The 72,089-nt window shown below is 45.7% G+C and overlaps 1 protein-coding gene across 1 annotated transcript; it reads right to left on the bottom strand.

The window, feature by feature from the left end:
• Nucleotides 1-31,384: 31,384 nt before the first annotated feature.
• Nucleotides 31,385-34,368, bottom strand: LOC124651132 (cytochrome P450 81Q32-like). The gene is made up of 2 exons (XM_047190269.1): nucleotides 33,350-34,368; nucleotides 31,385-32,141 (listed from the first exon to the last, which is right to left on the bottom strand). The coding sequence occupies exons 1-2, from the start codon at nucleotides 34,298-34,300 to the stop codon at nucleotides 31,497-31,499; spliced, it is 1,596 nt and encodes a 531-aa protein (XP_047046225.1). The 5' UTR covers nucleotides 34,301-34,368; the 3' UTR covers nucleotides 31,385-31,496.
• Nucleotides 34,369-72,089: the final 37,721 nt, after the last annotated feature.

Here is a 72,089-nt window from a genome sequence, read left to right as displayed (position 1 = left end):
GTACGGAGCGGCCCAGGAAGAGGTGAAAGGTGTGTTTTTTCGTGAGTTGGTTAACTTGGCAATAGATAGCCCATGCCATATTCTTGTACGAGGGGATTTCTGCATGCTCAGGTACCCACACGACAAGAGTAAAGGTAGAATCGACAACCATTAACCTTTATTATTCAACGCTATCATGGAAAATTTAGATTTAAGAGAGATATCAATAAACTAGAAGGCAGTTCAGTTGGGAGAGAAACTAGATTTCTACTCATGGACACATAGTGGTATTTAAAATTCCACTTGTCATAGTACATGCTCTTGATCGTATTGAGGCGTTGTCGGATCACACCCCTACATTTTTAATCTACAGGTACACCCAAGCCACAGTGTGAACACTAATTCAAGTTTGAGCTTGCTTCGTTACATCGTGATGGATTCTACGACATGGTTAAAAATGGATGGCAGAAACCTATTGCGAGACAAAACCCTATCCAAAGTTGGAGCCATAAAATGCGCCGATGCGCATAAACATGCGTGAGGATGGACACATCATATGTCGGAGCAACTTATTTCTTGCATCTATTTGAGAGAAAGATAGAGGATATCTAGATTCACCTTTTGACCAATCAAAACCATCTATTTGTGAGGAAATCTTTGGGATCTAGATCTTGGAGAGTTTGGTGTTCTCATTTTTGTTCTTTCTCTCTTATTTCTTCAATAGCTTTATTAGCTTTGTTGGAATTTAAGAGTGAAGGATTTGAGCATTTTTGTGGTGTTCTAGCCATGCATTTGGTGCATCAGTTTAACTTCTCTGCGGTGATACGTGGAGGTGAAAGTTCGTGAGATATTCAATTCGGGAGGTTGTTCCCGGAGCTTGTTTCTCTTGGGTCTTTGGACCCTAGACGGTTTAGTGGTGTTGTTGGGGCCTTGAATTAAGTTGTGGAGATTCCTCAAGTGTGAAGACTTTGTGGTGGTTTATTGGGAGCCTCCAATTAGTTGTGGAGATAACCCCAAGATTTGTGTGGGCTCAGTTACCACCCTCAAGGTTCAATAGTGGATCGAGAACTTCCCATTTGGTGGGAAGGCTCGAGGAGAACACGGTGAGACATTCGTGGCATTTGGGGACCATTGTGCCTCCACACCGCTCCAATGCAGAGAGTAGCACTCGCAAGAGTGTGAACTTGGGATACATCGTCATCTCTGCGTCACCTTGGTTATTCCTATAACCGAGTTCTTTACTTATGCACTTTGCTTTGTGATAGCCTTCACGCTTGAAATTATACATCTGGCTATCACGCAGATGCTTCACTTGCTTAGCATAAGTTGTTGGTGCATATAGGTAAACGCTAGTTATATATTTTGTGTTTGACAAATTAAACGTTAGTTTTATTCCATATTTGTTAAGCCTATCATGTAAAAAAGTTTAAACTACCTACTTACCATCCTCTAGACAGCATTCGCGTCCTTTCAGTCGGGCCTTGTTCCGATTTCCCAACTCCCATGGCCAAATAAACAACCAGACGGATTCAGCCGCGAGTAGGTACCATATCATGAATCTCAAAAAAAGTTCATCTCCTGAAAATTCTAGTCGGCCGTTCAAACGAAAATCCTGATCGTGACATGTTGAAAAACAAGAATAACTCGTAAGCCCACATCTATTTTGCCAGCCTTCGCCTAGAACGGCAGTAGAGACCGATGGTCCAACTAAAATATTACTAGCGCCCATCTCCCTAGGCCATAGCGCCATTCTCTATCGCCCTACTCCTTGCGGAATTGCGTCATGCCCCACAACCATTGATAATTAATCTGTTGATCAAAGTTTTGCGTCGACTTCCCAAAGCCCATCAGGGAGTTTTTTTTAGCTCTTGTATTGTTTGATCTAGTTATCTTGTTCGATTCATGTAGGTGTCTAAATTGAGCCTTATAATTGTTTTTTATAAAATAGGAATAAGCATGTCTTCTACAAATAAAAACTACGACTCCGGTGATTCAAAGCGTAATAAGAGAAAAAAGACTAGTACAGTTTCAGTAGATCATATGACCACTATTGCTCTACTGGTTATTGTATGTGAGGTTTTGAGAGCATAGGGGGCCCTTTTGTGTTCCGCATTGGGCCTGAATTTGTGGGGGCGGCCCTGGTAAAACCTGGGTGATGGGCGGTCTCACGGGAAACACGCGGGGAGGAGACCACTGTCAACCTTTCCCTGTATTAGTGTTTAGACGTCAAGAAAACCTTCGTCGATGTGTGTGTCATATCTCAAGCCAAAGAGGTGGAAGGGCAACCATGGCAGTAGTTGCGGTAGTTTTGGCTAGTTTGATTCTAAAATAAGCTTTATTTCTTGTATCTTTAACCAAGTTTGAATTCTCCATGGCTACGATATTGAGTTTAATTGAGATAAATGTTGTTGGAAATATTTTTTATTTTATTTCCATATTCCATGGCTAAGCATAAACGACAACTTAAATTGGCTCTACCATAATTAAAGATAACAAGGGATCGTCAACCCAGTCAAAACATGCAACATAGGCAAAAATGGGCTCAATGTCTAGTCTTGGTTATTTTGTTTTGTAGAATACAGAAGTTGAGAGAAAAAAGGTCACTGCATGACCATTTATCACATGTTACCATTTTGTGTTCCTATTGATCTGAGCCGCTAGCATGGTGAAAGGGCATGTGTAGGAAAAAATAGTGCTTGTGAACAAATAAGATACCAGTTTTCAAAGAGGATAGGAAAAGAGAGTAATGAGAGACACTGTGGGAAAAATTGAGTAGTACTATGTAACCAAGGGCATAAGAATAACAACCCCTTGATATTGAAGTTCAAATCCTAGACGAGCTAAGATCCGCCGGTACTCCAACAACTGGAGAAAGGACCATATATGGATCCAGTGAGTGACCAAAGGAATACCATGCATACTAGATGAATTTGATGCATGGTTTGTTAAACGCAAAATAATTTCCGACTCTCCAAATAGCCCAAAGTAAATCACAAATTCCCGACTCAAATTTGAACATTATCTGGCTTATTAATTGTATTTAACAAATTCCCAATCAAATTCTCGATTTTTTGCCGAGAAAGGTTAAAAGTCATATGAACTATTTGCTACAGATTTTGTACAAAAGAGTAATCAATAAATAAGTCTTTGATGTTTCCCCTTTATCACAAAATAAACGCTTTGTACTGCCATGCTAGTATCATTGGATCAATTTTTCTTCAGTTAATTAAAGAAGTTTAGGATGATGAAAACACGTGAAAAATCTGATTTTCAATGGCTCTTTCCTTTTTCAAGTGTAATTGCGAAGATACCTAGTGTGACCACTCAACAAATCCAAATACATAGATTTCAACGAAAAGGATCCAGATGGGGTTAAACCCCATGGAGGGGTATCCAGGCAAACATTTAATTCAATGGGCATTAACACTTGTACTAAATGTAACCATCTCAGCCATTTGTTTCTTGTTTATGCTCTTCTAAAAGCTATATTTACAGGAGTTTTTGTCAAGACATGTGCCACTCAAACTTATTTTCATTGAACAATGTTATAAACAGATGAATACTATATAGGATCATGGAGTATCCCCCAACCATGTGTCCTCGCCAGGATCTCGTGTTTGTTCATTACCTGTTTGAAATGACCCTTTGGAGAATAACTTCTAAACTCTCATAGGGAATTTCCAAAAAAAATAAGGAATCCGTTGATTTAACTTACACTTGAGATAAAGGTTTTGAGTATGCAGTAACTCTTGCCACACTCCTTCCTCATTTATAAGTTTAAACAATCACTCGTTAAGTAAACATTATCTTTTATCTGTAGAACCTCTATTTCTAGACCACCTTGATCTTATGGTGTGCAAATGATATTCCACTTAGCTAAATTTATTTTATCACTTAGTTAAATTTATTTTGTGACTGCCACTTTGCGAAAAGAAGTGATTTTAAGAAATCGAATCTCTTGCGTACCCCTTTAGGTCTTTCCAAGAAGGGCAAGATGAACATCGGGAAACTAGTTAAAACTAAGTTAATTAATACCAAACACCCTCCATAAGATAATAATTATACCTATTCAACCAACCTTTTTTCTTTCTCAAAACGATCCTCGACATGTTTTGATTCTCCATTTTTTAGCTTTGTAAATATGAATCGGAAATCCCAAGTACCTAAAAGGCGAGAGGTCTCGATTCGGACACGAACAGTTCTTTATAATGATCTTCTACTTTCTTTGCTTTCCCAACACGGAATAATTAACTCTTGTGAAAATTAACCTTTAAGCTAAAAAGTTTCTCAAAACTGCAAAGATTTAATTTCATATTTAGAGCCTTCTCTAGATTATAATAACTTAGTAGTATATGATAATTTGAAATAGAACATCAATAATGCCTGAACAACTCTTTTGATAAAACCGTAGTTTGTAAAACATATCAAAGCTGTCAAGGTTAAAAGTGGTTTTCTATATCAAATGATGATTTTTATTGTATTTTTATATACAAGTCGTGACTTCTTCAAATAGAGAGAAACTATTGGTAGTAGTCCCTCCGTTCCATGAAACTTGTCTAGACTTTGTTCAAATTTGACAAGTTTCATGGAACGGAGGGAGTAGTAGTATTTGATACATGATAGCAATATGTCCCTTCATGAAGAATTTTAATAAAAATAAATGATGACAAGAAATTCACCGGTACATTTATGCGGGCAGTATAATTTATTTGTTGTCAAGTGCCACACCTTTGCTGCCGCGATAGATGTGTTCTTGTTTTCATGTGGGCTACATAATTTAGTTGGTGTCAGGTGACACTAGGGGTGTAAACGGATAGAATAATTTTCGCACTGAAATCGGCACCGAATCCGTTTTAAGGCATCCATATCTGATTTTAAAGAATCCGGCAGATAACGACATCCGATTCCCAAGTGATGCTTCGGATACAGCGTAAGATATAGTATAGCAAATAACATGCGGATATGGATTATCCAAAATTTAATTAGAATAATTTGAAGGATTTAAACCGTATGATCCAGTTTTGAGTCAAAAGTCAAGGCCAATCTTGGAAGGTTAGTAGTTATTGAGATGCCAATTCATTTGGCGAGCATGTTTAACTCTAAGTTTCTATCAATGCTTGAGTTTTACCGTATTGTGTTTCTTTTTTCTTAACTACACAAGACTGAAAGTTTAAATCTCTCTCAAAGATTTGCAAGAACTATAACAATATACGGATGAAAGCATAAATTCTACTACTTTTTTTTCCAGTTCAAGTCCGCCCCATTTCCGATTCAAATCCGCAGTCCAAATTATCCACATTCGAATCTGAAATTGATCAATATCTGCTCCAATCCAAGGCCGTGAAAATATATGATAAACGATATGGTACGAGCAAAATCCTATCCGATCTGATCCGTTTACACCCCTAGGTGACACTAGTGGTGTGGTGATAGGCTTGTCTTTTCTTTCTGGGCATGCTCACTCTGTTTTATATTACTCTATATTACGAGAAATCATAAATGGTGCCTAGGCTATATGTAGCACTGTATTTTTAAAATTCAAAAACAAAATATTAAATTCCAAAAATTCTAGAAAAAATCCTAGATATAGTAGATGATGTAATCTATGGATTTGCAAAATCTCTACCCGAAATACTTAATATTCTAGGCTATACAAAACTGAAAAAATCCAACAAATTTTGAAGATTAGAAAAGTTGCACTGCTCACTACTTTAGATCTAAAATTTTGTCAATTTTGCAGAGCCAATAATACAAATTATTTCACATTAATTTTTTTGCACACTGGTAGAATAAATCATTGCCTACATCTAAATTTTTTTGTTCAGATTCTTATAAAGTTTTAAGTTGTTGGTTTCGATTTTTCAAAAAATGGGCTAGAGGCCGCCCGTCCTACATTTAGCCGTACTCTCCACATTACCTTTCATCAAAGTTAAATTATTATTAAGTTTGACCAAGTTTTTGGGAGAAAATATCAACATGTATAGTACCAAATGCACACAATACAGAATTATATTTTTATCATGGTTCAAATAGTAGTAATTTGATACCGTGTATGTTGGTATAATTTTCTAGTCAACTTTATTAAATCTGACTTTGACCGTCTCTAATATGTTGTAATTTGAAACGGAGGGATTATCAAATGCGATGAATTTTCCACACACATCTAAGACTGAGAAGACCAACCTCCATCAGCCGTCTGTTAGTCTGTATTATTTCTTTCAACATCCCTTTGCTAGATTTGGTGCCTTGAAGGCCAAGTATACTTAGTCACAATATTGCTTGCGATTCAAGTTGTCTGCAGACTCGTAAACCTCTGCAGATTATGTTATTTGGTCGGATTTACATGTACCCACGTATCCTGTGCACACCCTGAGTCGTCGTCCTTTATCAAGTACGGTGATGGTTTTCTCATGTATCCTGGTGTGATTTGACCAGATGGTGTTCTCCCGCCACGTAAGAAGATTCACCCTTTTTTGATTATGAGGTTGCGGTGAAGACATTTCAACATTGACCAGTCAAGTGATAAAGCACGCGGACTAGCCCGTTGAAGTATACGAATTTTCTGCTAGGTAGAGACGTTCATGAAGTTTACATTCGCTCCAGCCTCTGCATCAATTGATGCACACGGCTTACTTTATTAACGAAAGTATCCAAAGTACCAAAAATCCAACCAAACTTATTACAATCACGGATCAGCTAAGGTGGCTACATGAATCATCCAATAGAAAATACGGCACACATGCCCTCTATGCATTTGCTAATCTATTAAGATGTCGCCACCCAGTAGTCTGGAAAAAAAAGTCCTGAGCAACCACTAGCATCCGGTTGCATCCAGTAATCATAGCCTCCCGCTGGTCCAATGGAAGGAGGAAAACCCATTATTGAATTGAATGAGTAGCTCGCCGGATAACCTGCAAAAAATTGATCCCATTTTATTTGTTAAAAATAATATCATTTTCTACTTCGCCAAAGCGTCCAGCATAGGGCTGAAACTCCAATTCTGATTTTATGTTTATCATTTTTTCCAACTCCATTAAGCCATCTACCAAACATAGTAGTAATATTAGCTGGTGGAGGAATGTTATAAGATAGGGATTTCTATTTTCGTGCCCTCCGGTCCTTAGTTGTACTCAGTTTTCCCCAGCTCCTTAGTTTTTCCTCAGTTTTCCCCAAGCCCTTGTTTGAAACCCGCAGAAGCAGCTCAGACGGTAGGATTCCCGTTTAGTTGACCGTTCTGTCACGTGTGGGGCCGCGTCTTGTGGGGCCGCGTCGTGTGGGCCCGCGTCGCGTGGGGCTGGTAGAAAGGGACCGCGTGGGACGGGACGAGAAGCGTTTGGTTGCACGTGAGCAGGAGCTGGGTTCTGTCTCTCTCGGCCCCAAATTGGCATTATTAAGTGCACCTTTTTCCCCTCTTTCTCTCTGTCCTTTTCACCAAATTAGTATAAAATCTAGAGAAGCTTGCATTTCTGACTTTCTTCAATTATTTGTGCCTTTTGGCCCTCGTTGTTTGCCCAATATGGCAGCAAATCTAGTACTCCCTCCGGTCCATATGTATGTAGTTAAATCTAGAAGCAAATCTCCAGGATAATGTACGATAAATTCACAGTCATAGTAAATCAAGAAAACTAAGTACGGCCAACAAAATATAGTAGACTAGGGATAGATAATCCCTAGATAATATGGATAGATAATAGGCTGCATACACAGCAGCCAACATAGTAACAGGTTCTTCACAGCACCATCATACTAACATAACAACAAGGGATCCCTAGCTAACAACAAAGGGATCCCAACAACAAACTAGGAGGCAGCAGCAGCACACGTCCAGGACTCCGCCTACCCCATCTGGCTCTGCCTCCACTTGTTGCTCTTGCTCCCCTTGGGAGCCTTGGGCTTGAGCGGAGGCATGCGCCCGGCGGAGATCTCCACCCGCTGCAAGCTGCGGAGGTGCATGCCGAGCGCCCTGTGCTTGGCGCGGAAGGAGTGGACGTTCACCGTCGTGCCGACCTTGGGGAAGGTGTTGCTGATGTTCTCAGCATGCGTGACGAGGCAGTTGAAGTCCGTGGCGCCGAGTCTCTCGGTGCGAAGGGGCACCTGTACACCTCCTTGGCGAAGTAGGAGATGTACTGGCCGACCTGCAGCCTCCGCAGCACTTGGCGAGTCTTGACGTCCTCCTCCTCTTCGTCGCTGCCGACGTCGCTGCCAGACATCTGATCCATATCAAACAGAAACTAGTGAATGAGTTGCAACGATGACTAACGTACATGATAACAAAGTTAAGAAAAACAGAGTCATTCTCAGTTAGAGTGGACATGATTATATATCTACAGGGAAGGTGTTAGCGAACTAAAGCTCATGCACAACAGATTTGTACACAGCAATGGTTCGCTGAACCCTCCCTGTAAAAATTTGTGCCCAACCATTCATCATAGGCAAAGAAACAGATTCTAGATCTGAACTAGATCTGAACTTGAACACATTCGAGATTATTTGCAAAATTAAACGGTTGATATCTTTTGATTAGTGCATAAAATAACTGATTGAGATCCCATGATTACTTGCATAAATTAACTGATTGAGATCCAATATTACTTGCATAAATTAACCGAACAGCCGAACCCCAAATCTTAAACGAAATCAAGAAGTGATCAAAACAAAATGGAATAAAATCGGCGCAAATATTAGCCCAATACTCATCCATCTACAGATCCATCTACACCAGCAAAAATAGGGTTCAAAAAGGAATGGGGAACAAAAAAGGAAGCAAACCGTAGTTACCTCGTTCCATGGGTCCTCCAGGGAGGTATCGTAGGGGTTCGGGGGCGGGACGTACGGCACGGGGTCGTAGGGGTCCCATCCCGCCGGGATCTGACTGCCACCGGCGGCAGCAGCCTCCGATGCACCGGCGACGGCGGCGGCGTCGTCCGTCGAGGGGACGGCGCCGAAGATGGAGGCGTCGCGCTTCGAGCCAACCTCGACGATTGGATTGGCATTCTCCTTGTCCATCTCTCCGGCGGAGGAAGAGGAAGAGGGAGAGGGAGAGGGTTTTTTGCTTTGGAGAAGATGATGGGACGTGAGAGAGTTGGCGATGCGTGAGCGAGTGAGAGTGACGAGAGAGAGTGCGAGGAGGCGTCTATAAAGGCGAGGGGTGGTTAATGCGACCCGCGTCCTACGCGTGCACAGGTGCACGTCCGCACGTCTTGGACTTACGCAACGCGACACGCGTCCACGATTGCACGTCTCGACTTCTCCACCGCGACCCGCGTCTACGCGTCAACAATTGCACGTGTCCTCGAGTCTAACCCCGGAAATTTAGATATACTCAGGTATACCCTCGAGTCTTATACTAGCATTTTTTGTGTGCTCAATTTTCCCCTCGAGTGCTAATACTGGCTAGTGCAATATACTCAGTTTTACCCTCAAGTGGCTGGTCAACGGAGAGTCAACAAATGGGATTAACTAGTTAAATGAGTCATTTAATGTGCAAAAAAATCCTAAAAAGAGTGGCACTTACTCATGGAGTCTTTACCACAAATTGCCACTTCTCAAATCATAGATAAATCATAGATAAATCAAGTTTTACCACAAATTGCCACTTCTCAAATCACCTAGTAGCTATGAAGGTGCATGGTTTTCCACAATAAGCCCTTCCCAAAACAGCTTTCCCCAAATCATACTTTGTCTAAATGAGGCCACAATTCTCACACTGATGTATATTGGTATTGCAAATAGTTTGAGGTAGGCCAAGATGGGTTTCCTTGTACAAAACACGCATTTTCCATTTTTTAAATCTCATATTTGAATCCCTTAGTCTATTTACTACTCGGGTGCCCTTGGTTTCTTGATAGTACTCAGTTTTGCCCTCTCTCTTCACAAATTCTCGCAGACGTGCATCATCGCCCTGATTGGTCTAGCCCATGTCACGCGGATCGTGCCCGCCGACCGTTGATCGTATGATATAGGGAACGGGCAGGACAACCCCTCTCTCTCTCTCTGTTGGCGGTTAATTAGCTTCCACCCTCTAAGTATGCTTGAAGGGCGGTTTTACGTATTATTTTTCACGCGCTAAAAATTATAAACTCTTTTAGGCGTTATTTTTCACGCAAAAAATGATAAACCATCACCGATTTGTTGTTACCATTACTTTTCACGCAAAAAAATGATAAACCATCACCGATTTGTTGTTGTCATTACTTTTCACGCAAACAAATGATAAACCATCAACAATTTGTTGTAGCCATTACTTTTCACGCAAAAAAATGATAAACCATCAACAATTTGTTGTAGCCATTACTTTTCACGCAAAAAAAAATGATAAACCATCACCGATTTGTTGTAGCCATTACTTTTCACGCAAAAAATGATAAACCATCAACAATTTGTTGTTGCCATTACTTTTCACGCAAAAAATATGATAAACCATCACCGATTTGTTGTTGCCATTACTTTTCACGCAAAAAAATGATAAACCATCAACAATTTGTTGTAGCCATTACTTTTCACGCAGAAAAAACCTAATTTGTTACAAAAGCTGGTTTCGGTGAGACCTAACCAAGTTTGGCATACATGATGGCATACCTATAACAACAAGGAATATCTAAAAGGGAAAGTTTCAGAAAATTTGAAATTTAGGGTGAAAATGATGCCATACATGATGCTGTTTTTCGAGGTTTTGACCTGAAAATCAATTGGGTATTGTAAAGGGAAATAAAAAGTTCGAAAAATGTAAAAACGAAACAATCTATCTATCTATGTATAGAAGATCAGCTGTATGAAATTTGAGGTTATTTAGAGAAGGTAGAAAAAATCACCTTGTTAGAAAAGTCTGGTTTCGGCGAGATGAAACGGCATGCGCTTAAGCAAAGTGATTTTTTCGAACATCTCCAAATGACCCCAAATTTTCCATACATGATGCCATACGTGTAACAACAAGGAACCCTATCTAAAAAGTGTCAAAAAAGTTTACCGTATAGCTCTATCAAAAAGAACCTCACCATGGCGCTAGTATAATTTTGGGATAGTTACAAACTTTCGTTACCTAACCTTCAACATGAAACTTGTTTCAAATTCATTTTGGCCTACAAGAAACAAATCCCAACTTGATTCGAGCACCACAGCCTCCAAACGATGCCGATGCCGATATCGGCATGGTCAGAACGGCTATGCTCGCCGCCACTCTGCTAGGTCAACGTCGGGATGCACCCTCAATCCCGTCCCCTCATTCGATCACTGACACACCAGAGATACCGCCGAGGCCAATGCCGAACGTACATGCTGATGCCAATGCCGAACATGCATGCACGCCGCTGTGGGCACGGCCACTGACATAGGCATCCCAAATGGGCCTGCCAAAGATAGTACCTGGGGTTTAATGAAGGCCCACTACCCGAAGAATAAGAAGGTTCGAGAGCCCAAGATATATTAAGGAAAGTAGAATTGTAATAGGAAGTGTTGTTTGTAATGCGGCGGGATGAGTTAGAAACCGTCCCGGACTACGTAACTTGTACAAAACGAAACCCTCGGCTCCACCTCTTATATAAAGGGGAGTCGAGGGACGAGTAGATCATCGAATCATTGTCTGCAAACCCTAGTTTTCATAATCGTCGAGCACTTTTCGGCTGAAACCTTCGAGATCTACTTGCCCTCTACTTCTAACTAAACCCTAGCCTACAATCCATAGGCATTGACAAGTTAATCCCTTGTCAATTGGCGCCGTCCGTGGGAATTAGAGGCGTAAGGATCTGATCTCGATGGCACGTTCAAGATCTTCGACATCGTCAACCGGAAGCAACACTATGGATCGAGGTAAACGGATCGCTGCTTGGTCTTGTTGATTTTGTTCCTCACCCACCCTCCCGTTTGGATGCATATGCGTATCTGGCGGAGCCCATGGAGATGACGTTCGGAAGGTTTCACTTTCGCGTCGAGAAGGAAGGATCGTATCGTGTCGAAATTCCGATTTCGTCGGGATCATCGGCGGTCGATTCCGATTTTTGAAGCTACGCATCGTCAACCGAGTCAGAAGAAGAAACTTCGGCAACACGTTACGTCAGCATCAGAGCAAGAGAGAAACTCGCCAAGATCTTCAGCGACACATCGTTTGAGTCATCTGCGGACTCATATATAAGCGATGGCTCAAGCGATATCGACAGTTACGACTTCATCGACAAATCCATCACAGTGGGCAAGGTCTTCATCAATCTCAACAATGATGTCACCAAACCCAACATAGATCTGAGTACAAAGTATCATCAGATTTATGCTATCGAAAATCAAGAAGAAACATCGGAGGCTTTCGACGATTTGGGGAATCCATATGTCGATCCCTCAGATCTAAGGAGAGGTATGGGCACTAAATATGATGGGCCCACACCACGTGTCAGAGTTCAACTTCCGCAAGCAGCACTGGGATAGAGCTGCAAAAGCCCTAGATGGTTCGGAGCCAATGACGACAACGGCTACAGCTCAAGAAGCTGCAAGCTTATCAATATAGGCTCGCACGAACTGCTCGAGAAATAGAAAAACGAGACGGCTGAGTTGAACGGGAGAAAGGAGGCAGCTTACGCATCCGGCGGGGAGAAGGGCAGATCTAAGTGGACAATCTAGAGTTTCGGGTGATAGCCACGGGGAGGCTCGGAACGAGAGGAAGATCAAGGTTACAACACATACCCGAAGCGAGAAAGAGAGCACTTGGTTCAAAACCTCGACATGTCCTTTATGTCGATAGATACAAGAGGAAATATTATCCCTAAGACACCGGAAGCTGGGTATATGGCGACACAAGCTTACATCCTCGCATCCGAGGCCACCCCCGGGAGATCCAAGGGAAACATTATACAATATGGCGTTAGCGAGGGTTGGAGCTATGGGGACGGCGTTCGTAGCAACGCCTCCCGAAGGAGCGGCAAGGCAAAATAGTCCACGACCTGCGGCGGCAACGGCGGCGGTTCTGAAGGACCAAGCGGAGCAAGAGACACGGGAGCACAAGCAAGGGTCGATAGAGCGAGACAAAGCAGAAGGGATCATCGGCAATCCCCGGAGCTTAACGACGAGGATATGTGCGGCCTGCCGTGCTTCACAAGGAGAGTACGAAAAACTCGAGTCCCGTCGGGATTTAAGTTGCCCGATCACTTCAAAAAGTTCGACGGCCTGCAAGATCCAGAGGGCTGGCTAATTGATTACCTCGAGACGGTGAAGTTAACTGGAGGAACTAGAGCAACAGCCATGCAAAGTATTCGGGTGCACTTAAGTGGAGCCGCACGATCTTGGATCAAAAAACTTCCGCCAGGATCTATCGACAGTTGGGAAAGTTTCGAGGACGTATTCGTCAAAAACTTCAGGTCCACGTGCAAAAAACCTGCGTCGTTAGAAGAGCTGAGAGCGTGTCGACAAAAGCCAGATGAGTCAATGAGAAAATACATCCAAAGGTGGAACATCATAAAAAACTCGGCGAGAAAATATATCGACGAGAGAGCAATAGATGCGTTTGTCGCGGGAATTAGGCGTGGAGATTTTGTCGAGGACTTGGGAAGGACCAATCCAAAAACGAGTATCTGCGCTGATGGAGATAGCAAATAGATGGGCAGACGGAGAAGACGCTGTCCACAATAAACGACACAGGTCGCCGGAGGAGGACCGTGGTCGAAATTATCAATCGAGGCGACGATTTCCTCGGCGGTATCCAAACTATGACGCCCCGGGGCAAATTTCGGCGGGATTTCGGGCAAACACGGGAGGAAACAACGAGAGATGATTATCGGAGAAGCAATGAGCAGCGAAGCGATAATAGGGACGACTCCCGCAACGGACAAAATAGTGGGCCGAGGTTTCCAAGACCTTTCGTGTCCCCGAAGAAATGCTGAACGGACCGTGCCGGATGCACTTCTTCCTCGACGGCAACGGGAAAAGACGGTCGGGGCACTGCGAGAAAGAGCTGTCGAAATTTTCGGGCAATGTTCGGATGCGCGAGAAACGCTCACGCTCGAGCAGCACGAGAGAAACCCTCGGGAGCCCGGGAGCGAAGTTCATCTACCGCCACCTCCCGCGATTACGGACGACAATCGGCATCGGCTCGGAATAGCGGCAGCACCTCCACCACCACCTTATGTTGATCCTAACTCAAACGGAGCGGTGTCGATGATTCGAAGGGAAGGCCGTCCAACGAGAACTCAAAAAGTAATCTCGAGACAGGTGTTCATGGCGGAGAAAATGCCTCCACCAACGGTTGAGTACCTCAATTGGTCAGGGCAAGACATCGGCTTCACCATAGCGGATCACCCGCAGCAAGTTCCTCGACCAGGGCAGTCAGCACTTATTCTGCCAGCAGTTATTGCGGGCTTTGATGTTTCTCGAGTATTCATAGATGGTGGCAGCAGCTTAAACCTTATGTACGCAGATACATTGAGGAAGATGAACATATCCCTAGCAAACCTGAAGCCAACGGACACAAGGTTCCACGGCATCACACCGGAGAAACCAAGTTACCCATTGGGGAAGATCAACCTCGACGTTCAGTTTGGAACCCGAGAAAATTATAGAATCGAGAAACTGGAGTTTGAAGTCGTGGATTTTCCATCGCGAGTACCACGCTTTGTTGGGACGACCAGCATATGCTAGATTTATGGCGGTACCACACTATACATACCTGTTGTGGAGATTGCACTGGACCCAAGGGGCCAATCACGGTCAAAGGGAGCTTCGCCTTAGCGGATAAGTGCGACAAGGATTTCCATCGGTTATCAGAAACTTTCGGGATGCAAGCTGAGTATTTGGCGTCGAAAAGTATGACTGATTACGACGTACGCCGGACGTTGGAAGGCCAAATAAAGAATCAACTTTCAATACGAGAGAAAAATTCTAAGGAGGTGCAGATTCACCCGACGGACCCGAAAAAGACGACATCCATTGCAAACAACATGGATATCGCATAGGAAAGCGCGCTCGTCGAGTTCCTCCGTGAGAACTGGAAAATCTTCGCATGGTGTCCAGCTGACATGCCGGGAGTACCCGGGGAACTTGCCGAGCACCACCTAAATTTGGATCCATCGGCGAGACCAATCAAACAACCTTTGCGGCGTTTTTCGGAACCAAACCGCAAAGCTATCTTTGTCAGAAATCAATCGACTACAAGAAGCTGGTTTTATCAAAGAGATATTCACGAAGCCACATGGGTAGCAAATCCCGTGATGGTGCCAAAGAAAAACACTAAGGTCCTTCGCATGTGCGTCGACTTTACGTGTCTCAACAAACATTGTCCAAAGGATCACTTTCCCCTCCCGAGGATCGATCAAATTATCGACTCCACGGCTGGATGCGAACGTCTTTCCTTCCTGGACGCGTATTCTGGTTACAACCAGATCAGGTTAAAAGAAGAAGATGAAGTAAAGACTGCGTTCATTACACCTTATGGCGTGTTTTGTTACAGAACAATGCCCTTTGGTCTAAAAAACGCGGGAGCAACATATCAGAGGATGATGCAGAAGTGCTTGGCGACACAGATTGGGAAAAACGTGCAAGTATACATCGACGACGTCGTCATAACATCAAAAGAAGGATCAACACCGATAGAGGACCTCAAGGAAACGTTCGACAACCTCAACAAGTTCTGCACGAAGTTGAACCCGACGAAGTGTTCCTTTGGTGTCCCGGCGGGAGAACTCTTGGGGTTTCTAGTCTCGGCAAGAGGGATTGAAGCAAATCCCGATAAAATACAAGCTATTGTAACAATGAGAAAGCCAACAAAGTTGAAAGAGATACAACGATTAGCTGGGCGAGTCGCAGCTTTGAGCAGATTCGTCGCCGGGCTAGGAGAAAAAGCGTTACCATTCTACGCTTTGATAAAACAAGGAGACAAATTCCGGTGGAACGAAGAAGCCGACAGAGCTTTCGAAGATTTGAAGCGCAAAATCTCGACACCACCAATCTTGGTGGCACCGAAGGAAAAGGAACCTCTCCTGTTATATATCGCAGCCACGCCCCAAGTGGTGAGCACGGCGCTGGTTGTCGAAAGAGAAGAAGAAGGAAAACTCCACGGAGTACGAGAGGCCGGTTTACTTCGTCGGCGAAGTTTTATCGCCGTCAAAACAAAGGTACCCTCGGTACCGGAAGCTAGCATACGGAGTGTTCACAACGGCACGAAAATTGCGTCACTATTTTTCGGCACACCCGATCATAGTGGTCAATGAGGCTCCTTTGTCAAATATACTTGAACAATCCGGAAGCTACGGGTCGCGTCTCCCTTTGGGGGATAGAACTTTCCCCTCGGGACATCACGTATGAAAAAAGAAAAGCAATCAAGTCACAAGTTCTGCCGGACTTCATCGCGAGTGGATGGAGCTGCAAAACACGGGACCCCGGACACTGTCGAGAACCTGGACCATGAATTTTGACGGGTCCAAGAGAGTAGAAGGAGGCTGGCGCAGGAGTCATACTTATATCACACGAAGGCGACAAATTAAAGTATATCCTTCGGATGACGTTCCCTAACGCATCTAACAATGAAGCGAGAATATGAAGCCCTCATACACGGGATGAAGATGGCGAAAGCATGCGGTGCAACTCGACTAAAAATCTTTGGCGACTCACAATTGGTGGCCCGGCAAGTTATGAACCAATGTGATGCAGTCAATGATAGCATGGTAGCATACAAGGAGTTGTACAATGAACTCGAGAAGCTATTCGATGGATGCGAAGTAAACCACATCAGTAGATTGAGCAACGATGAAGCCGACGTCCTCGCAAACATCGGGTCGCAGTGCCTCCCAGTCCCGCCAGGAGTGTTTTGGGAAGAAATATCGGAGAGATCTACAAAACCAAAAAAGGTGCAGAAAAAAGACAAAACTTCGACACCCCTCGCAGAAACCACGGAGGATGAAGATGAACAAGAGCTTGTGATGATGGTACAGGTTCCTTGGATGCAAGCATATGTATCATACATCCTCAGGAAAGAAATACCCGACGATCCAGTTGAAGCAAGGCGAGTAATTCGACGGTCTAAAGCTTTCACGGTGATCAAAGGAGAAGCTGTACAAGCGAAGTATTTCAGGTGTTACGCAAAGGTGTGTAACACCCGAAGAAGGAAGAGTAATTCGAAGGATGTGCACGAAGGAATATGCGGCCACCACGCGAGTAGTCGAGCCATCGCAGCCAAGGTTTTCGGGCAGGATTCTGCTTGGTTGACAGCAATCGAGGACGCCAAAGAAATAGTAAGGACTTGCGATGCGTGTCAAAGGTTCGCCGCAAAACCTCACTCTCCGGCAGCGAGAACTAGCACCAATACCTTTGTCGTGGCCCTTCGCACAATGGGGACTCGATATGGTGGGCAAGTTACACAAATCATGGCCGGGAGGAAAGGAATACATGCTAGTAGGCTGTCGACAAATTTACAAAGTGGATAGAAGCGAAGCCGATAAATTCGCCGGATGGAGCATCCGCGATAAAATTCATAAAAGGCCTCGTCTTCAGATTTGGAGTGCCTCATAGCATCGTCACGGACAATGGCAGTAACTTTACATCCAACGAATTCAAAGATTACTGCAAAGAAGTGGGTATCAAGCTGCACTTTGCGTCAGTTGCACATCCTCAAACCAACGGGCAGGTCGAGAAAGCCAATGGCATTATCTGCAATGGCATCAAGAAACGCTTGTTGGGACCACTAGAAAAAGCTCGACATACCTGGCCTGAAGAACTACCAAGTGTGTTGTGGAGCATCCGAACAACACCAAATACGGCGACACAAGAAACCCCATTTTTTCTGGTCCATGGCGCGGAGGCAGTACTACCAATAGAAATAGAGCACGACTCCCCGAGAGTCACAGCGTATGATGAAGAAGCTTCAAGGACAGCATTGGAAGACGACATAGACGCACTCGACGAAGCTCGAGACGAAGTATTATCAAGGGTCACCAAATATCAACGGGACTTGAAGAATTACCACAGTCGACGTTTGCGGCCAAGATCCTTTCAAGTGGGAGATTTAGTTCTTCGGCTCACGCAAAAAAGTCATGAAAAACTCGAGTCACCATGGCTTGGTCCCTATATCGTCACGGAAGTAATCGGAGGAGGAGCATACAGGATAAAGGACAAGAAGACGGGGGTGGAGGAGCAAAACCCTTGGAACGTGGCGCAACTCGGGCGGTTCTACGCCTAGAGCTAAAATATAGTCCTTGTAAAAACTTCAATGTCTTGAAACGCCCACGAGTTTTCGGACGCACTCTTTTCCTTTTTCGGGGCACCGAGTGGGGCCGGGAAAGGTTTTTAATGAGGCGGGCTCGTGGTGCTGCAATATAATAAAGATAGTGGAGATATACTTCTTATTTTTCGACACGCTCGGGGGCTCAACGCCCAAGTCTCAAAATACATACAATATAGATTCACTGAAATATTTCGCCTTGGTACATTAATACCTCGCCAAATATAACAAAATCGGAAGCCAGCAATCATAAATATAGTGTACACATCAAAAATCTTAAGTGCTTTGGTCTAAAAACCTCGCAATATAAATATAGAACTTCGACATCAAAGATACTCGAAGATTGGCAATCCATCCAAGGGAAAAACAAGGATGTCTTATTACAACAGAAAAGATAGATTTCAAGGAGAAAAAATAGTACAACTTTCGCCCAGTTAGGCTCGGGGGCTTCAACAACATAGAGGGCCTCGGCAATATACAATAAGTTCCTTCGGAAATATAAAAAAAAAAGAGAGGAGGGAAATCAAAAAAGAGTGAGTTACAAGGTTTCCAATATAATTCAAGTCAGTTAAATCCCAAGATACTATCTACGGACAAGCCTCTGGTTGTTTTATGTTCAGCATAAGAACCCTTGATAAAGAACTCTGAGTCCATCCGAAGAAGTTCATCTATCATCGACTCGGCCACGGGAGCTACCATCGCATCGATTGAGTCAATATCATTTTTCCGACGCGTTTTCTTGGCCAAGCAACCAGCAACAATCTTCGTCAGGTCCAACTTTGGATAACAGATGTTTATCATAACCATGGCAAATCTCGCTCCAGCCGTGAGTTGAGCCCGCACAAAGTTATGAATGCGGGGAGCATCTCGGAATACCTCCAATAATTCGGGAAGAGTTTTTGGAACCTCGTTTCGCGGAAATAGATTCCTATAGACAAGGGTTAATGTCGCCGTGCAAAAACTGAGAAAATCGCGCACTTGGCAAGCACGGTCTTGGAACCTAACAATTTGTTGGGTTCGTTCAGGAGTGGCCCAGAACAAACAGCCATGATTAAGGGAAAGATTGACAAGAAGATTTGTTCTCTCATTCACTCTCTGATCTTCGGCGGCAGAATCAAGAACTGAGCCTGTTAAAGCGACAGGGCAAGAAATTGGAAGAAAGGCACAGCAAAATAAAGAGAAGGAATCATAAGATCGCAAAAACGTACCTAACATATACTGTGCTAGCTTCCGGCATTAGCTCAAGCATACTATTTTCTCGGGTTGTGGCTCCCTTTGCTTCCAATACAGCGGCATCCTTAGCAGCCATAGCTTCTTTGGCTTGATGAAGAGCAAGTTTTTCTCCTTCAGATGCTTTCCGAGATTGCTCCATCATGGCCAACGTCTGTTTCTTCATAGATTGAAGTTGTTGTCGAAGTTCTTGCAAATCTTCCGACAAATGTCCGCCTGACGAACTTTCGAGGGGATTATGGTCGGCTGGTACTTTCTTCGAGAAGGAAGATGCAGGTAAAGCGACGACGAGCAAGGAGTGGTCGAGTAATTGTCAAATATTAGCTGGAAAAGAAAGGCCCGGGATCAATGAAAAGCACGAAGAGGAATTTCATTACTTTCTAGAAAATTTACATGGACATTACAAAAGGAAGTTCTCCGGGGGGACTAACGAGTAATTGTCGCCAAGGCTAAAATGGCGACAAGAGCAAAAGACAGAAAGAAAAAACAAGGAGGCATGCAACTAGACCTCCGGCCTCGAGGAGCTAGGAGTCGAAGCTGGCTTGATCCCGAGATACGCCAAGATCTTCTTCGTGTTGGGCTTGGCCGCCTTAATCAACGACCTCCATCTCGACTGCTCTATTTGATCGGTGTCGCCAACTTTCATCCAATCAAGCGTACTGTTGGCTGTCGGCAACAAGGGCAACGGTGTTTTCGACGGCAACCTTCATATTTTCCTGACGCATCTTCGGTCCAAGGTCTTCGATGAATTGAAAAGCTTGGCAAGGGCAAGGAAATTCGAAGGTTCCTCTTTCTTCGGGAAGAAGTAGGGGAACAACGCCGACAAACCTGCACTAGCATTTGCCACGCCTTCACGAATTTCGCGCCCATGAAACTCCGAGAAGAGAAAGTGCGTCAAGGAGAGGGTCATTGACGGGATTCTCCGGATCAAAATCTTGGTTTGTTTGGGCTGCCACACGAGACAAAACATTAGTCGAAAATCAAGAAACGGGAAGTACAATAAAATAGAAAGGATTGATAATATTACTCGGAGTACGTCGACTTTGCGACTTCGGACGCTTGAGGATCCCTTGTTCACGAGCAGCTTGTGCGGCTTTACGCTCGTCTAAAGCAGATTCAGCATCTTTAAGCCTTTTCGCGGTTCCTCGACACTAGCAGCCTTTGCTTTGGCATCATCGGCCTCGGCTTTAGCTTCGCTAGCGACAAGTTCGGCTTTCTTGCGAGCCGCCTCACTTTGCTCCAGTTTGTGAGCAAGTGCGTCGGCACGCTTATTGGCCTCTGCAAGTTTCTCTATCAAGATAAAAAAGCGAGGAGAAAAAATCAATAAATCGCGACAAACAAAAAGGAGCAAAATCAAGGAAGAACGGCAAATATAGAGGTTATTACCTTCGGTTCTCTGTGGCATACTCGCGGTACCCAATAAATTGGGATCCGATGCGGATAAGATCTTTGATCATGGGCTGTCAAAGAAGAAAGACGTAAGAGAAAACATCGGCATTAAAAAAAGTGAGGACCTAAAAAAGAAAAATAGAGGAAATATAGATATCGACAAACTTACATCATCCAAGAGGCTGCGACGAAGAGCTGCTCAATTGAGGAGGAGGCTCAATGATCATTTCAACCCTTGCCCTTTTTGGTGAAGGGACAAGGGGGCTCGAAGGAGGAGTAGATGTATCAACATTTTGTTGAGGAGGCGACGATTCTTCTCCTTCAACGGGCTTCTCCGAAATAACTAAAGTGTGTGACGTGCTCGTCCGAGGAGCTACGTCACGAGTTGGTACTTCTTCCTCGTCATCACTTGCGAGTAAGGATCAATAGCATAAAAAGCAAGACAAGAAAAAACTTCGACTACAGAAATAAGAGAAAATCAAGGTAACTTACGAGCTGACGAGGGATGCAATATAAGGATCATAAGCCGCCTTCGGATGAGAAGGAACAACTTCCTCGGCTTTGGATGTGCCGGAATCTTCGACATCGTTCCTCTTCCTTTTCCTTTGTGGGGAAACGGCGGGAGGAGGAGATTGGACTGACGTAGTGTCCTCGGAAGATCCCGCAGATTTTCGAGAATCCACGGGATCATTCACAAAGGATGGAGCTTCTTGATTGTCGTCAGTAACAATGCCCATTTCTTCGACTTCTCCATCCTCAGGAAGAGGAGGAAGGGAAGCCATAGTAGGATGATTACTGCAGGAAAATAGCGGCAAAAGGAAAAATAGAGAGATATCAATACGATGAGATGCGGGGAAAATTCAGAACAAGATAAAAATTCGAGAAGACAAAATACCTCGGGGAGAGGATTGGTGGAGCTGTATGGTTCCACGCGACAAGAAGAAGGAATAGGATCCCTCTTGCTCGGCGAGGTAATTCTTCGAATAAGCTTCTCCAAGTCCTTCACGGAAAGATCATTGGAGAGCCTATTGGCGTCATTGACACCGAGAATACGTCCAGAGGGGATTTTTGCGAGCACTGAAGAGGCTGCACTCTAATCCTAAGAAAGTAGGCAGTGATTTGGACACCAGATAACTCTTTGCCTCGAGTATTTTGGAGCTGGTGGATACGAGACATAAGAGCTTATGTCGCCTTTTTCTCTTCTTCGGAAGCTTCAGCATCCCAAGAGTAGCGGCGTTGAATTTTTGCGTTTCCGTCGAAAGGAACTATGTTGTGTTCCACGGAATTGGCACTTTCTTCGTGTATATAGAGCCACCTCTTGCGCCATCCTTGGACGAGTCGGGAAATTTGACGTCGAAATAATCAACGTCGGTGCGGACACGAGATAACAACACCACCTATGTTGTAGGTGGCGTTGTGAGCGCCATTGCGGCGGAGGCAGAAAATGCGTTTCCAAAGAGCCCAATTAGGAGCGACTCCAAGGAAGCATTCGCAAAGCGTGATAAAAATAGAAATATGAAGGATGGAATTGGGGGTCAGCTGGTGCAGCTGAATTCCATAGACAAAGAGAAGACCGCGGAGGAAATCATGGATTGGGGTAGAAAGGCCGCGGATGAGATGATCAACGAAACTAACCCGGTACTCCATTGGAGGCTTGGGGTAGCTTTCTTCGCTGGGAAAACGGATGGCGTCTTCCTTCTTCATCAGGCCAAGCCTCTTCAGCATATTGACATCTTGATTGGAGATTTTGGATCTCTCCCACTCAAGATCCTCAGCGGCCATCGTGGATTCCGGAGTGCTTGTGGCGGGTGAGTCGCGTACGCGGTGGCATCAACGACGCTTGGAAAAGCAGTGTTCGTGCGTGCGGAAGATCGGAAAGAGTTGGGCGCGGGGAGTTCTTGCGAGAGGGGAGCAGATGTGCGGCGCAAGCGAAGGAGTGAACGGAGGTTGAAGAAAGGTTTATATAGGCTTCGGGAGAAGTAATGAACCGTTGGATGAGAAATCGTGTGGTGAAAATAGATCCAGTAGATAAGAGGGTAAAAGGTATTTTTACGGAGATGGAATGGAACAGGCGTTACCGAACGTGCGCCAGGAAAAGCGGAGGACGTGTGTCCCCCACTTGCACGACGTGTCAACGTGGTGGGAACAATGGACCCACAAGGCGAGAAAAATCTCGACTATTAATAGAGCTGAAGAGAATTTGACAACGGAAAATATGTCGACAAGAAAAATAAAAGGAGAATGGCGACAGGAGAAGTTATTTGAATACTTCGGGAGCTTTTGGTCAAAAACAAGTTTTTGCCCAAATGCTCGGGGGCTACTTCGATAAAAGTAAAATTTCGACTATGGAAAATATAGAAATTGTGGGAGCCTACAACCAAGCACAAGTTCTTGGCTGTAGCCTCGGGGGCTACTCCCATCGGGAGCGCTGTTCGCGCACCCGATAGATAAAAAAAAAAAGAGAAAGAATATCGGGAGATAATGGCAATATAGCGACAAGGTGGACTAAAATGTTGAGCCTACAACCAAGCACAAGTTCTTGGCTGTAGCCTCGGGGGCTACTCCCATCGGGAACGCTGTTCGCGTGCCCGATGAAATATAAAAAGAAAAAGAAAGAAAGATAGAAAAGCAAGAGAGTATATTTCGAGTTATAATTAACTCTACATATACTCCCATCGGGAGATTAATATAAGTCATATTTGACTCGATAAAATGTGCCATTCCAACAGCCGGAAAAGCACTCGACAATATATTCTCAGAACGCCAAAGTTGCGATCAATTTCTGAATGCCGCAAATTTGCGAAGGTAAGACCCCGGATCCATTCTGCTGGGCGTGGCATCGCCGAAGACTGCGCTACTGCTACTTTTATCCGTATCAACGAGATACGAAGAAAAATCCTAACGGACGCGTTAGGTACTCGATAAATTTGGCCGGGACTCGACGGAATGGTAAGACCTTAAGCGGCACCTGTCGAAGTTTGCACCGGTATCCCGAGATCATGTCCGGGGACGTGATCTTGAAGTAGGTTTTGCGGATTGCCACTAGAGCAGTTAACTAGTACACTGATCCGTCAGATGAACTAGCCCCAACTACCAATATCCCTGTACAATATAGAAATTTATATAAAGAGATATAGAAAAGTTTAATTTGTCGAATAAGAATAAGCGATCGAGATTTTCCCTGATTCTACGATTCAAGCAAAATCTCGGGGGCTACTGACATAGGCATCCCAAATGGGCCTGCCAAAGATAGTACACGGGGTTTAATGAAGGCCCACTACCCGAAGAATAAGAAGGTTCGAGAGCCCAAGATATATTAAGGAAAGTAGAATTGTAATAGGAAGTGTTGTTTGTAATCTGGCGGGATGAGTTAGAAACCGTCCCGGACTCTGTAACTTGTACAAAACGAAATCCTCGGCTCCACCTCTTATATAAAGGGGGAGTCGAGGGACGAGGAGATCATCGAATCATTGTCTGCAAACCCTAGTTTTCATAATCGTCGAGCACTTTTCGGCTGAAACCTTCGAGATCTACTTGCCCTCTACTTCTAACTAAACCCTAGCCTACAATCCATAGGCATTGACAAGTTAATCCCTTGTCAGCCACGCCGACCCGCTATGCTGGACGCCACAGACCGCCGCGAGGTCTTTCCCTTCGCCACCACACTCTCCTAGCACCCACCTATACACGCCAGAAAGGAGAGACACTAGTTTTCTCTACATTGCTCGCGTTCGTGTCCGACACGGTCAGTCAAAGTTTTGAGGTGGTCGTCGATGTCGTCGACCATTTCTTCTCTTCTTTGCATGGTTAAACGCGTCTAGTTCATATCTATCTAATGCGTCTGGTCTCGCCTCATGCAGTTCTTTGTGGACGTCGATCTCATCTCGGCACCCCGCATGCCACCTCCTCCATGCCATCGCTGTAGAGCTCCGTTTAAAAATCTAATCCTACCCGTGTATTGCCCCTTGTATCAGCGTCATGGCCCCACTTGTCATTTGATATACCGAAGCCCCACTCGTTCGCGTTTTGGTCAGGGATACAGCGATGCTTACGGTCAAACAAAGATGGATGGTCCGACGTGTCTTTGCGGGCTCTACGTGGCCCCACTAGTCGGAAGATAACGGTCAACCGTCGGGCAACCGGCCGTTACATCACGGGTGATGGTTTAAGACAAACGCTTGGGTAAAACTGAGGAAAAACTAAGGAGCTGGGGAAAACTGAGCACAACTAAGGACCCGAGGGCACGAAAATAGAAATCCCTATAAGATAAATACACCATACGCCAAATGATCTTTGCAAACGGACACGCAATAAACAGATGATTAACAGTTTCAGTGGAATCACAAAAACAACACTTTTGACATCCATTCCACTTCCGTTTAGCTAGATTATCTTTAGTTAAAAGCACCTTATTACTCAGTAACCACATAAAAAAATTAATTTTCAAAGGTATCTTCAATTTCCACAGATATTTGCGCAGGTAAATAGCATGCCCATTCATCAAATCCATATAAAAAGACTTAGCAGAGAACAAACCCGAATCAGTAAGCTTCCAAATAAACTTATCTGGTTCAGTTATTAAATTTACTGTTATTAACCGTTGGCATAGATGCAACCATTGTAACCATTTGTTATCATTTAAGCCTCTTCTAAAAGTAATATTCAGAGGTGCAGAAGCTAGCACAGTTGAAACTAAAACATGTTTATGTTGTACAATATTATAAAGTGCTGGATACTGATGAGATAAGGGCACATCCCCCATCCAAACATCTTCCGAGAACCTTACCATTGTGCCATCACCGACTTTAAAATACCCTCTCTTGAAAAAATCATCCTTAACTTTAGACCCTTTCAAAAAGGGGAATCCGTAGGTTTAACTTCTACATGTGCTAATGTTTTATATTTCAAGTATTTGTTGCACAACAATTGCTGCCAAATTCCCTCCTCCAATAACAACTTAAATAACCATTTACTTAATAAGCATTTATTCTTCAGTTGCAAGACCTCGATCCCTAATCCACCTTGATCCTTTGGTCTACACACAATATTCCACTTAGATAATCTGTACTTATTCTTGTGTTCATCAGATTGCCAGAAATTTTTTGATCTATAATAATCCAACCTCTTACGCACTCTAATTGGGATTTCCAAAAAAAGAAAGCATTAACATAGGAAGACTCGTCAGCACCGAATTAATCAAAGTGAGCCTATCTCTATAAGACAACATCTTACTCCGCCAACACCCTAGTTTTGAAGCAAAGCGATTCTCGCATTTCGGAGTGTCCTATAATGAATAGGAATACCTAGATATGGATGGATGTATATATATAGCTATATCATGGAGCCAGCCAAATGTGCAGACTACAATTAAGCAACGAACGAGCGCCATGGCACCTCTGCTGTTCCTCTTCCTCTTGCTCGTCAGGGCCACCGCGGCGGACGTGGTGTTCCCCAAAGAAGCCTTGCCGACCAACTCCGGCTACCTCCCCATCCCGCCGGCGAACGCTTCGCTCTACTTCGCCTTCTACGAAGCCACCGACCCGCTCACGGCGCCGGAGTCGACGCCGCTGCTCGTCTGGCTGGAGGGCGGCCCGGGCTGCAGCGCCATGCTCAGCAACTTCCTCCAGCTAGGGCCCTACCTACTGGACAGCGGCAGCGCGTCCCTCTCGCCCAACCCCTTCGCGTGGAACCGCCGTTTCGGGCTCCTCTTCCTCGACAGCCCGCTCGGCACCGGCTACAGCGCCGTGCCGACCGCCGCCGCCATCCCCACCGACCAGGCCACCATCGCCGCGCACACGGTCACGGCCATCCAGTCGTTCTTGGACGCTCAGCCGGGATTCTTCCGCGCCCGCCCGCTCTTCATTACCGGCGAGAGCTACGCCGGGAAGTCCGTCCCCACCACCGGCGCTCTGATACTGGCCACGAACCCGGCGCTGCCGGAGCGCGAGAGGATCAACCTGCGCGGCGTGGCCGTGGGCAACGGGATCGTGCACCCCGTGGCGCAGGCCACCACGCACGCCGACGCGGCCTACTTCATGGGGCTCATCAACGCGAGGCAGAGGAGGGAGGCGGAGGCGATGCAGGCGGAGACCGTGGAGCTGATCAAGGCGGCGAGGTGGGGCGAGGCGTCGACCGCCTGGCAGCGCCTGGTGTCTTGGCTTGAGAACGCCGCGGGGGTGGCGACGCTCCTGGACGTTTCCGTGCAGGGGGGCTCCTTCCTGGACTTCGCCAGGTTGCAGGGGTTCCTGAACGACGGCGAGGTGAAGGCCGCGCTGCGCGCCCAGGAAGACGCGGCGCCGGTGGAGGCATGCAGCACGGCCGTGTACGCGGCTCTGCACGACGACATCATGAAGAGCACCAAGGGAGAGGTGGAGGCGCTCCTGAAGACGGAGACGCGCGTCCTTCTGTACGAGGGGATCCGCGACGCGAAGCTTGGGCCGGTGGCAGCCGAGGCGTGGCTGCCGGAGCTACAGTGGGACGGGCTGACCGCGTTCCTCGGCGCCGAGCGCGCTGTGTGGCGGAGCAGCCAAGGGACGGTCGCCGGCGGCGTGCAGAGCTATGGCGCGCTGACGCACGTCGCGGTGTATGGGGCCGGGCACTTCGTCCCGGCGTCTCAAGGGCTGGCGGCGCTGGAGATGATCGAGGACTGGGTGTCCGGGACAGGGTTGTTTGGCGGCCAGTAGCCACTAGGGATTTGATTTACTCAGTAGTACATTTTTTTCTGTGAGATATTAGGATCCGAGGTACAATAACTTGTCTAGGAGAAGCAAATTCATACAACAATTTGCAAAACTGAATGCTGCAAAACACAAAATTGCGCCTGCCAGGTGTAGATGCATCGATTATAAATAAAATATATTTTAAAATATCAAACAACCTTGGAATTTTTTTTAGATGTACATCCGCACATAAATTTTTAGCAAAGAATGATATTTTTTGTGACTTGAAAAATGTCGTTCCCCATAAAATTTGATGTACTAACATAGCATGATCAGATGCGCACGAAGGATTGTTTTTCCAGAATGTTTTAACATTTTAAAATACATTTAGAATTGCAATTTTTCTAATAGGTGCATTTGGACGTATAACCCAAAACACCATGTCAATGTGGAGCACTTGATATAAATCCCACCCACTTTTCATCAGTGGGTTTCAGTAAGATACGACGAAAGCATAAACAGAAGAGTTGCCAATATGGACTCCATAAATAAAAGATAAAATAACAATCTGTACTGTAGTTAAGGTTGAGAGCACGGGCATCCATTGAGATTTGAGAGATGCGCCTTGTTGATGAAGAGACATGTGAGTTAATTCTACCTACGAAATAAGGTACCAAATCAACATACACTATGTGTAATCCCATGAACTCCCATGAACTCCCAATGCCACTTGGAGCTAGGGCATCACTTGTGTTCAACTAGTCTATTCAATTCTCCATGGATAAAAATAGTAGTACATTGCAGCGTGTGACACTAACTATTAAAACGAGAGCAGAGCACGCCATGATGGCATGCAATGCAGGTGTGTACCTCAACGAGTCGTAGGGCCTGAAGATCTCAAGCAGTTTGTCGACGATGCACTTGCGCGACAGGTTGCACACGAAGAGCTCGCACGGATGTAGCTCCCGCCGCGACCACCCTTCTCTATTTTGAACATGAGTGGGCTGATTATCGGAGGCCGGGATGCCGTGCAGTCCTAGCCACGTCGCCCACACTGTGTTGTGCTTCGACAGAGTATTAATATTTTAAATGTAAAGAGAGTAATGTGTAACAGATGGCATCAAGTGGAGTGTGTTGTACTGGCATGCCCGTTTTTGTTGCTAGGTCATGAGTTCGAATCCTCACTTTGAGCATATAGTCTATTGTTTGTGCAAGACACAAATAGGTGGGACATGCGTGTAACGGTGTAAGGCAACTCATGGCCTCAAGTTCAAAAGAAAAATATACATGAGTCTTTTTTGCAAAATTTTCAATACAATTTGTGACCTTATGATTGCTTTTGTAGCTATTTACTCCCTCAATACAAGTTTATGCACTGTAATATTCATTTTTCCAAGTTGTTGTATGAATTTGCTCCTACTAGCATCGATCGCCGTCTGAGTCGAGCAGTGTCGTGCTGCCACTCTCGTAGGCGACTGCGTAAAGGGCTCCGTCAAAATCAGCAGCCCAGCCCACCCCTTGCTAGCCAGAGCAACCAAAGAATGCAACGGCACTAACCCTTTGGGCCTGGAAACATGCGGCAGTGGATCGTCATGCGTCAACCAGAAAAAGAGTCAGCATCAACAAGGTGCGCTAGGCGCAAGTGAGGGTGGGGTGCTGTACGCCGACCTGGTCGGCGCGGACCAGGCACCGCACACCCCCCAGGCACCAGGTGAGTTGTTGGGTCGGCCCGACATTCCCACTCCTTTTTTGTTTGCTTTTTCGTTTTTTCTGTTCTATTTCTTTTTACGTTTTTCAAAAGCTGGTTCTTTTTAGACTCGATTTTTTTAAATTATTTTAGTTTTTTCTGAAATTTAAATAATTTTAAAATTTGAACATTTTTCAGATTGGAATAATTTTCAAATTAGAACAAATTTTCAAAATTTATTATTTTTTTATATATAAACAATTTTCGAATTTGTATATTTTTAAAATTTGAACAGCTTTTAAATTTATACAATTTTAGAATTCGAACAATTTTTCTATTTGAACAATTTCGATTTTGAAAAATATCATATTTAAACAATTTTCGTATTTAAATTTTTTTGTACTTGAATAATTTTCAAATTTGAACAATTTTTATATTTGAACGATTTTCGCATTTGAACAGTTTTTATACTTGAACAATTTTCGAATTAAAAAATTTCTCGAATATTTGAGATAGAACATTTACATTAAAAATATATTTAAATTTAAAAATTAAATCTTAAGAACTAAAAAAGAAATAGAAAAGAAAAAAAGAAACAGAAAGGGAAAGAGAAAAAAGAAACAAAAATAAAACAAAAAATAAGACGAACTGGGCCGAGCAGGCCGGCCCATACCGCGCGTGCGGGCGCGCGGTAACCACCGACCTGGTCGGCGCAAACGGGGCCTCGTGGTTAGCGGAAGCAGGCGGCTGGTTAAGCACGAGTGACGTTGATCCATGGCGGGAGTCTCTGGCCCAATTCAGGACCATCAGTTTATCATGCATTGCGAGCCCATTAAACAAGACCATCACGCAATGCATGATTGTCTGCGTGATGATCTTGTTTAATGGGCTAGCACAAAAACAAGAAAGAAAAGCATCCGGACTTGTGAAAAGGAAAACGATTCAACTCCCCCGGGGGATCCCGTGGCTGGCAACCTCTGCCTCCAGGTAACGACACGTGTCGGTGGGACCCACGCATGATGTTGCTGCCTTATCCCTTCCCCAATTCCTCGCACCGTCGCACGGGTCGCTGCTTCTCCCGGCCACGCGACGTCGCCTAGTCGCGCCGCGCTCCGTCGCCGACGTGCCCACCGCAGTGTCCGCCTAGTCGTGTGTTGCGCCCTCTGCCACCGCCGTGCCCGCCGCTGCCGCCGCCAAGTCGCGCATTGCCGACGTCGACGTTGTTGGAGATGGAGGCCATGACGGGCGCTCGCGCCGCCCGCAGCTCCCACAACCGCACTCCCCTACAGCCTCCTGGTCCTCCATCCACTCCGCTCTCACCTCCTCCTCGTCACCCTTCTCCAGGGAGCGCCGCCTCCATCCCCCAAGGAGCGCCGCTGCCGTCGCCCTCCCACGGAGTGCCGCCGCTGCTCTCTAACCCCAGCCCAACCCTACGCCTTCCCGGTGGAGCACCTCTCCGTCGGCTGTCCTCTCGCCATAGCGTCGCGGCCGCTTGGGTGGTCAGGGATGACCGCGAGCTCCATGGCCGGTGCTGTCCCCTTGAACCACCACTTCGACACTCCCAGGAGGAGGTGCTGCCGGTGCTACAAGCACCTCCATGCGTCGGCACCGCGTGTCTCTGGGAGTTTGCTGCCTTAGGCTTCTGGTGTTGCTACCGGTGGAGGCCGGGTTTGCTAACTTAGACCTCCGGTATTGCTACCGTCGGGATGACTACTTTGCTACCTTAGTCATCAGACGTTGCTAATGGTGGTGTTGGGCATTGCTGCCTCTGGCAGGTGGAGTTTCTTCAACCTTGGACGGTGCTGATGCCGGCTGCAGCCGAGATCTCCGTTAATGTCTCCGAGGAATTGCAACATATGAATATTTCTTTTGCTACAATTGCAAAATATGTTTGCTACTAGGGTCTCCGGTGATTCTCCAGCGAGTTCCCCATCGATATCCATTTTTGCTACTAATAGCACAATTTTTTGCTACGCGCTCTCCGGCAAGCTCAGACTTTTTTGTTTTATTTCATGGGCGAACTGTTTTTTGCTACATGCAGTTGCTGCCGGGGGTGTTTATTTTACTGCCGGAGGTGTTTTTTTGCTACATGCAAATCTAACCGTATATGATATCGATCCGACGGCTGGAGACCTGGGGCTGGGGAATCAGATCCCCCTGGGACGCCCAGCACTGAGCATTGTCCTTTGTGAAAAATTGGATGCACCCACGAAAACTTCGGGAGACCGTTCACATGCACTCCAATATTCACATAGTAATAAGTTTGGTTGATTCACATAATACGCGCACACATCGAGTGTGTTCCATGAAATGTTTTTGCTTCCCTTTCAATGGTACAATGAGCTCACGATGTTGGAATAACCTACTTGTTTGTGCTCTTGAAAACTGCTTCCATTTCTTCACGAGGTCGGCACACCGCCACGAGCGGCACGGCCATGGGCATGGTGAACCCTGACCCCTCGCTCATGTCCACCTTCTCTTTATGTGTCCGTTCCCACCTGAAGCACTGGATCATGACACCCAACGCTACCCCAACCGTCCTCCATGCTAGCCCCTCCCCAGGACACTTCCGTCGGCCCATCCCAAATGGCATCATCATCTGTTTTCCGCCACCGCCCTCGCCGATTTCTTGGCCAACAGAAAACCTCTCCGGTTTGAACTTGTTCGGGTCATCCCACACGGCGGGGTCCCTCTGCATGGAGTATATATCGACCAACACCATCGTTCCGCGCGGGATGACAAACTGCCCGTCAGCAACGATGCAGTCACTCGAAGCTTGGTGTGGGGTGAGGTGAGGTGTGATGGGGTACATCCGAAGGGTCTCCATGATGATACACCGGAGATAAGGGAGGTGTGCGAGGTCACGCTCCTCGAGCAGCCGTGACATTCCAACGACATTGTCAATCTCCTTTGTCGCCTTGGTTAGAACATCCGGGTTGTTAAGCAGGAGAGCCATCGCCCACTCGATCGTGCTAGATGATGTGTCTGTACCAGCTTGTAGAAGGCTCTGCAAAATCATATTGCAAAAAAAAATGATAGTTCATCAGTTCCACAGTTGTTTTATAACAAATTTACCAAGCAAATACAATACTCAAGTCTACTACAAGTTGTACAGACATATCTACATAAACACAATGTACACGTAACAGTCTTATCATCTTGTCTTGTCTTGTCCAAAAAATTCTGCGTACGCTAATATATATATGTAGTTGGTGGAATCATACCAGTTAAAATGTATTCTTTTGGCAGGACGGTGACTCGGGCTTTGTAAAATCTTTGTTGAAAGTGTATCGCATTACCAGTATATTTAACTTAATACTAGTATACTATATATTGAATTATTGTCACTAGCTACCAAATTGGCAGTGTAGTACACATCAGATTGCTGTCGACAAATGGGAGGTAGCGTAAACAACATTGTCAACACTAACGAAGGAGACGTTTTGGCTCATAGAAGCATTTACACCCATTATGCAAAATAATTAAAAATCAATTTTAAAAATGTTAAAAAATTCTGACATAAAATTTATGGTGTACATTGTGACATTTTATGTTCGTTCATAAGTTTTGTGAAAAATGCAACATTTTATGTGGCATGTATACAAAGACAAAAAAATGTCTTAGTCGTGTTGTAACATCAAAAAAATTCTTTTTAAGGGGATATGGAATTTCGTTTTGCTGGAAACTTGTGTACAAACATAAAATATCTAGATGTACATGTAAAATTTTATTTCGAAATTTTTTGACACCTTAAAATGTATTCTCACACAACAGGTTCATATACTCCTATGAGCTAAAGTGGATTTCCCAACACTAACACGTTACTATATGGTACACTAGCTAGTTCAAATCTGTGCCATTTTTAATCTTGTAGTGGTTGATCGATCACATGTACACTTCAGCAACACTGAATTATTGTCACTAAATAATTATATAGTATACACAGCTACTGACACACACTAACACTTTTTTTATTTATCGGGACTACGTACGGCGGCCGGCCTGAGCATTTTATACCATAACTCAAAAGAGCAGCAGGATCCATTACAGGTTTTAGAGGACGGAGAAAAAAAAGTACGTGGCTAGTTATAGTACCCACGTACGCTTCTCATTCCGCCACGAGTAATCACCGTCCGATCCTAAGGCAACGGTTGGTAATACGTCTACGTAATTAATAAATAAGTAAACAACGCTCACTCATGAGTCATGACTCACCAGGCAGACGGTGCGGACGACCACGTCGCTGTACGATTCCGGCGACCGCTCCTGGTGCCGCAGGAGATCCCCGATCACCGTCTTCGACGCCGGCGTGGACGTCTCGTCGGTGATGGCAGGGTCGTTAAGCCGTCTGTACTCGTCGACGAGGCGCTGGCCGAACTCGTGCCGCTCCTTTGCCAGGCCGGCGAGCCTCTTCCCCGTCCTCCCAAAGTCTAGCAGCCGCAGGAACGGCAGGAAATCCTGCCGGTTGGCAGACCCCGCCGCTGCTAACGCCGCCTCTGTCATAGCCTTGAACCGGAGCACCTCATCCTCCGGCATGCGCCTCCCGGCGACCATGGCCATGACCACGTTGACAACGAACTCGTACGCCGTGGACTTGACGCTGACCACGGCGGCGTCAGGGCCGGCAGCGAGCCAGAGCTTCCGCGCCATGGCGCGCACCTCGGCGTCGCGCGCGGCGGTCGTAAGCGAGAGGCGGTGAGCGGAGAGCGCGTGCACGGTGGCGATGCGGCGGAGGTGGCGCCAGAGCGGGCCGTAGCTGGCGAGGGCGATGCTGGGGCAGTCGCCGCCTGTCAGAGCCCGCCGCGACGCGAAGCCCGGGCGGTCTGCGAGCGCGACGTCGTGGACGGTAAAGCACTCCTCGGCGATGGACGAGGAGGAGACGAGCAGGACCGGCGTGGCGCCGAACCGGAGGAGGAGAAGGCCGGCGCCGTCGCGGCCGGCGCCGTATCGCGCGGCGAGGGCCGCGAGGGAGCGGTGCAGCGGCTTCTTGAGGAGGTGGAGGTGGCCGAGGACAGGGAGAGCGGGCGGGCTCGGGATTTTATTGCCACGGCCACGGCCATTACTTGGGATCTTCTGACGCCAGGAGAGCAAGTACAAGGGGAGGAGGAGGAGAGGAAGTAAGAGCGAGGCATGGATGAGCGAGATCTCCATTGACAAGGTGTGCATCTGTGCTTTGCATGGAGGAGTTCACAAAAATCTTGGTGTTTATGTAGGGTTTTCTGACCAATGGACCATCCATGGTTGGTACTTGGTGGTCAATTGGTCATGTTGCATGATTGAAATGTTTCTCTGCTTGTTTGCTGACTGCTAACTTTAAAGGATGGGGACTGTTACTCTGTTAGTACTACGTACTATCGGAATTTATAAGTAACAATATCGAAATCACACTAGACATGGTCCATGGTTAATGGCAACAATCCATATGTATTTATTTTTTTAAAAAAATAAACCATTTGTGAGTGTTGAAATGCTAGGGAAAACAAAATACTCTCTCCGATCCATTTTAGTTGATGCTAAAATGGATGTATCTACAACTAAAAGGTGTTTAGATATATCTATATTAGCGTCAAGTAATATGAATGCGAGGGAGTAAGAGAATTCACCTCGATTTGGTTGTGATACTAGCTATATTATACAGTATATAGACACGATTATGCGGCTAGGACGTGAAATTCTTCCCGCCCAATTTTAAAAGGCAAGCATGCGTTGCTCCCAAGAGGTGGCTCGGGTGAAACCCTAGACCCTCCCACGTCGCCCTCACCTCCCCTACCCCCCGACGCTGCCGAAGAAAGCTGGCGAGCAAAGTCAGATCTCCCAAGAGGTAGGCGGTGAACCTTCATCTCCTTGCACTGGGGCCTTGGATCCAGTGCGGCGGCCAACTCTAGACGACAAATGTGTGGGGCGGAATCAGATCTCCGAGGTGCAAGGCATGGAACAGTAGTACCTAGGCGAACTCGGTTAAAATGGCACTGGTTTGCCTCCTCTCACCTGACACACGATATTCGGCCCAACAGCGCCGCGCCATCACGACGACACAACAAACGGCGTGGGCACCTCTCCAACCAGATCGACAATGAACGTCATGGCCCTTGAGGCTACAACACGGGAGGGTCATGAGGTGGTCGTCTGGTGAGAGCCAGGTTGTGATGGCGGTGGCCTCAGACGTCATTACCATGTTTGAGGTGTCGTTGCTACAATCTATTGCATCCGACCAAGTTGTTTTGAGGGAAACCTTACATCTAGGTCTCCCAGAATGGATGATGGTGCCACTTTCGGTGCCGCCCTTCCTCTTGGGGACATCGTCTAAGAAAACGTGACACCTAGAGGGGCCTACTGGTGGAGCAGTTTCTTCTACTGCGTCAACATCGGCGGGTCTCGAGGGTGTGGTGTAGAGAGGTCTTGGCGGGAGGCGCTTGATGATGAATGTTTGCAGGATGGTGTCCCTTTCTAGCGCCATGGCAGCATCGATGACTGGCCTACAAAGGTTAGTGCCTTGATCCTTGTCCATAAGGATGGGTGGGCGGAAGATGTCGGCGGTGACTTCTTGATCATGTGCAATGGTGTGCTCCAAGGGTCTATCAGATTGATTTTTCTTGTTAGCTGTCTGATGGTTTGGTGAGCTATCCGTATTTACTATGATGTTTGTAGGTTTGAGGCTAGTGTCCACAATCCTGACATGACCATCCCTTCATTAAGCTTGGTGATGTGTTAGATGTCGCTAGTGAGCTCGTTCGGGTTAATCTTTGTATTCTTTTTTATAAGACTATTTCAATATTTATATAAAAAGGTTATGTGGCCTATTTTGATGTAGAGGGTGGATCTTTCAACCTCCATTTCGAAAGATAAAAACTCCATCCGGGCACGGACATAGATGGCGTATAAACTTAGTTAAAAGCCTCTTCATATACACTTGGTGACTTATGGATGGTGACTTTCGACTGAATTAATATGGTCTACTATAGTTAATCGCTTAAAAAAGATTATCGTCTCCTGGTGATTTGTCGCCAACTTTCATTTAGAAATACTTTTTTTTGTCATACCTTGAACCGGATTTAGCAAGATACTTTTATGTCGAACCACATTTATTGGCTAAGGATTTGCGGCCACAAAATATAACAGATTATTGTTTAATTTTCAGCGTTGACTTATACTTTCAGATTTATACCACATGTGAAACTTCACAAAACATTGTTGCTTTGAGATTCACCCCGTAACTTCTACAAAATTTATATGAAACTCGGAAAGTGTCTTTGGCACATGAGCATCAGTGATCCTGCTTTCTAAAAATCATATTTTTCGAATTCTAAAAAAATTGATATTAAATACCCACATACATATAAACATTTCGAAGATACGGTGTGAATTTTGTAGAAAAATATGTTGTATTTTGAGCTATACAAAAAAATAAATTTCTGACAAATATATGCCACTATACGTAGCAATAAATTTGTTTTTTTCCTGTAGCTTAAAATACAATGCAATCTCTAACGAAATTTTGCACGGGTACTCATGACATATGTATGTATTTCCGGAATAAATGTGACAATTTTTTTAAACGTAGATATACAGTTTTTAATTATTTTAAAAATCAGGAGCACTGGTGCTCATGTGCACCAAATTTGCTTCCAAACTATGAAACTTCCTTAAACTCTACGAAATCAGCCATCTCCGTGCCGATGCAATCGTGTCCGATTTCGTCCGTTTGTGCCGCCGCACGGACAAAGAAAGAAAAGCCGGCATTCTCGTGTCCGTTTGGGTCGCATGATGCACCCAACACGACCACGACAAATCATATGGGTCAAAAAGGAAAAAAATATTAAAAATATGTAAAAGCAAACTCAAACTAGCTAATTAGGTTTGTATTTGAAATAATGTGCCCTATATTGGGCCGTGGGTCTCCGGTTCCTCACCAGCCGCAGCCTCCCGATGGGTTGCCGCGGCGAGGGCTTGCTGCTCCGCCGCCATGATCCTCGCCGTGGCACACTCCTCCTTCTCCTTTTGAAAGACAACATAAAGCATGGCCTCCTCTTTCTCCTGCGCCATATGGAGCAAGGCCGCTGCCTCGGCTTCTTCTGCAGCCGCATGTGCCACACCCTCGTGAGAGGAGGCGCGAAGTACCTCAACGAAGTACGGCCACATCGCTATCTCATTGAAGTCGGAGCCTCGGAGTCCTCTATTGTGGCCCAGAGCTTCTCGTCGCTCTCCTACTGCAATGGTGGTGGCGCTAGCGCATTCGTCACCTCGCACGCCTCCTCCTCCTGGACGACCATGGCACTGGCGGCCGACGGAGCCTCGTGAGCTGGCGCTCGCGACGCGAAGTATGTGCGCTTGCGGTTGTCATGCTCGTGGGTGAACCAGAGGTCCCATGTGGGCACCCCTCCTTGTACGCCGGGTTGTCGCGGATGTCTAGCGAGAGGGGCGCAGGGTAGCGCTGGATCACGGCTCGGCGGGCGCAGCCGAACGCTGGCACGGGTGGTACCGGAACCCGATCTAGGCCCAAGTGCCACCCGTGGGGCAGATTAACATCCGGCCACGGCATCGGGGTTCCGACCTCCCAACAAGCATGTGCGACCATCACCATCATGTAGGTGCGTTGACACAGGATGGCCGGCTGGGAGAGGCTGGAGACGGGCGCGCTGCTTGATGGAGCTTCATGGGCGTGCGTCGTCCGCTGCTTCTTGGGAGCCATGGCGACAGGCTTGTCGACGCAGTGGGAGTACCGAAGTGGAGTGAAAATGTGCGCATGGGGACTCGATCCCATTTAATAAGACCACGCGGGGTCGCTAAAAGGCGGACAAGCGGCTCCAACGAGAGCAACAGGCTAACACGCTAAGAAGTGAGTCGGAAGTGGATGTACAATCCAGACATCCAGATTCAAGTCTCAAGGGCACTAGTAGGAAAAGCCTTATCAGTGGCGCACGAAAATTTGATTCTGTGGCGCACGGGTGGTGCGCCACAGAAACGTCGCCACAAAAATAAGCTTTCTGTGGCGCACCTGGTCGTGCGCCACAGAAATAAGGTTTCGTGGCGCACTTGTTCGTAGGTGCGCCACAGAAAAGCGTGCGCCACAGAATTGCTTCTTAGTGCGCCACAGAATTTGCTTGTATTATACACGATTTTGTGCTGCCTGCTACACATATGCAGTTTATACACAGCAATACAGATACACAATACAGATACACAGGTTATATACAGCAACATTCAGATATAATATAAATATCATGTACATTGCACAGATATAACATAGACATCATCATCACATTACTTAGAGCCCGATCGAGATACATATATAGTGGCAAGTGTCAAATGTTTTGCATACAACTCTTAATTCATACAAAATTCACAATTTCGAGATACAAAGTAGTCTTCATCCGGTTCCTCCTTTGCTCCGTCATCTCTACCCACCAGGCTCGCTTGCATCGGGGTCCTTCCATCCAGTTCCTACTATGATGAAAATGGAAGAAAGTGAGACCAACAAGTATCCGATGCACAAGAGAAATGGAATAAATGCCTCATACATTGTTGGTCAACACAAATATTAACATTCAGGGACGGTGTAAGTGAGACCAAGTCCGATGCACAAGAGATTGATATTTGTGCTATCTTACCAGAGCTCACTTACGCCGCCCCGAGTGTACGGTGACCAAACATTTTAATCATCGGCATTTTGAAAATGTCAAAGCAAATGGAATGACAAAATGGAATAAGTGCCTCATACATTGTTGGTCAACACAAATATTAACATTTAGGGATGGCGTCGGTGAGACCAAGTCCGATGCACAAGAGATTGATATTTGTGCTATCTTACCAGAGCTCACTTACGCCACCCCCAAGTGTACGGTGACCAACATTTTAATCATCGGCATTTTGAAAATACCAAAGCAAATGGAATGACAAGGGCCTCATACTTTGTTGGTCGAAACAAATATTAACATTCGGGACGGAGTTAGTGAGCCAGGTAGGATGCACAAGAGATTGATATTTGTGCAATCACACGAGGCTCACTAACACCGCCCCGAGTGTACGGTGACCAAGCATTTTAATCATCGGCATTTTGAAAATCTCAAAGCAAATGGAATGACAAAATGGAATAAGTGCCTCATACATTGTTGGTCAACACAAATATTAACATTTAGGGATGGTGTAAGCGAGGCCAGGTAGGATGCACAAGAGATTGATATTTGTACTATCTTACCAGGCTCACTTACGCCACCCCCAGTGTACGGTGACCAAACATTTTAATCATCGGCATTTTGAAAATCTCAAAGCAAATGGAATGACAAAATAGAATATGTGCCTCATACATTGTTGGTCAACACAAATACTTTGCGGAAGGGCCCCCTTTCCCCGGTCGGCGTTCAGTCAACGGGTGCTTGACGACACAACAACGCCGATCTCGCATCTCCGGCGCGAACCACGCCAGGTCCCTCGGCTGTCCGATGAACGAGTCCTTGATGCAAAGACCGTGCCGGCCTGCCCGAGCATTATGCCGGGCCGTGTTGCCGCGCTTCAAGCCGTGTGTCCAGCGCCTGCCTTGTTCGCCTTCTTGCCCGGTGAACCAATAGGCTGATCGTTGGAATAAGGAAACCGATGACAGCCGGCCGCAAGATTAAATTGCGATCGGCCGTCATCGGCTTCCTTATTCCAACGATTAGTCTATTCGTTCACCGGGCAAGAAGGCAAAGAGTGCAGGGCGCATGATCGACACGGCTCGAAGCGCGACAACAGGGTCGGCATGATGCTAGGAGGCTGGCACCGTCTTGGCATTAAGGACTCGTTCACGTACTGGACGGCGAGAGAAGAAAAGTGGTGCTGCGCCGGAGAGGCATGTCGGCGTTGTTGTCTCATCAAGGACTCGTTCACGGAACGGCGGCCAGGGAAAGGGGGCTCGTCTACAAAGTATATTGCGGCGTATAGGTGACCAAACATTCTAATCATCGGCACTAAAATGGAAGAAAGGCCAATGCAATTAAGAAGTAGCTAGTATGAACTAAATGGAATGCCTCATACTTTGTTGGTCGAAACAAATATGAACATCCCGGGATGGCGTTAGTGAGGCCAGGTAGGATGCACAAGAGATTGATATTTGTGCCATCACACCAGGCTCACTAGCGACACCCCGGAGTGTACAGTTGACCGAACATTCTAATCATCGGCACTAAAATGGAAGAAAGAGCCAAGTGGTATCAACTAAATGGAATGCCTCATACTTTGTTGGTCGAAACAAATATTAACATCCAGAGATGGAGTAAGTGAGGCCAGGTAGGATGCACAAGATATTGATATTTGTGCCATCACACCAAACCTCACTTGCTCCACCCCCGAGTGTACGAGTGATCGACCACCCGTGGGACAGATTAACATCCGGCCACGGCATCGGGGTTCCGACCTCCCAACAAGCATGTGCGACCGTCACCGTCATGTAGGTGCGTTGACACAGGATGGCCGGCTGGGAGAGGCTGGAGACGTGCGCGCGGCTTGATGGAGCTTCATGGGCGTGCGTCGTCCGCTGCTTCTTGGGAGCCATGGCGACAGGCTTGTCGACGCAGTGGGAGTACCGAAGTGGAGTGAAAATGTGCGCATGGGGACTCGATCCCATTTAATAAGACCACGCGGGGTCGCTAAAAGGCCGACAAGCGGCTCCACCGAGAGCAACAGGCTAGCACGCTAAGGAGTCGGAAGTGGATGTACAACCCAGACATCCAGATTCAAGTTTGAAGGGACATAAATTTGGGTTCTTATTATTTAAAAAATCACTCTAGGAGCTTTCCTTACCGTATTCTTTTTAAAAAATATCAAGCTAACATGCCGTGCGTCCGTCATCGTCCACGGCCATGCAAAGCACACTCTGGACCCGATTTAGATCACGACGGACAACTTTGCGAACAAACGCTCGTTTGTGTTGCCGCATTTGGCCGTGATTTTCTCCACATCAACCTATTCAAACACGCGGGGACTAAATAGGTCGCCGCGTTACAGATGGGCTTAATACAATAACTAGTAATTAAGAAAAACATTCGAGAGAGAGACACATAAACAAGCGAGTGGTTTCGTAATCAAGCGGGCCCAAGTGTGGTTCTAGGCCACTTGCATGCTTCCGTCATCTTCTTATGCCGCAAAAAGACGTGGACCCGAACCTGCTAATGAAACTATAGCTCACCATGGATCGACATGAATGTGATTATCAAAGATTTTCCGTTTTCTCTAGCGCAGGTACAGGTTCGAAGGGGTGTGAAGTACAGCCCCGGCGTAGAGACGAGTACAGGTTATGTAGGAAGAGGAGCACGGTACTGTGTTTTTCTTTTGATTTATCTGTAAAGAGTTTCCATTTTTTCTAGCGCAGGTACAGGTTCAAAGGGGTGTGAAGTACATCCTCGGCGTAGAGACTCTTACAGGTTATGTAGGAAGAGGAGCACGGTACTGTGTTCTCTTTTGATTTATGTGGAAAGATTTTCCGTTTCCTCTAGCGCAGGTACACGTCCGAACGGGTGTGAAGTACATCCTCGTCGTAGAGACGAGTACAGGTTATGTAGGAAGAGGAGCACGGTACTGTATTTCTCTTTTGGTTTCTCTGGAAAGATTTTCCGTTTTCTCTAGCGCATGTACAGGTTCGAAGGTGTGTGAAGTACATCCTCGTCGTAGAGACGAGTACGAGGTTTTGTAGGAAGAGGAGAACGGTACTCGTGTTTCTCTTTTGATTTATCTCGGAAAGATTTCCGTTTCCTCTAGCGCGGATACACGTCCGAAGGGGTGTGAAGTACATCCCCGGCGTAGAGACGAGTACAGAGTTATGTAGGAAGAGGAGCACGGTATCGTGTTTTTCTTTTGATTTATCCGTAAATAGTTTCCGTTTTTCTAGCGCAGGTACATGTTCGAATGGTGGTGAGGTACATCCCCGGCGTAGGTAGGAGTACAGAGTTAGGTTGGAAGAGGAGCACGGTACTGTGTTTTTCTTTTTGATTTATCTGGAAAGATTTCCGCTTTCTCTAGCGTAGGTACATGTTCTATTGGGTGTCGAGTACGGCGATGACGGCTAGTCGTGTACAGGTTTCGCATCAAAATGAGTACAAGTCTGTTCTTCTCCATCGCAGGTACTGGTTCAAATGCGTGTCAAGTACAACGGTGATGGCGAACCGAGTACATGTTTCGCACAAAAAGGAGTACATGATTTTGTCTCTTTCCGTTTTCTCTAGCCCAGGTACAGGTGTAAAAGCGTGTCGAGTGCAGGGGTGACCGGGAGTCGAGTACAACTTATGTAGGAGTACAGGACTGTGTCTCTTTCCTTTTTCACTAGTGTAGTTACAGGTGCGAAGGCTTGTCGAGTACAGCGGTGAGGACGAGTCGAGTACAGTTCGCAGCAAAGGAATTTCAGACATATGACACTACCATTAACATTACATAACATTACAGTGTCAATAAATTCGAGTAGTTTCTCAAATATTACATATAAAATATTGAAAAGTACACGTGGCACTAGCATTAACTAATAATCAAATACAAATACTTGAACGTAATTCGTTGCGTGGTTGACATTGTTTCTGTACGACACATTGTTCCTCACCAGCCGCGGCCTCCCGATGGGCCGCCGCGGCGAGGGCTTGCTGCTTCCGCAGCCATGATCCTCGCCGTGGCACACTCCTCCTTCTCCTCCTGAAAGACAAAAGCATGGCCTCATCTTTCTCATGCGCCATATGGAGCAAGGCCGCTGCCTCGGCTTCTTCTGCAGCCGCATGTGCCACACCCTCGTGAGAGGAGGCGCGGAGTACCTCAACGAAGTGTGGCCACATCGCTATCTCGTTGAAGTCGGAGCCTTGGAGTCCTCTCACGCCTCCTACTGCAATGGTGGTGGCGCTAGCGCATTCGCCACCTCGCACGCCTCCTCCTCCGTAACTTCGACAAAATTTATATGAAACTTCCTTAAACTCTACGAAATCAGCAATCTCCGCGCCGATTCAATCGTGTCCGATTTCATCTGTTTGCGCCACCGCATGGATAAAGAAGGATAAGTCGGCGTCCTCGTGCCCGTTTGGGTCGCATGATACACTCAAGGTAACCACGCAAATCATATGGATCAAAAAGGAAAAATTATTAAAAATATGTAAAAACAAACTCAAACTAGCTAATTAGGTTTGTATTTGAAATAATGTGCCCCATATTGGGCGAGATTTACAAAAGCAAGCCCTAAACAGGCAAGATTAACATAAAAATCACAATAAGCAAACCCTAAACAGGCAAGAACTCTCCAGATCTAACATTAATCTGATTAGTGATGATTGAATCATCTATATCTGAACTCGGTTAAAATGGCACAAGAAATGAATTACTAGATAGGCTACTTTAAAATTCCCACCGAACAAGAACTCAGTCAGTTTACTTTTAAAAAAACAATTTTATTGGCTGTCGGCGCCGTCGCCAAGCGTCCAAAGTCTTAAGTCGGAGTCGCGAATATTCACGCGAGCGCACGCGCTATATAGATGTATTGCTCATCTTATACTACTATCTAGAAGACAACAAAATACCCCCCTTATAAGGTGCTCTCAACCTTTCTAGCTTAGCAAGGTGGGACTAAATATTGCAATGCTTCACCAACCACACAACCAAAGCTGTTCCTTTCCACTATTGGACTGCATGCTGTTCAGTTGGGCCATACTAATTTCGGCTGGTGGGCTGATGTTTTCCTGGCAGGCAGACTACAGACCTCGTAACATGAAAATTTCTGTAAGAATACTATTCCCATTTATACAAATGCAATAGACACCGTAGGAATACAGAACCTGGTTTGGTTGGTGACTATGCCGCCACTGCCATAGATGTCTCCCTCCTCTGTCCGGATGACTAGATGAGGCTGGTGACTATGCCGCCAGTGCCACCTCCTCCCTACAAAGCAAACTAATTCTAGTTTACTAAGCTTGAAGCACGCTTGCGCCGTGTAGCCGCGGCACGCCTATGCCTTCCCATGCGCGGCCGCACGGGTGAGCTACCACGGCCTCGAGCTTGCCTCCGCAGATTTGGAGAAGTTCCGCGAGACCGCCGGTCGTGTGTGGCTTCTGGGGCAGTCCTGGACAACCTAGCGGCGGATATGCGGACGGCGCACCACCGGCACTTGAGGGCTGCTATGTATACGAAGGCAAGGCACGTTTTAGGAATACTAAACCAGTACTCCCGTTTATTTCACGGCAAGAACACACGCGTCCTCTTACAAATCCATATATCCATGTGTCCGGATGAGGCTGGTGACTGTGCTGTCACCACCTCCTCCTTACAATAATACTAGCAAACTACTTCTGATTTACTAAGCTTGATTGACATAACCGAGTCTCAAAAATAGGTCCCAATCTCTGCGTGTCCATGGATTCACCGCTAGGTGCTGGTTTGGTTGGTGCATAGGCGTATATGCACACATCCAACTATGTGCTTACATGCATGACTTTATAATTTTGGTGAGGCATGTGTTCCCATAGATCATGGTGCGGAATTGACGAGGCTTGCATGCGTGGTCGACGAATCAGGACGCTCGCATTATGACGCGCTGGTTACCGAGGAAGATCATCAGCTGGAGAGAGATATACAGGGCTCGGAGTTTGCATGTACCGCGCACGTTGTACTAGTTGTGGATACTTTCATTTTTTAGGTGGAGTAGTACTGCCGATATGGAGCCGGTGGATGTTTCAAAATAAGAAATGAAGGCGCTCAGCTGATTTTGAACCAAAATAGGAGACAAGGGTCGTTCGCTCTTGGCTCGATGGAGTCACTATCCGACTTCATCGCAGACCAGGTTGTGTGGCAAGGTACCCTTAGCATCGATCAGACCGACGGATGGAAATAGCTGGCCTTCCTTTCTATGTTGTATACGGAAGAATAAAGTTAAGATTTCAGAGCGCTCTCAGTCAATTCATTAATCCAATTAGTAAACCAAGATAGCTTCAGGTGTCCTCAAAATTCGGGCACTGATTTTCAGATGTTTTTATCACACAAAGAAAAGCTAGCAGCGAGTCATGATGACACTAGCGGTCACAAAAATTTTGGCCAAGACTTTCAATTTTTTCGGACGTTCTAGAGCACATCAAAAGATAAAGTGTGCATGGCCATGTAGGAAAACCAAACCGCTGCAGCCAAGGAAACAACACCTAGTGCTACTGCTATTACAAGCTAATCAACCTGGAGCATCACAAGACTGCATGCATATTACTACCATGTCAACAACTGCTCGACATCACAAGAGGACCAAGACATTGTTTAGGCCACGACCAAAGCGTCGGCAGCAGCTGCGACAACTTGGACACCAAAGAGGCCAGGCAACATAGAAGGTGCGAGTTCCGCCCCCGTCCTTGCCGCTTGATTAAGCCCCGTAGTCATCTCATCCTCCAAAGCACTCGTCTTGATCCAAGGTACCCGTAACATGGTAGCATGACAGATCAAACCTCAAAATGCATCCAAGCTCCAGATTACATCAAGGCATCACGGGAATCCAACTAAACCAAGATGATGCCCAAAAATACTAGAAAAATTCGAATTTGCACAAGCAAGCCCAGCCACAAGCCCGACGATGACAGAATAATATAGACCAAAGAAACAAACCATCAGCAACACAGTTCCATGTAGACCAAAGCAAGAAAGTAACATACCAACAAGATTGCTTCAACTTTTCCTCGTTCCTTCTTCCATGTAGCTTCCATTTGACAAAATAATGAGTAAGGTACAGTCATCAATTTGACAGAGTTAAGAAACATAATACTCGGGCAAAAAAGCCGAATGTTCATGAATACTTGAGAGAGAAAACAATGCACAAAGTGAGATACAAATCCAAGAGAAAATAGACGCTTTTCATCATAGCAACATCAGGAATAAATCAGTGACCAAATTGTCACTTCTAAGAGACTCCCATCCCATACATCATTCATTTCATCAGGTCAAACAAAGCTAGATAGCAGCAGCAAAGTTAAATAAGGTTCCAGCTGAATCCAACAACCCGCGGTAGGAAATTAACCCGCTAAATAACACAAGAACGACCGAGGAAATGATGCCACTGAATTTTTGGACATCCAAACCTACGCAGCAAACATATATATGCTACGGTTCACACACTAATACTACTATACTAGTGCAGCCAGGACAACCCAAAACATCAACGAAAGTTTCCACAAGCACCAAAAACAACCAACATCACCGAATGCTGATGCAAAACCAGCAACACAAATCCATCCAAAGAAAGTTTAATAAAAACCATCAACGGGTGAATGCTTGAGTTATCGGATCTGAAATCTCGATGCATTCACACCATATATATATCAGATAGATTGATAGCGAGCACCTGGTGTCTCCTAGTATCCTTCCAAGTCATTGATGCATCAGCCTGCATGATTCAGCTCGCTATACTCCTTGTTAACCTCAGCAAGAACAAAAAAACAATGGTTAGTTAACTTCATAAAAGACCAAACTTTAAGGAAAACAGCGTGCATTTGGACACTGAGAATATTAGTAGAAACAGGGCCAGCCCTAGCAGTGTCAATACCCAGCGTGTGTTTATTTTATTTTCTTTGTTGGAACTGATTAAAATATGACAGTAAATAAGAAAACAACTTGCATCACAACACAAGGTACAGCTAGCATCATTAGGTAACAAGAAAACCAGAGATGGACAGAACATCATCATGTTGAATTGCAAAGAGATACCTCACTCATGCATAGTACAAATACAAGTGAAAAACACTTTAAGAGGACACAGGGGGAGAACCAGGTCAAAACCCTTGGTTTCCTTGCACTCTAGCATCCCTGCAATAGCCAACAATTTCTGCATTAATAAATAGCTTCATGGGTAGAAACTACTACTAAGAGAAAGGTGCCATTCAAATCGGATGACCTCGGTAATCCTCACCGACACAAGTGTACAGGTATGAACTACAAATCATCACCTAGTATCAACTATGTGTGTATTTCATAACAAAGGAGGATCCTTCAAGAAGCCACACATCAGATTTGAAACATCAAACAAAAAATCGAGACATGCATGCAGCGAGGTCCGAAAGCAGAAGCTCGTCGCAAGTCGAAATCACAAGCACTTGTCATCATTGTACTTCCACATATTTAAAAAGTTCAGATATCAAATAAAAATCTTTTTGTATTGCAGGTTGAAAAAACTGCCCAGATCTAACATTTTCGACTCATCTTGTGATTAGTGATGGTTGAATCATCTATATCTACTATGTATTTTCGACTCTCTTCTCTTGTTGATGGACGAGTGAAGCAAAGCTGTAAAATACAAGTAACTTTTATGTACATTCAAACCTCGCACCGGCCAGCACAACCCAAAACATCAACGAAAGTTTCCACCGCACAAAAACAACACCGAGTGCTGATGCAAACCAAGCAACACAAATTCATCCCAAGACAAGTTAAATAAAACACATCAATAGACAAATGCTTGTGTTATCGGATCCGGAATCTCAATGCACTGTCACCATACATATATTAGAGATAGATTGATTGCGAGCACCTGGTGTCTCGTAGTCTCTTTCCAAGTCATAGATGCATCAGCCTGCAAGCTTCAGCTCGCTGTCCTCCTTGTTATCCTCAGCGAGAACAAAAACAATGGTTAGTTAACTTTATAAAAGACCAAATTGCAGAAGATCAAACTAAGGAAAACAACATGTATTTGGACACTGAGAATATTAGAAGAAACAGGGCCATTCCTATTAGAAGCAGAACACATGAGGAGACAAGGGAGAAGCAGGTCAAAGGTTTCTTTGCACTCTAACAGTTCGAGGCTAAACTAAATCTATGCATCATGTTTAACAGACTGAAAACAAGGACTCCAATAAAATCTCAAGAGCATCACGAGTCATGTAATGGAAAGGAAAAGGAATAACTATGTACATCTTAAAACGAGCTGAAAGGACATTTTCCGAAAAATCAAACACGAGTGAACAGTATGTAAAAGATGGCTAGCATCATGCAAGACCAGCACGACCTCAACCTGAAAAAATACTACACAACACACATAGCTAAATATCAACTCTGTCCAGGAACAGAATAACAGCAGCATAAAATTTCCAAAACACCAGGAGAAAAGACTTTCTTCATGTTTGCACCAAAAACAGGGCTAAACACAAGACACAAGAGGTCACAGCAATGAGGAACCAGAAAATTTCCCTAGACAAATGGAGTCCAAGAAAAAGGCCACGGCTGCCATTGTTTAGTCCTCGTTATCCTCAAACAAGAAAAGCCAATCAATCAGGCCAGCAAAGCAAACACTTGAAGCCAACAGCTAATAAACACAAGAGTATGCTTCATTCATTACCCATCAATAAAGACACCTTGGACAATACCGTCCTCAAAGCCAGCAGCTTGTGCTTATCCTCATGCTTTCATCCTGCAGTAAATCACAGAGGATATTAATCACAGAGGAGGATATGAGAAGGTGTTTATCTTGTTTGTGATGCGATTTCACCTATATGGGTGAGTATTTTTGAAAAACTAATGCATCAACATACTCAGGGTAATCCTGAATTCCGTAGACCGATCGATGTGGGGAAATGCAGACAAGTACTAGTAAACTGACTACATATATCAGGTTGAGGATCTAAGCATCCAATGCAACGTGAAGTCTGGTGACTGCTACATGGCGAAACCAGCATAGGACGATCCAATCTGCGGTCCAACATACAAGATATGCACCTAACTAGAACAAGCAAACAGCAAATGCATTCTTTAGGTGCAGGAGCACGATTCAGTCGCATCTCTCCAAACATACATCAGAGACAGTCCTAGGAAAATAGTGCAGGGTCGACATAGACCTTCAAGGGAGCAACGCCATGGTGAGGCAGGCCATCAGCAGCAGCATCCTGGCAACGTGGACGGCAGCTGGTGCTCTGGCGGAGGGAACCACTACCACAGCAAGACCATCAGGGCACCACCACCGCAACAACAACACCTGAACAGCAGCATAGCCTCTGCAAAATCGAATCAAGTAAACGTGATTCAGGTTGGTTAAGGCGGATGGATCCGACGCAAGAAGGTTATGGCGTAGGTAGAGAAGGTGGTACCTTGTCACAGAGGAGGCGGAGGAAAAGCCCTAGGGCCGTAGGTAGAGGGAGGAGGGAGGTGGGCTTCTGGTGGCGGGGCAGCAGGTCGGACAACGGAGCCGGAGCGCAGACAGCGGCGCCGAAGCAGGTCAAAGGTTTCATTGCACTCTAGCATCTCTGCAATGGCCAACAATTTCTGCATGAATAGATAGCTTCATGAGTAGAAACTACTACTAAGAGAAAGGTCCCATTAAAATCAGATTAACTGTTAATCCTCACTTGACACAAGTGTACAGGATGAACTACTATGTATGTAATTGCAAAACAAAGGACGGTCCTTCAAGCAACCCCATGTCAGCTTTGAGACATGCATGCAGCAGCAGTTCTGAAAGAACAGGCACTGCAAGTTCTGAAATCACACACACTTGTCATCATTGTATTTCCGTATATTTAAAAGTTCAGATATCAAATAAAAATCGTTGCATACAAGGTGGAAAGAACTCTCCAGATCTAACATTAATCTGATTAGTGATGATTGAATCATCTATATCTACTATGTATTTTCCACTCTCTTCTCTTTTCCGTGGAGTATAAAACGAGTGAAGCAAAGCTCTAAAACGCAAGTAACTTGAAACAATCCACAAAACAGAAGTTAAAACAAAGGAAATGTGATCCAGCAGGACCAGAGAAGCAAGTACACCATTACATCAAAGAAAGCAATTCAAACTTCACATATATTTTAGGCCTAAATACCAAGAAGAGTACATCCATTTGGAGCTGAACTAAAACCTGAGAAATGACAGCTCAAAAGAAGAAAAACCCGAGAAATGACAAACAGCAACACCTAGTACAGTGAAGGCTATCTTAGCTGCAGTTACAGAATTCGCACTGAATGCTCCAATCAGACTATGTTCAAAATTCAGTCCCAGCATAAAAAGGCACCAAAGAACATATTTTTGGTGATTAAGATCTACCAGATCTCTTTCTTTCATTGATTCCAATCAACCAATCTGCTGTAGTTGCACTCATTCATAGAAAGTTCTTTAGGTGCAGGAGAATGATTCGTTCTTGGGTCGCATCTCTTTAGATGTACATAAGAGCGCAGTTCTAGGAAACCAGGTCAGGGTGGAAATAGACCTTCCGAGCGGTTGACGGCGCATCATGCAGCAGGTCGTGGTAGCCACCACCAGCAGCAGCAGCATCCTGGCGACGTGGACGCCGGCTGGAGCTCCAGCGGAGGACGCCACCAGAACCATAGAAGCACCATCGGAGGGCACCACCACCGCAACAACACCAAGGAACAGCAGCAACGTAGCCTTTGCAGAACTGAACCAAAGAAAACATGTTTCGAGTTTGGGTTAAGGCGTATCCGACGCAAACGAGGTTATGGCCGATCTAAGACGATGAGAAGGGGGTGCTACCTTGTCACAGAGGAGGCGGAGGAGAAGCTTGAGGCCGTTGGCCCCGGGCGGCGAGAGGGAGGACGGAGGTGGAGGCGGGCTTCGGGGGGGGGGGCGGCCGGTCGGGCGGCAGCTCCACCCTCTCCCCCTGTTGCTGCCCCGCTCCCTGCTAGGGGGTTCACGGGGGGCAGGGGGGTTAGGGGCCAGCGTCCGGCGAGGCCAGCCGGAGAAGCCGGGAGTCCAGCTTCTGGCCCTTCCCGGATGCGCGGATGCTCTGTCGTGGCGGGATTCGGGTGGGAGAGTGTTGGGCGGCGGCGAACGGCGTCAAGTCCGGGCGGCGGCGTGGTCGCAGAGGGAGGAGGTGGGGATTTTGATGGAACGCAGATGCGTGGATGCAGGCGCGGGGACGCGCCGTCGTGATGGGTGGAGGTCGCCATGAGCAGCGGAGGCGGGGGAGAGGGTTGGGCGGCCGGAGAAAGGCGGCGCGGTGGCGGCCGGAGAAAGGGATGGGGATTGGGGAGAGAGCGAGGCGAGGCGAGGCGAACGGGTCTCGTGCTCTCCTCTGTTTATGGTTCTGGTTCTGGTTCTGGTCTGCACCTTAATTTAGTATATGGGTGGGGAATTTTTTTGGATTTCATCGCGCGCCCGCTGAACCCAAAATTTGGGGTCCCGCTCAGTTTGACGCGCCAAATATTTCGGAACCCTGAATATTTCGCGGTGGGTGAGATTCTTCCTGCCATGTCATCGATCTGTGCCAACATCCCATGGATTCCTATCTTGTCCGTCCATTCTTCTAACATCTAACGGCAGAAACCGCTCTCCTCCCATCTCTCTTTTTCTAGGGCTGATGGGTTTGGTTTCAGCCAAATTTAGACCTCTCGTTGAAACTAAAAAATCTTCCTGCGTTTGGCATCAGCTTGGAAAACAAATTTTGTATGTAGATTAGTACGTAGTATCAGGAGATTTCTCTTTTGCTTAATGGGGAAAGAAATTAGAGATGTCAAAAAGTTGAATGAATCGACTTGCTCAAGAAGGTATAGCTAGATGTTGAAATCGTCAGCTATGCGTGGCCGATGAACAAAAATTGGGTAAAACGATATACTCCCTGGTCTGACGAGGTGTGTCTTAGATTTTTTTAAATTTAGATAGTGTCCACCGGATACGTTCTCATTTTTGCAAATGTAAGATAACATTTGTCGGATCCGGGAAAGTGGTTTAGATTCTAAAAGAAGGGGTTGTTGGATCTACACCATTGCGTTGTGACGTTTGGCGAGAGAGAGAATAATGTTACGGATCGATGTATTCCCTCCGAGGGCACCGTTTTTCCGAGCAAGAGATATATAGTCCGTTCATCCCGTAGAAACATGTCACATGTTTGTCAAAAAAATTGGATGTGTCTAACTACTATTTGGCATCTACATACGTTAAAAATTTAGACAAATGTGAGACAAATTTCATGTGATGGAGGAGTATAAAGAAGGGGAAAAAAGGTGCGTGAATTCCTGCGCGCAAGGAGAGAAAGTCAAAAGATTTTTTATGTTGGAAGAGAAAGGAAAAAAGATTTTTTATTTCCGGTGAATGGATGTGTACCCTATATATGCACATACTCAATCGATGTAGCGCGTCACACCTGCACTAGTAAAATGCAGACCTTAATTCGTTCAAAGGAGAGCGCACCTAATCAAACATCGTACGAAGTACTAAATCGAACAAGTGGTGGAACATGTTGCGTGAAGCTATCGATCGTTGGATGAACCCTATCGATCGCTTGGTTGTTGCTAAATCAGAGTCACATCAAACCCAGCTGGGAGGCCCTCTCGTCACAGCCATATTCGGTGTTGTCCCAGCGAAACCTAGCAAACATGGCGGTCATCGATATGGTCACAGAGCAAGGGACTTCTCCTCCTCGCCCGAGCCCGACACTAGCGGCCATGGACATGGAGAAAGAAACTTTTCCTCCTCACCCACACCGGCGACGGACACGGGCGCACCTCAACTACCACCACCAGGGTGTCAAATCTGCCTACTGGTCGTCTTCTTGGGGTTCGTCCTCTTATCGTTTCCCTGGAAATCGAGCCTCGGAGCGTGGGAATGACCCAAAAAAAATTGTGTGTGAACACTAGTTGTGTACACTAGCATGATGGGGTGTTGTTTGATCCAATGTTGTACCCCCGGGTGCGTCCAGTTACACGCACATGCGCTAACGACACTTAGGCATGTTCCTCGACGTATAGGGTGGAACTCCCGGGAGGGGCTAACCGGAGGGAATCTTGAGATAATATGGATCCATCATTGCCAGCACATTTCCCCATGACCTAACCAATCTCAAACGAAGATACAATGCCACTGCAACACCACCGCCGGGGTGTAGTCCATGTTGCAGACCGCGCCATCAGCGGATTAGGTTTTCCTGGAAATCGAGCCTCGGAGGGTGGAAATGGCCCAAAAAATGTGTAAACACATGGCGTGTACACTAGCCTGGTGGGGTGTTTTTTGGTCCAATGTTGTATCCCCGGGTGCGTCCGACTACACTCACATGCGCTGACGACACTTAGGCATATTCCTAGACGTATAGGGTGAAACTCTTAGGAGGGGCTAACCGGAGGGAATCTTGAGATAGTATAGATCCATCCTTGCCACCACATTTTCTCATGATCTAACCAAGCTCAAGCGAAGGAACAATGCCGCCGCGGCACCGCCCCTGGGGTTTAGTCAACGTTGTAGACCGCACGGTCAACAGAGTAGAGTTTCCCTGGAAATCGAGCCTAGGAGGGTGGGAATGACCCCAAAAAATGTGTGTAAAGACATGGTGTGTACACTAGCATGGTTAGTGTAGTTTGATCCAATGTTGTACCCCCGGGTATGTTCGACTACACGCACAAACGTATAGGTTGGAACTCCTGGGAGGGGCTATCCGGAGGGAATCTTTAGATATGGATCCATATTTTCCACCACATGTCCCCATGACCTAACCAAGCTCAAACGAAGGCACAATGCCACCGCAGCACCATCGCTGTGGTGTAGTCAATGTTGTAGACCACAAGGTCAACGGGTTAGGGTTTCCCTGGAAATCGAGCCTCAGAGGGTGGGTATGACCCAAACAATTGTGCGTGAACACATGGTGTGTACACTAGCATGGTGGGGTGATGTTTTATCCAATGTTGTACCCCCGGGTGCATCCAACTATACGCACATGCGCTGACGGCACTTAGGCAGCTCCTAGACATATAGGGTGGAACTCCCTGGAGGGGCTAGCCGGAGGGAATCTTGAGATAGTATGGATCCATCCTTGCCTCCACATGTCCCCATGACCTAACCAATCTCAAACGAAGGCACAATGCCACCGCAGCACCTCCGCTGGGGGTGTGTAGTCAATGTTCTAGACCACGCGATCAACGGATTAATTATGGTTTCCCTGAAAATCGAGCCTCGGAGGGTGGGAATGACCCAAACAATTGTAAGTGAATACATGGTGTGTACACTAGCATGGTGGGGTGTTGTTTTATCCAATATTGTACCCCGAGTGCGGCCGGCTTCACGCACATGCGTTGATGGCACTTAGGCAGCTCCTAGATGTATAGGGTGGAACTCAACGGTGGGATGAACCGGAGGGAATCTTGAGATAGTATGGATCAATCTTTTCCACCACATGTACCCATGACCTAACCAATCTCAAACGAAGGAACAATGCCACCGCAGCACCGTCGCTGGGGTGTAGTCAATGTTGTAGACCACGCGATCAACGGATTAGGGTTTCCCTGGAAATCGAGCCTCAAAGGGTGGGAATGACCCAAAAATTGTGCGTGAACACATGATGTGTACACTAGCATGGTGGTGTGATGTTTTATCCAATATTGTACCTCCGGGTGCGGCCGGCTTCACGCACATGCGCCGACGTCACTTAGGCAGCTCCTAGACGTATAGGGTGAACTCAACGGTGGGAGGAACCGGAGGGAATCTTGAGATAGTATGGATCCATCTTTGCCACCACATGTCCCTATGACCTAACACAACACAGACAAAGTCACAGTGCCATCGCAGCGCCGTCGATGGGGTGTAATCAATGTTGTAGACCGCACGGTCAATGGATTAGGGTTTCCCTAAAAAATCGAGCCTCGAAGGGTGGGAATGGCCCAAAAAATTGTGTGAACACATGGTGTGTACACTAGTATGGTGGGGCGTAGTTTGATCCAATGTTGTACCCATGGGTGCGTCCGGCTACACGCACATGCGCTCACGACACTTAGGCGTGTTCCTGGACGTATAAGGTGGAATTCCCGGGAGAGGATAAACAGATGGAATCTTGAGATATTATGGATCCATACTTGCCACAACATGTCCCCATGACATAACCAAGCTCCGAGGGCACCGTTTTTCCGAGCAAGAGATATATAGTCCGTTCATCCCGTAGAAACATGTCACATGTTTGTCAAAAAAATTGGATGTGTCTAACTACTATTTGGCATCTACATACGTTAAAAATTTAGACAAATGTGAGACAAATTTCATGTGATGGAGGAGTATAAAGAAGGGGAAAAAGGTGCGTGAATTCCTGCGCGCAAGGAGAGAAAGTCAAAAGATTTTTTATGTTGGAAGAGAAAGGAAAAAGATTTTTTATTTCCGGTGAATGGATGTGTACCCTATATATGCACATACTCAATCGATGTAGCGCGTCACACCTGCACTAGTAAAATGCAGACCTTAATTCGTTCATGTGTCCGGATGAGGCTGGTGACTGTGCTGTCACCACCTCCTCCTTACAATAATACTAGCAAACTACTTCTGATTTACTAAGCTTGATTGACATAACCGAGTCTCAAAAATAGGTCCCAATCTCTGCGTGTCCATGGATTCACCGCTAGGTGCTGGTTTGGTTGGTGCATAGGCGTATATGCACACATCCAACTATGTGCTTACATGCATGACTTTATAATTTTGGTGAGGCATGTGTTCCCATAGATCATGGTGCGGAATTGACGAGGCTTGCATGCGTGGTCGACGAATCAGGACGCTCGCATTATGACGCGCTGGTTACCGAGGAAGATCATCAGCCGGAGAGAGATATACAGGGCTCGGAGTTTGCATGTACCGCGCACGTTGTACTAGTTGTGGATACTTTCATTTTTTAGGTGGAGTAGTACTGCCGATATGGAGCCGGTGGATGTTTCAAAATAAGAAATGAAGGCGCTCAGCTGATTTTGAACCAAAATAGGAGACAAGGGTCGTTCGCTCTTGGCTCGATGGAGTCACTATCCGACTTCATCGCAGACCGAGTTGTGTGGCAAGGTACCCTTAGCATCGATCGGACCGACGGATGGAAATAGCTGGCCTTCCTTTCTATGTTGTATACGGAAGAATAAAGTTAAGATTTCAGAGCGCTCTCAGTCAATTCATTAATCCAATTAGTAAACCAAGATAGCTTCAGGTGTCCTCAAAATTCGGGCACTGATTTTCAGATGTTTTTATCACACAGCAAAAGCTAGCAGCAGTCATGATGACACTAGCGGTCACAAAAATTTTGGCCAAGACTTTCAATTTTTTCGGACGTTCTAGAGCACATCAAAAGATAAAGTGTGCATGGCCATGTAGGAAAACCAAACCGCTGCAGCCAAGGAAACAACACCTAGTGCTACTGCTATTACAAGCTAATCAACCTGGAGCATCACAAGACTGCATGCATATTACTACCATGTCAACAACTGCTCGACATCACAAGAGGACCAAGACATTGTTTAGGCCACGACCAAAGCGTCGGCAGCAGCTGCGACAACTTGGACACCAAAGAGGCCAGGCAACATAGAAGGTGCGAGTTCCGCCCCTGTCCTTGCTGCTTGATTAAGCCCCGTAGTCATCTCATCCTCCAAAGCACTGTCTTGATCCAAGGTACCTGTAACATGGTAGCATGACAGATCAAACCTCAAAATGCATCCAAGCTCCAGATTACATCAAGGCATCACGGGAATCCAACTAAACCAAGATGATGCCCAAAAATACTAGAAAAATTCGAATTTGCACAGCAAGCCCAGCCACAAGCCCAAGCATGACGAATAATATAGACCAAAGAAACAAACCATCAGCAACACAGTTCCATGTAGACCAAAGCAAGAAAGTAACATACCAACAAGATTGCTTCAACTTTTCCTCGTTCCTTCTTCCATGTAGCTTCCATTTGACAAAATAATGAGTAAGGTACAGTCATCAATTTGACAGAGTTAAGAAACATAATACTGGGCAAAAAAGCCAGAATGTTCATGAATACTTGAGAGAGAAAACAATGCACAAAGTGAGATACAAATCCAAGAGAAAATAGACGCTTTTCATCATAGCAACATCAGGAATAAATCAGTGACCAAATTGTCACTTCTAAGAGACTCCCATCCCATACATCATTCATTTCATCGAGTCAAACAAAGCTAGATAGCAGCAGCAAAGTTAAATAAGGTTCCAACTGAATCCAACAACCCGCGGTAGGAAATTAACCCGCTAAATAACACAAGAACGACCGAGGAAATGATGCCACTGAATTTTTGGACATCCAAACCTACGCAGCAAACATATATATGCTACGGTTCACACACTAATACTACTATACTAGTGCAGCCAGGACAACCCAAAACATCAACGAAAGTTTCCACAGCACCAAAAACAACCAACATCACCGAATGCTGATGCAAAACCAGCAACACAAATCCATCCAAAGAAAGTTTAATAAAAACCATCAACGGGTGAATGCTTGAGTTATCGGATCTGAAATCTCGATGCATTCACACCATATATATATCAGATAGATTGATAGCGAGCACCTGGTGTCTCCTAGTATCCTTCCAAGTCATTGATGCATCAGCCTGCATGATTCAGCTCGCTATACTCCTTGTTAACCTCAGCAAGAACAAAAAAACAATGGTTAGTTAACTTCATAAAAGACCAAACTTTAAGGAAAACGAGCGTGCATTTGGACACCGAGAATATTAGTAGAAACAGGGCCAGCCCTAGCAAGTGTCAATACCCAGCGTGTGTTTATTTTATTTTCTTTGTTGGAACCGATTAAAATATGACAGTAAATAAGAAAACAACTTGCATCACAACACAAGGTACAGCTAGCATCATTAGGTAACAAGAAAACCAGAGATGGACAGAACATCATCATGTTGAATTGCAAAGAGATACCTCACTCATGCATAGTACAAATACAAGTGAAAAACACTTTAAGAGGACACAGGGGGAGAACCAGGTCAAAACCCTTGGTTTCCTTGCACTCTAGCATCCCTGCAATAGCCAACAATTTCTGCATTAATAAATAGCTTCATGGGTAGAAACTACTACTAAGAGAAAGGTGCCATTCAAATCAGATGACCTGGTAATCCTCACTGACACAAGTGTACAGGTATGAACTACAAATCATCACCTAGTATCAACTATGTGTGTATTTCATAACAAAGGAGGATCCTTCAAGAAGCCACACATCAGATTTGAAACATCAAACAAAAAATCGAGACATGCATGCAAGCAGGTCCGAAAGCGGAGCTGCTGCAAGTCGAAATCACAAGCACTTGTCATCATTGTACTTCCACATATTTAAAAAGTTCAGATATCAAATAAAAATCTTTTTGTATTGCGAGGTTGAAAAAACTGCCCGGATCTAACATTTTCGACTCATCTTGTGATTAGTGATGGTTGAATCATCTATATCTACTATGTATTTTCGACTCTCTTCTCTTGTTGATGGACGAGTGAAGCAAAGCTGTAAAATACAAGTAACTTTTATGTACATTCAAACCTGCACCGGCCAGCACAACCCAAAACATCAACGAAAGTTTCCACCGCACAAAAACAACACCGAGTGCTGATGCAAACCAGCAACACAAATTCATCCCAAGACAGTTAAATAAAACACATCAATAGACAAATGCTTGTGTTATCAGATCTGGAATCTCAATGCACTGTCACCATACATATATTAGAGATAGATTGATTGCGAGCACCTGGTGTCTCGTAGTCTCTTTCCAAGTCATAGATGCATCAGCCTGCAAGCTTCAGCTCGCTGTCCTCCTTGTTATCCTCAGCGAGAACAAAAACAATGGTTAGTTAACTTTATAAAAGACCAAATTGCAGAAGATCAAACTAAGGAAAACAACATGTATTTGGACACTGAGAATATTAGAAGAAACAGGGCCATTCCTATTAGAAGCCAGAACACATGAGGAGACAAGGGAGAAGCAGGTCAAAGGTTTCTTTGCACTCTAACAGTTCGAGGCTAAACTAAATCTATGCATCATGTTTAACAGACTGAAAACAAGGACTCCAATAAAATCTCAAGAGCATCACAGTACAGAATGGAAAGGAAAAGGAATAACTATGTACATCTTAAAACGAGCTGAAAGGACATTTTCTGAAAAATCAAACACAGGTGAACAGTATGTAAAAGATGGCTAGCATCATGCAAGACCAGCACGACCTCAACCTGAAAAAATACTACACAACACACATAGCTAAATATCAACTCTGTCCAGGAACAGAATAACAGCAGCATAAAATTTCCAAAACACCAGGAGAAAAGACTTTCTTCATGTTTGCACCAAAAACAGGGCTAAACACAAGACACAAGAGGTCACAGAGCAATGAGGAACCGGAAAATTTCCCTAGACAAATGGAGTCCAAGAAAAAGGCCACGGCTGCCATTGTTTAGTCCTCGTTATCCTCAAACAAGAAAAGCCAATCAATCGAGCCAGCAAAGCAAACACTTGAAGCCAACGACTAATAAACACAAGAGTATGCTTCATTCATTACCCATCAATAAAGACACCTTGGACAATACCGTCCTCAAAGCCGACGAGCTTGTGCTTATCCTCATGCTTTCATCCTGCAGTAAATCACAGAGGATATTAATCACAGAGGAGGATATGAGAAGGTGTTTATCTTGTTTGTGATGCGATTTCACCTATATGGGTGAGTATTTTTGAAAAACTAATGCATCAACATACTCAGGGTAATCCTGAATTCCAGAGACTGACTGATGTGGGGAAATGCAGACAAGTACTAGTAAACTGACTACATATATCAGGTTGAGGATCTAAGCATCCAATGCAACGTGAAGTCTGGTGACTGCTACATGGCGAAACCAGCATAGGACGATCCAATCTGCGGTCCAACATACAAGATATGCACCTAACTAGAACAAGCAAACAGCAAATGCATTCTTTAGGTGCAGGAGCACGATTCAGTCGCATCTCTCCAAACATACATCAGAGACAGTCCTAGGAAAATAGTGCAGGGTCGACATAGACCTTCAAGGGAGCAACGCCATGGTGAGGCGAGGCCATCGGCAGCAGCATCCCGGCAACGTGGACGGCAGCTGGTGCTCGGCGGAGGGAACCACTACCACAAGCAAGACCATCGGGGCACCACCACCGCAACAACAACACCCGAACAGCAAGCATAGCCTCTCGCAAAATCGAATCAAGTAAACGTGATTCAGGTTGGTTAAGGCGGATGGATCCGACGCAAGAAGGTTATGGCGTAGGTAGAGAAGGTGGTACCTTGTCACAGAGGAGGCGGAGGAAAAGCCCTAGGGCCGTAGGTAGAGGGAGGAGGGAGGTGGGCTTCTGGTGGCGGGGCAGCAGGTCGGACAACGGAGCCGGAGCAGACACAGCGGCGCCGAAGCAGGTCAAAGGTTTCATTGCACTCTAGCATCTCTGCAATGGCCAACAATTTCTGCATGAATAGATAGCTTCATGAGTAGAAACTACTACTAAGAGAAAGGTCCCATTAAAATCAGATTAACTGTTAATCCTCACTTGACACAAGTGTACAGGATGAACTACAAATCATCAACTACTACCAACTTTGTGTGTAATTGCAAAACAAAGGACGGTCCTTCAAGCAACCCCATGTCAGCTTTGAGACATGCATGCAGCAGCAGTTCTGAAAGAACAGGCACTGCAAGTTCTGAAATCACACACACTTGTCATCATTGTATTTCCGTATATTTAAAAGTTCAGATATCAAATAAAAATCGTTGCATACAAGGTGGAAAGAACTCTCCAGATCTAACATTAATCTGATTAGTGATGATTGAATCATCTATATCTACTATGTATTTTCCACTCTCTTCTCTTTTCCGTGGAGTATAAAACGAGTGAAGCAAAGCTCTAAAACGCAAGTAACTTGAAACAATCCACAAAACAGAAGTTAAAACAAAGGAAATGTGATCCAGCAGGACCAGAGAAGCAAGTACACCATTACATCAAAGAAAGCAATTCAAACTTCACATATATTTTAGGCCTAAATACCAAGAAGAGTACATCCATTTGGAGCTGAACTAAAACCTGAGAAATGACAGCTCAAAAGAAGAAAAACCCGAGAAATGACAAACAGCAACACCTAGTACAGTGAAGGCTATCTTAGCTGCGATTACAGAATTCGCACTGAATGCTCCAATCAGACTATGTTCAAAATTCAGTCCCAGCATAAAAAGGCACCAAAGAACATATTTTTGGTGATTAAGATCTACCAGATCTCTTTCTTTCATTGATTCCAATCAACCAATCTGCTGTAGTTGCACTCATTCATAGAAAGTTCTTTAGGTGCAGGAGAATGATTCGTTCTTGGGTCGCATCTCTTTAGATGTACATAAGAGCGCAGTTCTAGGAAACCAGGTCAGGGTGGAAATAGACCTTCCGAGCGGTTGACGGCGCATCATGCAGCAGGTCGTGGTAGCCACCACCAGCAGCAGCAGCATCCCGGCGACGTGGACGCCGGCTGGAGCTCCAGCGGAGGACGCCACCAGAACCATAGAAGCACCATCGGAGGGCACCACCACCGCAACAACACCAAGGAACAGCAGCAACGTAGCCTTTGCAGAACTGAACCAAAGAAAACATGTTTCAGTTTGGGTTAAGGCGTATCCGACGCAAACAGGTTATGGCCGATCTAAGACGATGAGAAGGGGGTGCTACCTTGTCACAGAGGAGGCGGAGGAGAAGCTTGAGGCCGTTGGCCCCTGGGCGGCAGAGGGAGGACGGAGGTGGAGGCGGGCTTCAGGTGGCGGGGCGGCCGGTCAGGCGGCAGCTCCATCCTCTCCACCTGTTGCTGCTCCGCTTCCTGCTAGGGGGTTCACTGGGGGCACGGGGGTTAGGGGCCAGCGTCCGGCGAGGCCAGCCGGAGAAGCCGGGAGTCCAGCTTCTGGCCCTTCCCGGATGCGCGGATGCTCTGTCGTGGCGGGATTCGGGTGGGAGAGTGTTGGGCGGCGGCGAACGGCGTCAAGTCCGGGCGGCGGCGTGGTCGCGAAGGGAGGAGGTGGGGATTTTGATGGAACGCAGATGCGTGGATGCAGGCGCGGGGACGCGCCGTCGTGATGGGTGGAGGTCGCCATGAGCAGCGGAGGCGGGGGAGAGGGTTGGGCGGCCGGAGAAAGGCGGCGCGGTGGCGGCCGGAGAAAGGGATGGGGATTGGGGAGAGAGCGAGGCGAGGCGAGGCGAACGGGTCTCGTGCTCTCCTCTGTTTATGGTTCTGGTTCTGGTTCTGGTCTGCACCTTAATTTAGTACTATATGGGTGGGGAATTTTTTGGATTTCATCGCGCGCCCGCTGAACCCAAAATTTGGGGTCCCGCTCAGTTTGACGCGCCAAATATTTCGGAACCCTGAATATTTCGCGGTGGGTGAGATTCTTCCTGCCATGTCATCGATCTGTGCCAACATCCCATGGATTCCTATCTTGTCCGTCCATTCTTCTAACATCTAACGGCAGAAACCGCTCTCCTCCCATCTCTCTTTTTCTAGGGCTGATGGGTTTGGTTTCAGCCAAATTTAGACCTCTCGTTGAAACTAAAAAATCTTCCTGCGTTTGGCATCAGCTTGGAAAACAAATTTTGTATGTAGATTAGTACGTAGTATCGGGAGATTTCTCTTTTGCTTAATGGGGAAAGAAATTAGAGATGTCAAAAAGTTGAATGAATCGACTTGCTCAAGAAGGTATAGCTAGATGTTGAAATCGTCAGCTATGCGTGGCCGATGAACAAAAATTGGGTAAAACGATATACTCCCTGGTCCGACGAGGTGTGTCTTAGATTTTTTTAAATTTAGATAGTGTCCACCGGATACGTTCTCATTTTTGCAAATGTAAGATAACATTTGTCGGATCCGGGAAAGTGGTTTAGATTCTAAAAGAAGGGGTTGTTGGATCTACACCATTGCGTTGTGACGTTTGGCGAGAGAGAGAATAATGTTACGGATCGATGTATTCCCTCCGAGGGCACCGTTTTTCCGAGCAAGAGATATATAGTCCGTTCATCCCGTAGAAACATGTCACATGTTTGTCAAAAAAATTGGATGTGTCTAACTACTATTTGGCATCTACATACGTTAAAAATTTAGACAAATGTGAGACAAATTTCATGTGATGGAGGAGTATAAAGAAGGGGAAAAAAGGTGCGTGAATTCCTGCGCGCAAGGAGAGAAAGTCAAAAGATTTTTTATGTTGGAAGAGAAAGGAAAAAAGATTTTTTATTTCCGGTGAATGGATGTGTACCCTATATATGCACATACTCAATCGATGTAGCGCGTCACACCTGCACTAGTAAAATGCAGACCTTAATTCGTTCAAAGGAGAGCGCACCTAATCAAACATCGTACGAAGTACTAAATCGAACAAGTGGTGGAACATGTTGCGTGAAGCTATCGATCGTTGGATGAACCCTATCGATCGCTTGGTTGTTGCTAAATCAGAGTCACATCAAACCCAGCTGGGAGGCCCTCTCGTCACAGCCATATTCGGTGTTGTCCCAGCGAAACCTAGCAAACATGGCGGTCATCGATATGGTCACAGAGCAAGGGACTTCTCCTCCTCGCCCGAGCCCGACACTAGCGGCCATGGACATGGAGAAAGAAACTTTTCCTCCTCACCCACACCGGCGACGGACACGGGCGCACCTCAACTACCACCACCAGGGTGTCAAATCTGCCTACTGGTCGTCTTCTTGGGGTTCGTCCTCTTATCGTTTCCCTGGAAATCGAGCCTCGGAGCGTGGGAATGACCCAAAAAAATTGTGTGTGAACACTAGTTGTGTACACTAGCATGATGGGGTGTTGTTTGATCCAATGTTGTACCCCGGGTGCGTCCGAGTTACACGCACATGCGCTAACGACACTTAGGCATGTTCCTCGACGTATAGGGTGGAACTCCCGGGAGGGGCTAACCGGAGGGAATCTTGAGATAATATGGATCCATCATTGCCAGCACATTTCCCCATGACCTAACCAATCTCAAACGAAGATACAATGCCACTGCAACACCACCGCTGGGGTGTAGTCCATGTTGCAGACCGCGCCATCAGCGGATTAGGTTTTCCTGGAAATCGAGCCTCGGAGGGTGGAAATGGCCCAAAAAATGTGTAAACACATGGCGTGTACACTAGCCTGGTGGGGTGTTTTTTGGTCCAATGTTGTATCCCCGGGTGCGTCCGACTACACTCACATGCGCTGACGACACTTAGGCATATTCCTAGACGTATAGGGTGAAACTCTTAGGAGGGGCTAACCGGAGGGAATCTTGAGATAGTATAGATCCATCCTTGCCACCACATTTTCTCATGATCTAACCAAGCTCAAGCGAAGGAACAATGCCGCCGCGGCACCGCCCCTGGGGTTTAGTCAACGTTGTAGACCGCACGGTCAACAGAGTAGAGTTTCCCTGGAAATCGAGCCTAGGAGGGTGGGAATGACCCCAAAAAATGTGTGTAAAGACATGGTGTGTACACTAGCATGGTTAGTGTAGTTTGATCCAATGTTGTACCCCGGGTATGTTCGACTACACGCACAAACGTATAGGTTGGAACTCCCGGGAGGGGCTATCCGGAGGGAATCTTTAGATATGGATCCATATTTTCCACCACATGTCCCCATGACCTAACCAAGCTCAAACGAAGGCACAATGCCACCGCAAGCACCATCGCTGTGGTGTAGTCAATGTTGTAGACCACAAGGTCAACGGGTTAGGGTTTCCCTGGAAATCGAGCCTCAGAGGGTGGGTATGACCCAAACAATTGTGCGTGAACACATGGTGTGTACACTAGCATGGTGGGGTGATGTTTTATCCAATGTTGTACCCCCGGGTGCATCCAACTATACGCACATGCGCTGACAGCACTTAGGCAGCTCCTAGACATATAGGGTGGAACTCCCTGGAGGGGCTAGCCGGAGGGAATCTTGAGATAGTATGGATCCATCCTTGCCTCCACATGTCCCCATGACCTAACCAATCTCAAACGAAGGCACAATGCCACCGCAGACACCTCCGCCGGGGGTGTGTAGTCAATGTTCTAGACCACGCGATCAACGGATTAATTATGGTTTCCCTGAAAATCGAGCCTCGGAGGGTGGGAATGACCCAAACAATTGTAAGTGAATACATGGTGTGTACACTAGCATGGTGGGGTGTTGTTTTATCCAATATTGTACCCCCGAGTGCGGCCGGCTTCACGCACATGCGTTGATGGCACTTAGGCAGTTCCTAGATGTATAGGGTGGAACTCAACGGTGGGATGAACCGGAGGGAATCTTGAGATAGTATGGATCAATCTTTTCCACCACATGTACCCATGACCTAACCAATCTCAAACGAAGGAACAATGCCACCGCAGCACCGTCGCTGGGGTGTAGTCAATGTTGTAGACCACGCGATCAACGGATTAGGGTTTCCCTGGAAATCGAGCCTCAAAGGGTGGGAATGACCCAAAAAATTGTGCGTGAACACATGATGTGTACACTAGCATGGTGGTGTGATGTTTTATCCAATATTGTACCTCCGGGTGCGGCCGGCTTCACGCACATGCGCTGACGTCACTTAGGCAGTTCCTAGACGTATAGGGTGAACTCAACGGTGGGAGGAACCGGAGGGAATCTTGAGATAGTATGGATCCATCTTTGCCACCACATGTCCCTATGACCTAACACAACACAGACAAAGTCACAGTGCCATCGCAGCGCCGTCGATGGGGTGTAATCAATGTTGTAGACCGCACGGTCAATGGATTAGGGTTTCCCTAAAAAATCGAGCCTCGAAGGGTGGGAATGGCCCAAAAATTGTGTGAACACATGGTGTGTACACTAGTATGGTGGGGCGTAGTTTGATCCAATGTTGTACCCATGGGTGCGTCCGGCTACACGCACATGCGCTCACGACACTTAGGCGTGTTCCTGGACGTATAAGGTGGAATTCCCGGGAGAGGATAAACAGATGGAATCTTGAGATATTATGGATCCATACTTGCCACAACATGTCCCCATGACATAACCAAGCTCCGAGGGCACCGTTTTTCCGAGCAAGAGATATATAGTCCGTTCATCCCGTAGAAACATGTCACATGTTTGTCAAAAAAATTGGATGTGTCTAACTACTATTTGGCATCTACATACGTTAAAAATTTAGACAAATGTGAGACAAATTTCATGTGATGGAGGAGTATAAAGAAGGGGAAAAAAGGTGCGTGAATTCCTGCGCGCAAGGAGAGAAAGTCAAAAGATTTTTTATGTTGGAAGAGAAAGGAAAAAAGATTTTTTATTTCCGGTGAATGGATGTGTACCCTATATATGCACATACTCAATCGATGTAGCGCGTCACACCTGCACTAGTAAAATGCAGACCTTAATTCGTTCATGTGTCCGGATGAGGCTGGTGACTGTGCTGTCACCACCTCCTCCTTACAATAATACTAGCAAACTACTTCTGATTTACTAAGCTTGATTGACATAACCGAGTCTCAAAAATAGGTCCCAATCTCTGCGTGTCCATGGATTCACCGCTAGGTGCTGGTTTGGTTGGTGCATAGGCGTATATGCACACATCCAACTATGTGCTTACATGCATGACTTTATAATTTTGGTGAGGCATGTGTTCCCATAGATCATGGTGCGGAATTGACGAGGCTTGCATGCGTGGTCGACGAATCAGGACGCTCGCATTATGACGCGCTGGTTACCGAGGAAGATCATCAGCTGGAGAGAGATATACAGGGCTCGGAGTTTGCATGTACCGCGCACGTTGTACTAGTTGTGGATACTTTCATTTTTTAGGTGGAGTAGTACTGCCGATATGGAGCCGGTGGATGTTTCAAAATAAGAAATGAAGGCGCTCAGCTGATTTTGAACCAAAATAGGAGACAAGGGTCGTTCGCTCTTGGCTCGATGGAGTCACTATCTGACTTCATCGCAGACCAGGTTGTGTGGCAAGGTACCCTTAGCATCGATCAGACCGACGGATGGAAATAGCTGGCCTTCCTTTCTATGTTGTATACGGAAGAATAAAGTTAAGATTTCAGAGCGCTCTCAGTCAATTCATTAATCCAATTAGTAAACCAAGATAGCTTCGGTGTCCTCAAAATTCGGGCACTGATTTTCAGATGTTTTTATCACACAAAGCAAAAGCTAGCAGCAGTCATGATGACACTAGCGGTCACAAAAATTTTGGCCAAGACTTTCAATTTTTTCGGACGTTCTAGAGCACATCAAAAGATAAAGTGTGCATGGCCATGTAGGAAAACCAAACCGCTGCAGCCAAGGAAACAACACCTAGTGCTACTGCTATTACAAGCTAATCAACCTGGAGCATCACAAGACTGCATGCATATTACTACCATGTCAACAACTCGCTCGACATCACAAGAGGACCAAGACATTGTTTAGGCCACGACCAAAGCGTCGGCAGCAGAACTGCGACAACTTGGACACCAAAGAGGCCAGGCAACATAGAAGGTGCGAGTTCCGCCCTGTCCTTGCCGCTTGATTAAGCCCCGTAGTCATCTCATCCTCCAAAGCACTCGTCTTGATCCAAGGTACCCGTAACATGGTAGCATGACAGATCAAACCTCAAAATGCATCCAAGCTCCAGATTACATCAAGGCATCACGGGAATCCAACTAAACCAAGATGATGCCCAAAAATACTAGAAAAATTCGAATTTGCACAGCAAGCCCAGCCACAAGCCCAGCATGACAGAATAATATAGACCAAAGAAACAAACCATCAGCAACACAGTTCCATGTAGACCAAAGCAAGAAAGTAACATACCAACAAGATTGCTTCAACTTTTCCTCGTTCCTTCTTCCATGTAGCTTCCATTTGACAAAATAATGAGTAAGGTACAGTCATCAATTTGACAGAGTTAAGAAACATAATACTGGGCAAAAAAGCCGAATGTTCATGAATACTTGAGAGAGAAAACAATGCACAAAGTGAGATACAAATCCAAGAGAAAATAGACGCTTTTCATCATAGCAACATCAGGAATAAATCGGTGACCAAATTGTCACTTCTAAGAGACTCCCATCCCATACATCATTCATTTCATCGGGTCAAACAAAGCTAGATAGCAGCAGCAAAGTTAAATAAGGTTCCAGCTGAATCCAACAACCCGCGGTAGGAAATTAACCCGCTAAATAACACAAGAACGACCGAGGAAATGATGCCACTGAATTTTTGGACATCCAAACCTACGCAAGCAAACATATATATGCTACGGTTCACACACTAATACTACTATACTAGTGCAGCCAGGACAACCCAAAACATCAACGAAAGTTTCCACAGCACCAAAAACAACCAACATCACCGAATGCCGATGCAAAACCAAGCAACACAAATCCATCCAAAGAAAGTTTAATAAAAACCATCAACGGGTGAATGCTTGAGTTATCGGATCTGAAATCTCGATGCATTCACACCATATATATATCGGATAGATTGATAGCGAGCACTCGGTGTCTCCTAGTATCCTTCCAAGTCATTGATGCATCAGCTCGCATGATTCAGCTCGCTATACTCCTTGTTAACCTCAGCAAGAACAAAAAAACAATGGTTAGTTAACTTCATAAAAGACCAAACTTTAAGGAAAACAGACGTGCATTTGGACACCGAGAATATTAGTAGAAACAGGGCCAGCCCTAGCAAGTGTCAATACCCAGCGTGTGTTTATTTTATTTTCTTTGTTGGAACCGATTAAAATATGACAATGAATAAGAAAACAACTTGCATCACAACACAAGGTACAGCTAGCATCATTAGGTAACAAGAAAACCAGAGATGGACAGAACATCATCATGTTGAATTGCAAAGAGATACCTCACTCATGCATAGTACAAATACAAGTGAAAAACACTTTAAGAGGACACAGGGGGAGAACCAGGTCAAAACCCTTGGTTTCCTTGCACTCTAGCATCCCTGCAATAGCCAACAATTTCTGCATTAATAAATAGCTTCATGGGTAGAAACTACTACTAAGAGAAAGGTGCCATTCAAATCAGATGACCTGGTAATCCTCACTGACACAAGTGTACAGGTATGAACTACAAATCATCACCTAGTATCAACTATGTGTGTATTTCATAACAAAGGAGGATCCTTCAAGAAGCCACACATCGATTTGAAACATCAAACAAAAAATCGAGACATGCATGCAAGCAGGTCCGAAAGCGAAGCTGCCGCAAGTCGAAATCACAAGCACTTGTCATCATTGTACTTCCACATATTTAAAAAGTTCAGATATCAAATAAAAATCTTTTTGTATTGCAGGTTGAAAAACTGCCCAGATCTAACATTTTCGACTCATCTTGTGATTAGTGATGGTTGAATCATCTATATCTACTATGTATTTTCGACTCTCTTCTCTTGTTGATGGACGAGTGAAGCAAAGCTGTAAAATACAAGTAACTTTTATGTACATTCAAACCTGCACCGGCCAGCACAACCCAAAACATCAACGAAAGTTTCCACCGCACAAAAACAACACCGAGTGCTGATGCAAACCAGCAACACAAATTCATCCCAAGACAGTTAAATAAAACACATCAATAGACAAATGCTTGTGTTATCGGATCCGGAATCTCAATGCACTCGTCACCATACATATATTAGAGATAGATTGATTGCGAGCACCCGGTGTCTCGTAGTCTCTTTCCAAGTCATAGATGCATCACCGCAAGCTTCAGCTCATTGTCCTCCTTGTTATCCTCAGCCGAGAACAAAAACAATGGTTAGTTAACTTTATAAAAGACCAAATTGCGTAAGATCAAACTAAGGAAAACAACATGTATTTGGACACCGAGAATATTAGAAGAAACAGGGCCATTCCTATTAGAAGCGTAACACATGAGGAGACAAGGGAGAAGCAGTGTCAAAGGTTTCTTTGCACTCTAACAGCTTCGAGGCTAAACTAAATCTATGCATCATGTTTAACAGTACCGAAAACAAGGACTCCAATAAAATCTCAAGAGCATCACGATATGATAATGGAAAGGAAAAGGAATAACTATGTACATCTTAAAACGAGCTGAAAGGACATTTTCTGAAAAATCAAACACAGGTGAACAAGTATGTAAAAGATGGCTAGCATCATGCAAGACCAGCACGACCTCAACCTGAAAAAATACTACACAACACACATAGCTAAATATCAACTCTGTCCAGAACGTAATAACAGCGAGCATAAAATTTCCAAAACACCGGGAGAAAAGACTTTCTTCATGTTTGCACCAAAAACAGGGCTAAACACAAGACACAAGAGGTCACAAAGAATGAGGAACCGGAAAATTTCCCTAGACAAATGGAGTCCAAGAAAAAGGCCACGGCTGCCATTGTTTAGTCCTCGTTATCCTCAAACAAGAAAAGCCAATCAATCAAGCCAGCAAAGCAAACACTTGAAGCCAACAGACTAATAAACACAAGAGTATGCTTCATTCATTACCCATCAATAAAGACACCTTGGACAATACCGTCCTCAAAGCCGCAGCTTGTGCTTATCCTCATGCTTTCATCCCGCAAGTAAATCACAGAGGATATTAATCACAGAGGAGGATATGAGAAGGTGTTTATCTTGTTTGTGATGCGATTTCACCTATATGGGTGAGTATTTTTGAAAAACTAATGCATCAACATACTCAGGGTAATCCTGAATTCCGAGACTGACTGATGTGGGGAAATGCAGACAAGTACTAGTAAACTGACTACATATATCAGGTTGAGGATCTAAGCATCCAATGCAACGTGAAGTCTGGTGACTGCTACATGGCGAAACCAGCATAGGACGATCCAATCTGCGGTCCAACATACAAGATATGCACCTAACTAGAACAAGCAAACAGCAAATGCATTCTTTAGGTGCAGGAGCACGATTCGGCCGCATCTCTCCAAACATACATCGAGACAAGTCCTAGGAAAATAGTGCAGGGTCGACATAGACCTTCAAGGGAGCAACGCCATGGTGAGGCGGGCCATCGCCAGCAGCGCATCCCGGCAACGTGGACGGCAGCTCGGTGCTCGGCGGAGGGAACCACTACCACGAACAAGACCATCAGGGCACCACCACCGCAACAACAACACCTGAACAGCAGCATAGCCTCTGCAAAATCGAATCAAGTAAACGTGATTCAGGTTGGTTAAGGCGGATGGATCCGACGCAAGAAGGTTATGGCGTAGGTAGAGAAGGTGGTACCTTGTCACAGAGGAGGCGGAGGAAAAGCCCTAGGGCCGTAGGTAGAGGGAGGAGGGAGGTGGGCTTCTGGTGGCGGGGCAGCAGGTCGGACAACGGAGCCGGAGCAGGCACACGCGGCGCCGAAGCAGGTCAAAGGTTTCATTGCACTCTAGCATCTCTGCAATGGCCAACAATTTCTGCATGAATAGATAGCTTCATGAGTAGAAACTACTACTAAGAGAAAGGTCCCATTAAAATCAGATTAACTGTTAATCCTCACTTGACACAAGTGTACAGGATGAACTACAAATCATCAACTACTACCAACTTTGTGTGTAATTGCAAAACAAAGGACGGTCCTTCAAGCAACCCCATGTCGGCTTTGAGACATGCATGCAGCAGAGAGCTTCGAAAGAACAGCACCGCAAGTTCTGAAATCACACACACTTGTCATCATTGTATTTCCGTATATTTAAAAGTTCAGATATCAAATAAAAATCGTTGCATACAAGGTGGAAAGAACTCTCCAGATCTAACATTAATCCGATTAGTGATGATTGAATCATCTATATCTACTATGTATTTTCCACTCTCTTCTCTTTTCCGTGGAGTATAAAACGAGTGAAGCAAAGCTCTAAAACGCAAGTAACTTGAAACAATCCACAAAACAGAAGTTAAAACAAAGGAAATGTGATCCAACAGGACCCGTAGAAGCAAGTACACCATTACATCAAAGAAAGCAATTCAAACTTCACATATATTTTAGGCCTAAATACCAAGAAGAGTACATCCATTTGGAGCTGAACTAAAACCCGAGAAATGACATACTCAAAAGAAGAAAAACCCGAGAAATGACAAACAGCAACACCTAGTACAATGAAGGCTATCTTAGCTGCGAAGCATGAACTCGCACTCGAATGCTCCAATCAGACTATGTTCAAAATTCAGTCCCAAGCATAAAAAGGCACCAAAGAACATATTTTTGGTGATTAAGATCTACCAGCATCTCTTTCTTTCATTGATTCCAATCAACCAATCTCGCTGTAGTTGCACTCATTCATAGAAAGTTCTTTAGG

The sequence above is a fragment of the Lolium rigidum genome, chromosome 5 (genome assembly GCF_022539505.1).
Source record: "Lolium rigidum isolate FL_2022 chromosome 5, APGP_CSIRO_Lrig_0.1, whole genome shotgun sequence".
NCBI classification, from domain to species: Eukaryota; Viridiplantae; Streptophyta; class Magnoliopsida; order Poales; family Poaceae; genus Lolium; species Lolium rigidum.
Note: the sequence above shows the minus strand (reverse complement) of the source record. Positions and strands in the feature narration are given on the sequence as shown.

Coding starts and splice junctions, on each gene's coding strand:
- LOC124651132 (XM_047190269.1), bottom strand. CDS start 34,300: ATGCACACCTTGTCAATGGAGATCTCGCTCATCCATGCCTCGCTCTTA. Junction 32,142..33,349: donor TCGTCCGCACCGTCTGCCTG/GTGAGTCATGAC, acceptor ATGATTTTGCAG/AGCCTTCTACAAGCTGGTAC.